General features: G+C 41.9%; 1 long non-coding RNA gene across 1 annotated transcript; it reads right to left on the reverse strand.

Annotated features, from left to right (window-relative positions):
* Window positions 1-23,248: 23,248 nt before the first annotated feature.
* On the reverse strand, window positions 23,249-40,425 carry LOC146766698 (uncharacterized). Its single transcript, XR_014957417.1, has 3 exons — window positions 39,161-40,425; window positions 34,614-34,771; window positions 23,249-29,630 (listed from the first exon to the last, which is right to left on the reverse strand). It is a non-coding gene; the product is annotated as an uncharacterized LOC146766698 (long non-coding RNA).
* Window positions 40,426-72,089: the final 31,664 nt, after the last annotated feature.

The raw sequence follows: 72,089 nt of genomic DNA on the forward strand, positions 1-72,089 counted from the left end.
CATCTTATCATTGCCCATTTCACCTCCTGCTGAAACACCCCAATCTCAAGTAAGACCACTTGAAATTTGGAATTCCCAGCTCTGAGCCAGCTCCAAGAAAACTCTCTTCAGCCAACACTGCAAAATGAACATGAAATTGCAAAATGAACAATATTTGCCCTCTTGTTTTTTTATTTATTCCTACTTCAAACCAGCTCTGTGCAGAACATCTGATTCTGCAATCATTACTCATGTCCCAGGATGTTTTATTCACATGCTGAGCTCCTGTCGGATCAAATAATACAATTCCAAGTTAAAAATGCCTTTTTGGGGGAACCAAGAGTAGGGAACTGGGTTCACAGGATGTCATGCAACGTTTCTCCTGGCTGGCTGACACAGCAATGCTGGGAAGCATCAAAAATGGGTTTGTTTTTTTGTGGTTTTTTTTGGAAAAAGTTTCATAGATTCATTGTTTCTCCAGGAAAGTGAGAAATCCTGCTGGGAAAAATAACAATCACCCAAAGGGAACAAGGAAAATGTGATGATTTTCTGAAAAAAAAAAAAAAAACTTACTTTCAGATCAAATTTTTTGCTGTTGCTGCTGTACTTTTAGTGGCGAGAAGGCTTTATTTAGTCACCAACCCAATTTCCAGGGTGTTTCAAAAAAGAGCTCTGGTTTGGCTGTCCCTCTTGCCTTTTCCCTCCTTTCACCATATGCTGATCTGACATTCCAATCCATCACAGAGCAAGGCTGTCAGATCCTCCCTCTGGAGTTCTTACTAAGCACTCCTCAAAACAACCACACAGCTCTATTCATCTTACAGCAAATTAATTAAAAAAAAATAGAAATAGGAATTGCAACCAAGCCAACAAGATTCAAGAGGAGACCTTGCAAGCTTTGCTCTTTAATTTTCCCGTAATCTGGGGTATTAACAGCACTGATATCAGTATCACAGCACTGATATACTGAGGTCAACTCAGATTTGGGCCTGACGGAGGAGAAGTCAAACATCTGCAGGGAAAACGCTGTGCCTGAGGTGGGAATGAATGGGTGCAATTCCACGGCCTGTGTTCTGCAGGAGATCACACAAAATGATCATAGTGGTGCCATCTGGCCTTCAGCATCTATGAGTCTGCACGGAAATTCTCACTTGAACTTAGGTGACCTCTCTCCAAGCCCATCTGTAGGTTGAATATTCCCATTAAAATGCAAGCCAAGCACACTTCACCAGCCTCAATCAGCTGCATTTGATGTAGCCACTGATGCTGGATTTTGGCAATGAAAAACCCAAGAAAACACAAGAAAAAAAAAAAAAGCAAGCATTTCTACCTATAAATGCAAACAGCAGAAAAATTATAAATTAACAGCCCCTACAGCCACCAGAACATTTCAGGGACTGCCACCCCGAGGAACTGCTGGCACTGAGTTCTGAAGAACCACCTGGATAACCCAGTGCTGATGTTTTAATGGGAAATATCCCAGGAGTTAACTTGGCTGAGGTGGTAGAGGAAGACTTGCACAGAAAGTGGTTAGGACACAGGAAGCTCAGGAAGGGCAATCACACAGGTTTTAAATGAGAAAAGTGTAAAGGAACACACAAGTGTAAAAACTCTTATGCTTCAAGTTGCAAAGATTACTTTTTTCTGTAAGAATTCTTCACCCAAGGCCTGTCTTAAAATCAGGAGTAATAAAGCCACCAGAACGGGGTTTTTAAAGAGTTGGAGTAGCAAAGTGAGATGGAAATCCTCCTCCAAGGCTGAGCAGCTTCCTGGTGTAGGCTCCCCTCTCCTGGGGCTAAGCAGATTTCCAAAACCTTCTCATGTGTTTAATAACCTACAACTACCATGCAAAAATTTTGGAACAAATATTTTTGATGGTTCTACAGGAACAGTGGGAGCCTGATCCTGAATTTATTGCTGTCTGCTTTGCATTTAGATATAACTAAGAGTGAAGGAAAAAAGGGAAAAACAGGGTATCAGCAGGAATTTTCATTCCTGAGGGTTGGGTTTGCTGGGGAGAGGTTGTTTTTTAGTTTATTTGGTTTTTTATAAATATATACTTTGGATCCAGTGTTCTTCACTCAGCTGGATTTCGGTCCCCATGAAAACATTTTGTATAGGATCAAATGTGGGCTATTTCCAGCAAGTTAGGTAAATATATTCAGAAAGAGACTGGATCCTGCTGATGGAAAACAAAAACAAACAAAGAGACAGGCCAGGAAGGAGATCTGAAGAGAAGGAAGTAATGAAAGGAGCATTTGGGGCCCTGCTATTATTACACAGTGTCCATCCCCTTCTCCCTCACTCCCAACACTGTGGGTTTTAATTGTCCCCTGAAGAAACAGTTCTGTGGAGAAACCCACAGGGAGCAAAGGCTCTGTCAGGGACAACCAAATTAATTTCTCTGTTGAAAGCATGAATGTGACTTCAAACCCCAGAACAATGTATTTTTAGCAGTTTGGACTATTTTTCTTTACAGCAACTCTTGTCCTTTATCCTTTGGAGGCTGAGCCCTGGTAGCAAACACCTATTTAGGGACACCCCAGTAACGAGGATGGGGAGGTCTGCCTGCAACATTGCCTCAGTTTTGTCAAATCAGGATAAATCCCTTTGGAATGATTTGGAGGTGGCCTAGCCAGCATGAAAAAGGAATGAATTTCTGCCCATTCAAATAATCCCATCCCATTGTGCAAGGGGATAACGAGGAGGACTTTGCAGCAGGAAGAAGGCCCACTGAGGGCTGGTGGAGGCTGTGAAAATCCTTAAAGAGCAGATTATTGGAGAGGATATCCAGAGGAATTCTCTCTCAGTGTGCCCAGTTGTTAAATTCTGGCCCTGGACATCTGCTCGTGGCCACTGCCAGGGGAAGGACAAGATGGGCAGATGGTCTCAGGGCTGCTCTTCCACTCTGCCCTGAGTGCTGCTCACTGCTGCTCTGGCTCATTTGGAGCAGAAAAGCTTGGAAAAACACAAAAATCCCCCTCCCCTCCCAGTGTTGTATATAAATATATGTTCAAAAAAAAAAAAAAATCCTCTGAGAACTCCCTCCTCCGACAGCTGGATACAGAAAAGCAGCAAAGAGGCAGAGGAGGCCTCACTTCATCAGCCTCACTGTCCCATATCAAGGGTATTCTTAGATCAGGCAAACTTACTCTTTTTCCAAAAGAATCAATCATAAACCCTCATTTTTTACAGAAATTCCCATGCAAAGGGCAAGGCCTGGCTCAGCCCTATGGACAAGGGTCCCCACCCCTAACTTTCCTGGGTTACACAGCAGCTGAGCTCCCCAGAGGTGTTAGAGATCCCTTTTCCATGACCTCAAAAGTCCTCAAACTGGTCAATGTCCAAATTTTCACTGGCAGGAAACAGCAGGAAGAGATGTGAAGTGCCCTTAGAGATACTTCCATCAGCAAATAGCTGAAACCACCTTTCTTGTCAGAAGAAATACCTGCACGTCTATAGGATTCTTTCCCATTAGAGATCCTTGCCCAAAAATATTAGTGAGAAAACACAGCAAGGCAAGTCCAGCTGCCTGGCATCTGAAACTATTTTCTTCTTAGTTCTATAGATTTCTTAATTACGAAAATGTTCTCCTTTGTACTGGATACATGGGACTAATTAACATTTTCAACAGCATTTTAGATGCATCACACTGATTCCCAAAAGACCCCACATTTGCACCACGCATTTTTCAAAAGCTGTTTTGTGCATATTCCGTTTATTCTACTTTAAATTGTGTTCTTAAAAAAAAAAATTATAAAATGAAACCATATATATATAATCCCTCACAAAAATGAGAGGAAAACTAATCCTTCACACCCCCAGCTTTTGCTGAATTGTCCAGTGCAATTTGAGAAGTCAGAGAACAAAGTTTGGCTTTGCCTGTCACTCCCATGTCTAAAAAAGCTCTTATGTTTAAAACAATATCAGCGACTTCAGGGCACTCAGAAAATCACAATTCCTGACAAAAGTTTCAGTTTGGTTGGCACAAACCTATTAACTGTGCTGAAAAGAGTGACAGTAATTGCAACTGGCTAAGGGTTGATAAGAAAACTCAGGCTGCTAATTTGAAAGAAAATTTACAGACTGGCAAAGCCGTGTCAGACAAGGGAACCAAAGATAGCTGCACTTGGTGGGTTTTAATTCAAGGCAAAAAAAGGAATGAATTAATAATATTTGTATTCTAACAAGAGACTTTTTCAAAGTGATAACTTTATCACCTTTTGTATCTCAGTCCATCGAAGCCTGCTCACAGAAAAATGACCTTTGCCAGAGACCAAACCTGACCCTTCTTGCTCAGTTATAAAATAAACATAAATAGAGGACAGCAGACCTGACCTAGTAACACTGGCAGAGATTTTGTGCTGCAGGCCCTGAAGATGTGGCTCATAAAAGAATTCAGGTTTGTGATTCAAGAGAGAGAAGAACTGAGCTCTGCCAACAGAAAATAAAACTCTCCTCCTTGGCCTCAGGGGGTTCAAGCAGGAGAAGGCACCAAGTGTCCCCTCCCACCAGGGCTGGCAGAGCTTCAGTGCCCAAATTAACCAAAAATAAATAAAATCTCAGGTCTGTAAAGCTGCAATTTCCTTTAGGTGAGGTTTAGGATCACCCTAGTATGGGGTGTCCTTTCTTTTTCCATGTCCACACAGTCATGATCACCATCCCATTCCTCTTCTCTTGTGCCCAAGCTCAAGGTGCCACCAGCACCTTCTCCTGCAGCTCCAAAACTTCCTGAGGGCAGGGAAGGCTCCAGTGTGGACTCCCCTGGTTTGTAGGATTGAATTAAAGCATCTGTGGCTCCTCTGTAATGGGATTATCCCTGTTCTTTTATCTGAGTTTCAAAGCAGCTCAGCAGAGTGACCTTTCCCCAAGTATTTCCCTCTGATTCTTTCTGATCTGCATTTTTTTTTTTTTTTCGTTAGAGGAAGAACTAAAAGATAGAGCAGAAAGCCCTGGATGTGGCAGGGGTTTCTGGATCCCTGGAAGTGTCCAAGGCCAGGTGGAACAGGGCTTGGAGCAGCCTGGGACAGTGGAAGGTGTCCCTGCCATGGCAGGGGTAGCACTGGATGGGATTTAAGTTCCGTTCCAACCCAAACAATTTTGGGATTCTAATCCCTGTAGGTGACCACAGCACAGGAGAGCTGCAGCTCCTATAAAACCTTCTGGAAATTTCTAGGAGTTATCTGTCCCATGAATATGAAACACAGCCTCTGCTTATCCTTGACCAGACACAACTCTGCATTTTAATGCTCCCGGAGCGTTCGGTGGCTTGCAGAGAAGAGCACTTTTGTAATAAGGTTTGATAAAACATCACCCTTGGGACAGCTCGTACATAAACACCTCCAAAGAGTTATGCAAGCCCAGCATGCAGCTCTCATGACAACACATCCATCCAGCATCAACCTGGGGCTTAGAAAGGTTCCACCTCTGCATAGCAATGAGCTTTTCCTCGCAGTAATCCTCCTTCCCAACCAGGAATGCAAAGGGAAGCACAGAAGGGCCCCTCCCTCTCCTAAATCTCGCCTGAAATTATTGTTTTCAGGATGAGGATTAAAGCCAAGAGTTTTGCCAGCAATAGAAAACACGTTGTTTGCACAAGAATCACCTCCCCCAAAAGCCAGCTCGGTGTCATCTCAGATTTTTATGATGCCAGCTGACAGCCAGGGTTTCTAAGGAAACACCGATATTGGGGGAGCTGCAAGGAGGGAAAGAAAAGGACAGAACCTAAAAATAAGTGTCACACGCCCCTTCCAGACATGAAAAGCACCTGATAAAGAAATTGTAAACATCTTGGGATGGTAACATTTCTAAGACACCCACAAGGCTCCACCCAAGCAGGATCATCTTGCACCAAACAATATTTTGCTCAGAGTTCTGCTTTTCAAATCACCTTCTTTTAAATATATTTAAATGTGCTGACTGCATTAATTCTTAAATTACCTAGAATAAATGGGATCATTTTCGTTTTGTGCCACTGCAACTGGAAGTTTTAAGTGGAGCATGAATAGGAATTTCCCTGATTTTGAGTATCGATGGTTTTCATGCTGGAAGTATAAACTGGTTTTCTTGAATTAAACTGGAATGGGTTTGGGGAGAGAAAAGAATACCCCTGTCCTGGAGCACTGACAGGCTATGCTGGAATCAGACATGCAGAGCACTCCAAACCTCACTAGAAATTCCCAAAGAAATGGCCTTGCAGCACAGCAAGTTCAGCACTTTTTAGGTCAAACTGTGGAAGCAAAATATCCTCAGAATATTTTTGGAATGGCCAAACCCTCTAATTTTTCAAAATGTCATTGTTTGTCCAATTAACCCAGGAAAACTCCTCTCAGAGAGGGATGATCAGAGAGATTTCTTCATCTCTGCTGAAATGAGGGCTGTGCTCTAAAAAGGGGCTCCAGCCGGGTCTATAACAGCACCAAAGACAAACTTCTGCTGAAATAACTTTGACACAAAGCTCACTAGAAGCACTTAAGTACTTCACCATCTCTCCCAATTATGTGGGCAACCACAACCAGTGCACAGTTATGAGATGATTTCACTGAATGTGACTTCTGGGCTTTAGGCTATGGATAAATATTCAAGGTTTTACTCCCAGACAGTCACTAATGAACTCCATGTACACATCAGGAGAGAAATATTTGTAGAACTGAAGTCAGAATGTTTCAGTGGGTTTTTAGAAATAGCAGCCAGAGAGTTTTTTGTGGGTATAACTCTGATGTTTTGTGCTGTTAGTGTTTAGACTGAGATGAAGAGGACATTGGTCTTTAACACTTCACTCTGAGCACCACGATTTATCCTGAAAACTCTCTCTGCATCAGGGTCCAAATAATTCTTGGGCTGCTATTTCAGGTTTCCCAGAGCAGCTTTGGCTGCCCCTGCATCCCTGCAAGTGTCCAAGTCCAGGCTGGACAGGGCTTGGAGTGGCCTGAGGTAGTGGAAGGTGTCCCTGCCATGGCAGGGGTGGGATGGGATGGTTTATGGTTCCTTCCAATGCAGACCATTCTGGGATTCTGTGAAATCAGAGAGGAACAGCCTGTGAAATCACCAAATGCTGTTCTCAGAGGAGTACAGGGATCTGTCTCAAGGAGAGAAGCAAATCTGAGCTGTTCTAGGGAGGAGAGTGGTGGTTCCCTTTTCCCAGAGCCAGCCTGCCTTCCTTCCTTCCTTCCTTCCTTCCTTCCTTCCTTCCTTCCTTCCTTCCTTCCTTCCTTCCTTCCAAGATTCCTTCCTTCCAAGATTCCCTCCTTCCTTCCAAGATTCCTTCCAAGATTCCTTCCTTCCAAGATTCCTTTCTTCAGATTCCTTTCTCCAGGCTCACCACCAGGCTGTAAGAGCATTCTAACATGTGGAAACTCATTTGTAAGTTCTCCCACGGATCGTGTGCAATGAACGGACTCGTCTGCTCTCCCGGCAGGTTAAAGCTTTACAAATCCAAGCAGACATTACCTTGCTTCCCCCTGCTCCAGTCTGGAGCTCAGGAGATGGGTTTCAATTAGCAGCACACACTCAGCTGAAATGGAAAGCAGGATAAAAAAGGCTCCTCTCTCTTTTTGTCTCTCTCGTTACAGCCAGAACCACACAAATCGATTTGTGCCCTTCCCGAGTTTGGTCTTTTCCAGGTTTGATTCATGATGATAAAGCAACAGAAAATAAATCTTCGTGCCTGATTTAACAAGTGGGCAGGACAGCCCCCAGCCTGACTAAGCACCCTGAACTTTGAAGTGCTGGATTTCCATCGCCATTCCCCCTCTTCCAGGCTGCTGAGGCTGCAGGAGGGGAGAACCTCCAGTCCACCCCACCACAGAGCCCTCCAAAGGCTGAGGAGATGGAGTGGTTGACATTTCAGATGTGATTAGGGTGGATTAAACTCTTCATTTATGCAACAAAATCTTGATAAGGGCAGGAAACTACTCCAGGGAAAGTTAGGAATATCTGCAATTGTTTAGGGATTCTTGGTGAATAAAAAGGGAAGGAGAAAACATGAGAGGATGAAAAAGAGGAGAATTTCCACTCATGTTGTGAAGCACTCACCAGATTTCCAAACCTTCTCCAGGACACTTCTTCCAGGGACAGCAAACAGGAGAAGTTCCACAGCAGCTCATGTCAGTTCCTCTTGGTTCCAGTAGCACCAAGGGATGTCCATCAGCTTCTCAAGGTGCTCCTCACTTCATGGAATCATTACCTCTAAGATCATCCATTCCAATCATTAATCATGGGACTCTTCATTAGGAACCCAGAATTCCTTTAAAATTAAAATACAGTAGACTAATAAATATGAAACCTTGTCCTAATTTCAAAATAACCTAATTTTTGTTATCGATGTACATATTTCACTTTAAATTCTAAATAATGCAATTATTATACCATCTTTGGAATGGTAACTGGGAAATTTTGGAACTAGAATTCACATTCTCGTCTCCTTTCTCATTTTCCTGGTAAATTTTTGCATATCTCCTGGTCTCTAAAAATCCCTTCCATGTTTCTCCACACAAAATAAGAAATATGACTCCTTTTATCTCTGAGCACATTTCCCAGTGGAGCAGTTTCAGCTCCAGCCTCAGCTCACTGGCCACAGTGCCTGCAAATTGATTTATTCCTCATAATGGTCAAACTTTGTCATCCAAATGCTGGGAAACACCATAAATCAATCTTTGCATGCCCTTTAACTTTCTTTTATCTCCCTGGCTGCTTTAACAACTGCTAAAATGTTCAAGGCAAGCTTTTATGTATTTATGAAGCAGCCAAAAGCAAGGCAAGAGATTAGAAGGATGTGTTACTTAAAGCAGAAAATATGCAAAACAATATTTTTCTGTGAGTTTTTCAGCCCAGCTTGAAGATTAACAATGACACAGCAACAGAATCCCTCAAAATATCACCAAAAAAACTCTTTGGTTAAAATCGTTGTCCAACTAAAGGCTTTAAAAACCCAAACATTCAGTGTTTATTTCTCTTTTTTCTGTCTCATAAGTTGAATTTGGGATTTTTTTTGTCCTTATACAAAAGTATTTGTGCATGGATGTAACAAATACATAAATTTCTTGCCGATCTGCGCTGCAGATTTCCAAGTGCACAGGGACAGACATCCCTGACCTGTACATGCTCAACAAAATCCCTCTTTTTAACTGCAAAATGTTGCTAAGCATTTGTTCATGTTTTATGGAACACACCAACTTGTCTTGCACTTTTTTCTATTCCCAGTTCTCCTCACTTATATTTATTTAATGTGCTGCTCTCCACTTGTGGCTTCTTTTCTTCCACTGAAAATCATATTCAGCAAAACCTGCTTTTCTTGAAGCTTTGTCATTATTGCCTGTGTTTTAAGATCATTAATCAACTTCTCCACTTTGATACTGACTTCTAGACCTCAAGTTTTAACCTGTCATTCCCCTACCTTATAGTGGTGATAATATCTGGTTTTATGTTTGGAGGTTTTTTGGGGTTTTTTGGTTGTTTCTTTGGGGTTTTTTTTTTGTTTTGGTTTTTTTTTTTTGTTTGTTTGTTTGGGGGTTTTTTGGGGTTTTTTTGGTTTTTTTTTTTGGTTTGGTTTGGTTTTTTGTTTTGTTTGTTTTTTGTTTTTTGGTTTTGTTTTTTGTTTTTTTGGTTTTGTTATGTTGTTATGGAAAAACTTTTTTTTTACTGAGATTTAAGGAGGGAATGGATTTGGTATTGCTGCCTTGAATAAAATATAAATTCTTATTTCTCTCTTAATTTAGTATAGTTTTACTGTGTGAACCAGCTATTAGAATATCTGTATTTTCCACACACAAGTAACTATATTATAATTATTATAATATAATACATAGACTTTACTAAGCAAGATCCACTCCCAGAGAGTCCAAGTGTAATTTGTCTTGTTTATTTCCTTCTGAAAAATATCAAATAACCAAAAAGTCCATCTGGATTGATTCTAGGGCTTTATTATTTAATAATGCTTTAGTTACAGGGATAGAGGTTTCAGAAGCACTTCAGGACAAATTATATTTCATAAATTATTTCCCTGAATAGGGACGTTTAGTCTGGGTTTGAGACAGGGCCTAACTTAAGGGTATAAAGCTCAGTTTTGATTCATTCAGTACACATCTGTGAGAGGAATATTAGAGCAGCCTTGAAGCATCCAAGTGTTCCAGGGCAGAGATGTTTATTAGGGATTTCACAGCCCATCCTTCAAAGCAGACCTTAACCAAATTCCCCAAGCTGACAGAAATAATAAAGTTCCAGGGATTCTCACTGAAACACTTTAATATCTAAAGATGAGCCTACCTCTCCTTTCTAAGATCATTTCAGTAAATTAGTATTGAGTTATACAACCTAATGAGGGAAATTAATTTCCTAAAATTGCCTTCCGTGAGTGAAAACAGGCATAAGGAATATAATCAGACTTTATTTTTTTTTTTTCCAGAGGAAAGAGAACCACAGTGAACGGAACAAACTGTGATGTCTGGGATGGAAAAGCACTTCATTTTCCTTCCAAAATAATTTTACATAATAATTCTATTTTTATCCTCCACTAACTTCTATCCAATCTCTCTTCACTTCAAAATGATCTGATGATTGCACAGATAAAGCTTTTCAGTTTCTTAGGTACCAATTAAATACAAATTACAATAAATCTAAATATTACCTATTTATGACTTCTTCCAGGATCTTTGAATTTCCTCAGAAATATTTCTTCAGACAGGAACTTTCAATATAAATAAAGTGGGACAGATTTTACTCCTTCTGTATTATTAAGAACTCTTCCAAAAGCGCAGTTTTCTGGTTTTATTTTAGGAGGCATCTCCAAATCCAGGCTTTGGCATTAATATTAACAGCCAGAATATGACCCCGTTGCATTCAATTCCTGAAGTATCCTTCTATGAATTAATGAGAAGAGATTTTATGGTTTTGAGAGAAAAGAGACAGTTTGAAATTAAAATTAAAAAATCAATACAATGACAACAACAACCCCCCAAAATCCAAAAAAGCAACCCAAAAATAAAGCAACCAGTCTATCCCACTGGACAAGTCTGTCCTGACAAGTTCTTTCTCGACAAAGAATGGGAAGTGCTGCAGGGTGGATGCCATGCTGGGCATCCCTCCATGGAGGTGGATCAACTCAGCTTCCTTGGACTCTCCTCCGCCCCAAAGGACATCCCAGATCTCTCAGCTCATCATGGAATCACCTTCCACAGACCAAGATGTTCCAAACCTCATCCAGCCTGGGATGGGGCAGCCACAGCTTCTCTGGGCACCCTGTGCCAGGCTCCCACCACCCTCACAGGGGAGAATTCCCTCCCAGTATCCCATCTGAACCTCCTCTCTGTCAGTGTGAGGCCATTCCGTGTTCTGGCATTCTGTAAATCACTTCCAGCAGGTCCCACAAAACTCCTGGGAGGGTGGAGAGGGCCACAGGCTCCCAGCATTGCTGGAAGGACACAGCACTCCTGTGTCACTGCAGGACACGTGAAAGCACGACGTGAGCTGCTGCTATTGCAAGGTGAAAAAGAGGAAGTTTATTTTCTGACTCCAGCATTTATACTTTTCCAAAGGTGACAGTGGATTGGAGAGTGGAGGTGCCACCTCTCCAAAGACACTGGACAAACCACCAGCACATCAAGTTTCTCCACCTCCATGGAGGAATGCAAAACAATAGATTGTTTACGGAAAGTTGTGTGAGAAAGTTCTTTACAAGAATGTAAATTCAGAAGGCTTTAGGAAATCTTAAGAATCAGGGCAACACTCCTGGTATCACCTTCCGTGGGTTTTAGCAGCTCCTGAAGGACGTCGGGCAGTGCAATTCCTGCTCCTTCCTGGGGAAGCCTGCCAGCTGTGCTTCCAGGCCAATTATTGCTTCCACAAAGCGCTCTAAATCTGTCAGCAAGCACGAGGGTGAAGTGCAGAATAAAAACACCGTGAGGGTTGTGAGCCACTTGTTACGAGAGGAAATTCTTCTTGCAGAGGGAGCGCTGAGAGTTGGCTTCCCAGCAGCAGCACCGCTGCCAAGCTCAGGTGTTAAATGCTATTAACACACACCAATATGTTTGCACTCTTTTTTTTTTTTTTTTTTTGATTGGAAAATGGATGTTTATTCCCTGACACATCTGTGGGATAAACGCTTTGCAAGCTACTGTGAGAAGTCCAGGAAGGTTCCAAGGATTTCTCCCTGGGAGTATGAGCAAAGGGAGATAATGCATTTTACCTACAGGAGTTGCAGCATCTCACTGGATGTAGATGCATTTTCATCAAATAAAATTAAATTAATGAAAGAGTTGCAGTGATTTTCCCAAATGTACAAATCCCCATATCTTCTCACATCTTTGACATTATTGCTGGTTACGGAATTATTTAGGCTGGAAATGCCCTCCAGGAAATGTCCAACTTGTGACGGGTCCCAGAATACTGAGTGCCACATCCAGGCATTCCTTGGACACCTCCAGGGATGGAGACTTCAACCTCCCTTCCAATGCCTGACCACCCTTTCCATGAATAAATTCTTTTTGATCTCCATCCTGAACCTCCTCTGGCACAGCTTGGGGCCATCTTCCCTTATCTTGCCAATACTGAGTTTTGCTGAAAGGTGGGAAAGCTTCTTCCTTTGGATGCTTCATGTGAGGAATCTCCCATGTCAAAGCTTCTCATCAAAGGTGATTTCTTCTCCTCAGAGCTGTGATTAGAGGCTGTGTGATGTCACCTCAGTCCCCCAGAGGTGCTCAACCACTGCAGGTGTTTTGGCTGGGCTGGGTTCCCTGGGAGAGATTGATTTCCACCCGAAGCTTCCAGGTTTAACTCTCCTAAAAAACCAGCCCTGACCCCAGCTGAAAGCCCTCACAGACTATGAATATGCTCAATATTCCCCACGTTTTGGCTCCAGGCTCAGGCTCAGGGCTGGGTGCTCACCCCCAGTGGCTGGAGAGCTGTAATTGCCAAAGGTTTGCTTGGAGATTCCTCAGGAGCCTCCTGTTTCATGGGGTGCAACTTGGGAAGATGTTGTGTGGGAAAAGGAGACAAGATTTTATAATCAGCTGAAAAAAATGACAGGATTGATGGTGGCTGTCAAGCTAATTATGGAATGAATCATGTCTGGCTCTGCAGTTATTAGTCAAAGTAATTCATTATTTGCTTAAAAATAACATTGAAATTTAACCAATAAAACCATTTATTGATGGCTGGTCTGACTTTTTTCTTCTTTTCTCTTGTCTAAATGTCATCCTGGTTAAGAAAACGTGAAAGAAAAAGTCATTAAATCATCTTAGTCATAAAACATCCATCTTTCATCATTTAAATAAATAGAAAAGTGAGACATTATCTGACAGAGATTTAGGCTTATCAGTTATGCAATGAAATATTAGAGGCTTTCTGCAAGGGACTCACAATTAAACAAAACATTATTTTTACTAAAATTTTGCCATTATTTAAGGTAAATAACATAAATAAAAGTAAATAAATATCTGGAAGTGTTAACTCTCCCCATGTATTTTCCATTTCCACACCTCAGCCTTCTCTGTATCCCAAAAACGATTTCTACGCAGACAAAGGTTCCTGGATTTTTTTTCCTGTTGAACTGCCATGGTTGTTTGGCAATTTCTGCCTTTCCTGAAGAACTGAGCAGGATTCCAGGGAATCTGGCATGGGATACAGGAGGGTGACCCCATCTGCACACCCAGGCCCCCAAAACTTGCACCTATTGCTTTGTCTCACCTTGGCTTCTCCTCAGCAAACCCGCCAGGAGTCCTGGACAAAACATCTGGATCTGGAGTAGGGTGGAGAAAATAACAGAAGGGGAAGCCAGAAAAACAGTGGGAAAGGCAATCAGAAAGTTTGGCATTCCTCCCGACCTGGATCCATCGGGATTTGTGGCGCAGTATTGATTATGTCAAGGTCCTGAAACACAAGGTTAGGAAGAGAAACAGATTTTTTTCTCCAAACTTAAACTGGAAAAATAAACCAGAAGAGAAGGGAAAGGAGGGGAAAAAACAGGAAGATGCATGGTAGCCCAAAAGATTCCAGTTGCAGGGCTGGAGCTCGGTGTGGTTGGATGGATTTTGGCTCGGTTTTCACTCGTCCGTCCGACGCCTTTACTCAGGAACGCACGGAGCTCTTCGATTGCTCCTCAGAAAATAAATAGAATAAATAAACTCTGCCTCCAAATGAGTTAAATGGCTCGAAAAGCGAGCTCCTCAGATTTTATTAGGGATTGAACAGCTCCAGGTGCTCCTAAGCCAAAATCAATGGGAAGATTAGCTGCAGGAGTCTGCCAAGAGATTAAGGACAAGGCGGGCATCGAACGGGGGCTGATGGATCCAGAGCCTGAGCACTGTCCCTTGGGATGGGAAGGAGCTGCACAAGAGCTGATTCCCACTTCCACCCAGCTGGAATTCCACACTGAGCACCACCAATCACCCACGGCACAGGGCTGGAAGGAGATGAGCTTTAGGGTCTCTTCAAACCCAAAGTTTTCCATGACTCTGTAGGAGAAATTCATTAATCGAAAGCTTTTGCATTAGATATCCCTTTGTCACCCTCCAGATCATTTAAACCTGATAAATTTCCCAATAACTTCATAAAATTTTATCATAAATCCCAGAATGGTTTGGGTTTGAAGGAAGTGAAAACCCACCCAGTTGCACCCCTGCCATGGGACCTTCCATAGGGTGCTCCAAGCCCCATCCAACCTGGCCTGGAACACTTTCAGCAATATTTCCAAAACTATAATTCCTCATTAATATCATTCCTGACTAATATAAAATCCACTGAGGAATACCTTTACCAAGGCTGGATTTTCACTCTTGCTGTAGCTTTGGGCATGAGCAAACCTGCAGCCTCTGCACCTCTGTCTCCCTAAGGGGATTTTTGTGCACCTCCATTGAAATACTTCTGCAATTCCCACATGAAATTCAATTACAATTCCCACGGATGGGAGAAGTTACAGCCTGCCATTCCATTTGATTTAATATTGATATTTTTCCTTTGCTAGCGTGTCAGTCAATGCCCCACATTAAGATGCAAAACTCCCTGAGCATTTTTTAGCTATGTAACAGCTTTTTGATGTATTTTTCAGCACTTTACAAGTCTCATATTTTCAGATGAAATTGAATTTTTGCCTGTTTTTAATGATCTCATTAATGGCTTGTCAGGTATCTGTGTTTCCAGCAGCGGTTTTACACCTCTGCAGTCCCATCATCCCAAACATTCCCTGTTGATATTGTTTTGTGAAGGCTAATGAGGCTTCACCTCGGAGCAGGAACGATGTGATTCCACACAGGCTGACAAGAGGTTCATCTGACAGGTTTGGATGCAGCAGGAAGATGCTGAAAATAATTATTTGTAAATGTGTCTGAACTTGTGAGTTAAAGCTTCTGTGCTGGCTTTTCCCTCTCTTTCAGGGTTACCTCAGCTGTATCACCACTGTCCTGGACCTCGGCCTCTCCAGCAGAGATTAAATTCAAATATTCATACAGCAACAATTAAACTCAAGGAATTACAAGCATAATTTTAAAGCCAGTTCCATATTTTGACTTAATATAAATTAAAATTGTCAGTAGGTTCTGTTATTTCTCCTCATAATTAGACACATTTAAAATAAAATATAAGAAACTCATTAATCATTTCTTCATCCTTATAAAGCATTTCTCTGCTTGTTAAATGTAACAGAACTGCACCTTTGTTTTATCTTTGCCAGGAGCTACTTCACACAAGGAATTTCTAAGATGATTTTAAAAAAATACTTTGCTTTAGATAAAAGGAAATATATAGAGAAGCCAAACTTCTTGCTGTCGGTGCAATTAGCTTGTGCTTATAGTAACCATTAACAGGACTGTAAAGAATTCTAGGAAAAGTTAGGATTTCAAATTGAATTCCAGAGATGGCACAGCCAGACCTATGTAAGGCATCTGGACAAGTATCCTTGCATGATCCATCGATTACTTCACCAACAACCTCCTGTTCAGTCTATGATCAGACTATGATTTAATCATTTAATCATTTCAATATTTGAAAAAACCCTCAAACTTCTTCTATACAATAGTGGACTCAAAAAAAAAAAAAAGGTATTTTGGAGCTGCTTCATCTGTGGGCACTCACAATGTCCCTGCTTTTATCAAATATCTGGGATGTGAAATTTTGTGACAAGAATCCTCCACTGTGGGGGGTGTAAGCATGAATCATCTCCACAGTAATATTCCAAGAAAGGATTTCTGTTCACCCATCAAACATCTGAGAACTCCCCAAATTAACTCCACAAAGCAATGTGCCCTATCAGGGCTCTGCTTTGTTGTCAGCAATTAAAACAATGTCCCAGGGTTTTGTTTGAAGGATTCACACTTCCAAAGGGAGCAGCTCTGCTCCAGGACCTCACCCACTCCCATTTTCCCCAGACTCCTGGAGACATCAAAGGCAAGGTGGCTTTGTTCAGAATTGAGGTGTTCTCACAGGGTTAAAGAGAGATAACAAACTCTTCCGTGTGCTGATCCTCTCCAAAGTTTTCATGCACTCTGAAGATAACAAACACTTAAAAAAGGAAGGAACAACAAGATGGAAAAGGAACATTCACCACCGTTCTTCAGTGGCTTCTCCAAAACTTTATGGTGGCCATATCTCCATAGATCCATATGGAAGTTCAAACATCCCAATCCTAAAAATTACAGCCTGACATGGCTCCTTCTCCAGCACAGCTCCATCCTTCATGCAGCTACATCCTTGTCACGTGTGCTTTGTTGTCACTGCTCCATCCCTGTCCCAACTTCATCCTTGTCACATCCCATCCCTGTCCCATCCCTGTCACTGCTTCATCCCTGTCCCTGCTCCATCCCTGTCCATGCTCCATCCTTATCACATCCCATCCCTGCCCCATCCCTGTCCCTGCCCCATCCCTGTCCCTGCCCCATCCCTGTCCATGCCCCATCCCAGCCCCATCCCTGTCCCTGCTCCATCCCAGCCCCATCCCTGTCCCTGCTCCATCCCAGCCCCATCCCTGTCCCTGTTCCCACCCCATCCCTGCTGGCTGAGGGTTGTTTTCCCCTCTCTGAGCTCTCACTCTGCTGCAGTGCTCCACTTTCCTCTTCTGCTTTGCTAAAGTTTAGGTAAAAAACCCACCCAGCAAAAACCTCCAAATGCCTCAGCAACAAACCCATGAACAAAGCAAGTGACTACTTTTTAACATGGGATTAAATGTTCTTAAGCAGTTCTGGAAAATAAATAAGACTCAAATCCTGTAATTCATTCTTCTATATCTGAGGCAATACAATGTGCATTTTTTGGAGGTTGGCTTTTTGCTTCCAATAGCTTTGTAATAGTCTTATCCAAAAGATGAACTGCAAATTATTTTTCTATTTTCCTTGGTTTTTTTTTTTTTTTTTTTTGGCATAAGGTTCTTTTCTCTCTTGGAAACAAAGATTTAAAGAACAGAGATTTGTTTTAAGATCTACAGCAAATAGGCCTTAGGTTTGATTATTTACATTTGAATATTAGAAGACTTTAAATAATCTGCCTGTGAAAGACAAATAAATTAAGTCTTCAGAGCTGAGAGAACAGAGTCTTAATCGTGTTTTCTGAGAGGAAAAGGATAAACTGTAAAATGTAGGTTATTACTGCTCTCTGAAATATCATTGCATTTGCAGAGGGAGAAGATAGAATGATCTGAAAACTGTTGGGGCATTTGAAAAAAAAAAAAACTAAAATATTTAAAGTACCAGAGAAACTGAAGGTTTGTAATAAACACAGAATGTTCTGGGGAGGAAGGATGATATAATTGTTGGGATGGGTCCCATAACTATAGGACATGGCCATAACAGGCAACAGAGGGAGTCAAACCAGTTTAACACAGATTATTTGGGTTATATTGGTTTAATATACACGTATATACTGGTCTTATACAACGTCCTAAACTAGAAAGAAACTGTAGACCAAAAAACAGTTCATCCTTTGAATTCAAAATTCAACCCTGACTATCCAAGCAGTTGGTTTAAGTCAGTGGTTATGGATATTGCTCTACCACGGGTCTAATTCCCACACCCCACATGGAGAACTTCACCAGTTTTAGTGGCTTTGCATCAGTGTAGGACTAAAATCCACCCACAAAACAAGGCAGTGGGAACAGCTCCAATGACAGGACATCTGGATCATCTCTGCATAACAGCATTTCCCACTGTCTTAGTGCTGACCAGCTCCACAGAGGTGCTTTTGGGGATGTCAGTGCTCCAGGATTCACTTCTGCTCTCCACTCTCACTCCTGTGCTTCGGCAGCCTGGCTAGGATTTAATGGCAGTTCTTATTGCAGCACCAGAAAACCCAATTATGCAAAATGAACTGTTGGTAACTGGGCCATTCCTCCATGGGAAGCCTCGATTTTATGGACTGGAAATGGAGTTGGAGGAATGGTAAAATCTTATTTACAGAGCAGATCCTTCCCTGGGCAGTTAGAGCAGCACAGTCTTCCTGGAATATTTGCAAACTGATTATACCAAGGATTTATTAATTATTTCAAACAGGGAGTGCAGTATTATGTCAAAATAATTTTTTTGCTGTTGCACTGGGAAGTCTTAAATCTTGACCATCATGGCTTTACTTTAAAAATAATTTTTTCACTTGAAATAACTGACAAAACAATTTGTGGGTAGAACAGCCTGAGATATCCAAGATTTATGCATACTCAAGAATTCAAAATTAGTTTTCTTCTGTCCCAAAATTAGTAATCTTCTGTCCCTACTTAACAAAACCTCCTTGAGTTTGCTAATAAGGAAAGATTTCAGGACAAAGTATCCAAAAATCCAAACACTTGTAATACTCTCAGTCCTGACCACAAAAGGAGATGTAAAAACTTGACAAATCCTACCTCAGAGGAATCCATCATGTTCCAGAAGAAACAATACCCAGTGATCAGAAAAGTTGTTTGACTTTTTTCCTTGAAGAAAAGGACATTTGTAAAGGGATTTGTGGGAATTAGAAACAAAATCTGAAAAACAAATAGGATTTGATCATGAAGCTCCCATACAGAAGTTACAAAATGCTCCCCCAGCTTAAATCTGTTAGAATGCATTATATAAGGAGGTATAAAATCAGCTATAATCTGTATAAATACAGTGCCTGCAGCTTTGTTCATGGAGCAGGGACATGAGGAATTACATCTCTGCCTAGGGAAGTTCCCCAGCCAGGAATTTGCCGCCAAAATTGAAGACAAAATACATGATAGGAGCACAGACAGCAAGAAAACAAAGGCCAGAAGGATGACGAAGTGCTCAGAGCGCATCAGCACCCTGGCCCCTCTTTCACATGTAAATACTGTAGCAAAAAAACAGATTTTAATAGTTTTGGGACAAGTTAAAAAAGTAGATTTGCACATGAGCAAAGGTAGCTTATTTAATGACTGAGTATTTTTTAGCTAATTTTATTGTCCCAGTGTGATCCTGGCAGGAGTCAGACCTGGAAGAATAAATGACAAAAATAAGATTTCAGACACGTACCAGCTGTTAACAGCACTAGAAACAAATCAACCTATAGCTAAACCAATTTAAAATAGAAAACATAGCAGAGAAATTCATAGGACTATATTCCATGCTCCATGAAATGGACTGGGAGGGGCATTATCAGCTGGTTTTTCAGTGGGTAAGATAGCCCTTATTACAAAAGATGTGATATGGACAAGACTTACCTGTGGAAGCAGATATCAGAAACCTACCATGGAAACAGCAAGGGAAGCCTGAATATCAGAAAAGTTTTGATTAATGTCTCTTTTTACTGTTCCTCCATCTTTGCATTCAATTTCTGAATAAAAACGTTTTGATTTCCGCCAGCGCAGACACCGTGCTGAACTTCACCTTGCAGGAAATCTCTGTGACTCGAACATGTCCCAACATCCTTTTAGTACATTTCCACTTTCCCTGAAAACACCGGGAATTATTCCATTGATTCCGAGAGCGCTCGGATCAGCCCCATGGGACTGCGAGATAAATGTGTTACACCTTCCAGAGCGAATCCTTAAAAACAGGCTCTGGGGCAAGCACATTTCTCTCCCTCTCAGGATTCTTCATAGAGATGCACAGAGAGAAATGGAAGAGAAAACAATTTCTATTCCTGCTCCTTGTTTTTCCCATGTGGAATGTGTTTGGAGAATTGTTTCCCTGGGGTGATGCTTGGTTGGATTCTGGTGAGGATTGTTGGAGCCTGGTGGCAAATCCAACCCACCTGGGGCTGGACTGAGAGGGTCATAGTTGCGTAGAAGGTAGAAATAGAGTTAGAGAAAGCAGTATGTAGTTTTAGTATCCTCCTTTTATATAGTATATTGATGTATTTTAGCATAGTTATAATAAAGAAATCACTCAGCCTTCTGAATTGAGTCAGACATGGTCATTTCTTCCCGTTGGGTTCGTCTGCATTTACAATAAGGCTGCAGGAAGATGAATGCCTTCGCAGCCATTGTTTCCACAGTGCCAATAAAAAATGGGAAGGAGAAGGGATTTCAACTCCAGATGATCCATCCCTAAAAAAATTCTCTGGGGAATTGCTTCACTCTTCTTAATGGCATGTGTGGAAGAGGGGAAGATGTTTTACAGTGACTTCTGTGAGCCACAGAGAAGTTTGATAAGGGGATCCATGTTTACCCCTGAAAGAATTTTCTACCAAGGTCGTTGACATAGAAACCAAGAGAGAAAGATAAATAAGAGAAACTTGCAACTGTCTATCCCAATGAGCATTTTGTTTGTCTCTCATGACCAGTGAGTAAAGTGCAAACTTATGACCATTGTAAGAACGAATAAAATACATGTATGTTATAATAAAAATAGTTTGAAGCATTCTGAAAATGGAGTGTGTTGCTTTGTATTGTCTCCATCTCAACTAGGACAGCTGTGGATATTTCTTCCACTCAAGAAGTGTGTATGGATCAGGGATTTTGTGGTTGTCCTGACAGTAAAAGGGGTTTAAAATCATGGGGATTTAGGGATAAAAGGAAAATTTAGCTTAGTAGGCCGTGAAAAAAATAAATACCCTAGGTACATGAAGGCCTTGTACCTTGCTAGAACTGCACCTGTGTAGCTAGTGCATGATAAATGATATAATTGTTAGATGTGATGATTGTTTAGTAATTAAATATAATTACTGTTTAATCGTAAGAATAACCATGAGAAACTGTGGTCAGGGGCCTAAGAAAGATCACAAGAAACTCGTGCTTGAATAAAGTCAATGTATACAATAGAAGAATATAAGTTTAATAATGAATATGTAAGCTATATAACGATAGAATATAAAATACGTTCAGCTCAAAAGCCGTGTCAGAGTCAGATTTGGGTCTGCACCCCTGATTCCCAGAGCTCTCAATAAAAGCACCTGCAGATATCATATTCCATGATTATGTGTGTTCCTGAACGCTGACAGTCCCATCCCTGGAAGTTTCCAAGGCCAGCTTGGAGCACCCTGGTCTGGGAAGGTGTCCCTGCCCATGGCAGGGGTGGAACTGGATGGGTTTTAATGTCCCTTCCAGCCCAAACCAGTCTGGAATTCTGCGTTTTTTTAAGGCTTTTTCATCCAGGGTTTGCTGCTGATCCAATCAGGCAGCACAAGGTGACTCAGAGCTGGCAGGTCACAAAGAAGTAGCAGAGCACAAATAGCAAGTGCTTATTTCAAATTAGTTCTGGTCAATATAAGGACTTAAAGATTTACCCAAGACAATTGTCAGATAATTTCAAATAATGGGGGTATCTGAGAAAACTGGTCTCTGCTGGTGGATGTTCTCTGAAATCACATTGATCCAATGACTTATGAATTATTTATTCAGCTGTGCCCTTAACCCGAAAAGTGGAAATTATTGATTTCACTTCATATATCGTATCATAGAATCCAAATAAAGGGAAAAATACCATGAAAAAATGGCAGGGGAAAAGCCCTTCAGCCTGTTGTTTTTCTGTCCTGCAACAGAGAAAGATGGAGAGTTTGCAACAGCAAATTCAGGGAGTGATTCTGACTTCGGTGGCATCTGCAAAACACCGTGAAGAAGATTTTTCTTTAAATTTTGAATAGCAGAAAAATACTTTTTGATTCAAATTAAAAATAAAAATATTTGACTTTGATTTTGAACAGAATCACTGTTTTTAAACTAAAGCTTCAACATCCAAGGAGAACAGTGAAGTGTTTGTGTCATGATCTGGAAAAAAACAATGAAACTTTAAACAGAATTTCTGAGGAAGAGCTGCAGATATCTGTTGGTTTTTAGCACTGGCTTCCACAGAGAACAGTAGAAAAGGAGAGGAAGAAACAACAATACCGTAAGTTACAGCCCAAAAAAGTAATAAATATGAATTCCTTCTCATTGATACATGATTAGAAAGAAAACACTGTGGAGTGGTGGACACCACCTTAGTGAGGAGGAGAATGAGCCTTGAGGTAGAACAGCCAGAGATTTCCCATGGGCTTCCTGCTCCATGAATCCATCCCTGCTCGTCCCTATCCAGATTTTTCATTTCTTCCTTGGACTCGGTGGCAACGGGAAGCTCACGAGGCTCTAAAGTTGTGTTGTTAAAAAAACAGATTGCAAGGGCAAAGTTGGGCATCACTGTGCCCTGAACACCTTCAGATCACAATAGTTTCCAAAAAAAATTTTTCCAAAAAGATTCCAAAAAACTGTATTCCCACATCCCACAAAGGAAAATACTCACTTTTAGTTAGGTGACTTCTTTTGACTCCAGTGAGAATCACAAAACCTGTGAGAAACACTTGGACTTTTATTTTTCACGGCTTCAGGCAGCAAAATTTGGGAATCACCACTACAAAAGCATCTCCAGCTGTTGGAAAATACACGGAAAAATATCAAGGAAAAATATAATTGAATAATTTGGGTTTTTTTTTTTGTCAAATATTTTCACCATGTTGTAAATTAATACTTTTAATAATTCAAATAAAGGTTCAAAGTACTGAAGGGAGGAGACAGCTTTGAGGACACCTTGCTAAAATTTGCTAAATTCCTCTTAAATTTACTGTTTATTAAAAGATAGTATATAATACTATATTTTAATATAATAATACAATATTTATATATTAATTATAATTATTATTATAATTATATAATTATAATTATATATAAACCATATATAATTATAATAAGTATATAATTATAATTATTATAATATAATAACAATATAATACAGGACTTAAAACTGAACCATTTGGGACTGCATGGGGATGTCACATCTAGGGAATGGAGCATCTCTTCCTACAGGGAATTTCAATCAACTATGGGAGAAGAATTTAGAGTATTTTATTTTTTTGTCCCCACCCTGCAAGGACCAAAAAAAAAAAAAAAAAAAAACCCAGAAAAAAATCAATATATATATTTCTTTTTTCAAATCACAGTTGGCAAATTAGATCCACATTTCTTTGGGAGAAATAGCTTCAGCACAAATCATCTCTATCAAATGAGATTTCAAATATCTTGTGTTTCCAAGGTTTTCATGGCTGCTTATATAATACAGTTACTCTATAGGAAGAGTTATCCCCTGTCCTGGATTTGTTGACATAATCTTAGCATCATATTTCACTTTTTGGGAGATATTTTGGCTGCATGTGCTTAGCTGGTGCACTTTGGGGATTTCTGAGGTTGGATTTGCCATGGAAACACCATTGACTGATGGCCAAATTTTCCAAAGAGAGGCACAAAGATAATTCCATTTTCCACAGCTGATGGACAGCGGGGCAGGAGGAATTTTAACTCATCTCCCTGTGGAGGTGGACACGTCAAGAAACCACTGGAAAAATGCTGATTATTTCACCTGTGGAGTGGAATTGCCTCACAGAGAACATTTGGTGTTGCCCTACTTGCCAGGGACGCCTGGGAAGTGTCACGGTGACAGCAAAAAGAGCAGCCAGAGCCCCACTGAGGTCACAGATCCAGTGGGATCCTGCAGGAGGGCATGAATCATTTCATATCAGGAATTGTTTGGAATGTTTTGTCCTGTGGTGTGACATCACCCCCAGCAGGACTGGGAGCGCACAGCGTTTTACAGGTTTACATCTCAAACACGCTTCTTGTTCTTCTGACAAGAGGGCAGGACAATCAAACTTCAACATGGATTTGATAATTGATAAAATCTGATCGTTGATTTTTGGGACCCTCACCTGCAGAGCACAGGAGCTGCTGGAGAGAGCCCAGAGGAGGCTCCAGGATGATCCCAGGGATGGAGCAGCTCTGCTGGGAGGAAAGGCTGGAGAATTGGGATTGCTCACCTGGACAGGAGAAGCTTTGGGGGGACCCCACTGTGGCCTGGAGGAGCTGCAGGAAAGATGGAGAAGACAACTGACAAGGGATGGAGGGACAGGACCCAGGGCATGGCTCCCACTGCCAGAGGGCAGGGATGGGTGGGATTTTGGGAACTGGGAATCATTCCCTGGGAGGATGGGCAGGAGCTGGGATGGATTCCCAGAGCAGCTGTGGCTGCCCCTGGATCCCTGCAGTGCCCAAGGCCAGGCTGGACATTGGGGTTGGAGCTCCTGGGACAGTGGGAGGTGTCCCTGCCACGACAGGGGGTGAAAGGAGATGACATTTAATGTCCCTTCCCACCCAAACCACTCTGGGATTCTAGGAAGAAACACACAAACTTTGCAGTTTCAGTCCCACTCCAGAGTTTGTGGATCCCTCTGGGCTCTGCCAGAGTTCCTCACTTCCAGTTTTTCCCTCAAAGACCTGGAATATCCAAGTGCCAGCTGAAGGCTCTACAACCATGTGCTGTTGGGACAAAGCAGCAGGAGAGGCACTGAAATTTCAAATTTTAATATTGTACCGTTTATTTTCATTTTGCCAAGAAATGAAATTTCACAGAATTGCAAATTAATGGAATTTTGTCTGCAAAAAGACAGCAGGATTTGATTTTTTTCCCCCCGGATTGTCAGAAACAGAAAAGAAAGCCTTTTTCTCCTAAAACAGAAATTATCACTGAATAGCAATAAACACATTTTACACTTTATGATGCACGAGTGTTCAGGCTTCTGAATCAAAACATTGCTGTTTGGAGCTGTGCCTTCCTTCACCTCCTTTTAAATCTCTTTTGTAGCACAAATTCCTTTCTTTTCTCTCTTACAGGTGGAACAGTGGCTGATAGCAAAAAATTAATCTATTCAACAGCAGCAGAATTTGTCAAAGCTTGATCTATGGTTCACTCTGCCTCTAAAAAACAGCTTTTCGTAGAAAGTTGATGTGTTTTTTTTCATTACTGAGGCAGCTCTCTATTGAATAACAGCGTTCCAACACGTGCTATTGATCCGTATATTGGAACAATTCTTACAGTTCAGGCTGGCCTGTGCATTTATTAAACATTTACTGGCATTTTCTCCAAGGTCAAGGCCATGCACATGCCTGGATAAAGCCAGTGAGACATCAGGGGCATGTTCTTTATGCTTCTATATTATTTAAAACTGATAAAAACTCGAACCACAAAAAATACAGGTGTAGAGAGCAAATGGATTCATTTAAACCACATTTCGTTTGGGTTTATACAATGAACCTGGACTTAAATTCAGATGTAGAATTTGAAGAGCAAATAAATCTGAAGTATCTGATTGACTTCAGCCTGGCTACTCTGGATCCACCCACGCTGCTGGAGGAGAATCTCCCCAGCTGAAGACAATTCCACGCCCAGTGAAAGATTTAAGGGTCTCAGTTTTGAACAAATTGGCACTAAATATGATGGGAGCTCCAGGAAGCAAAACTCCTCCCTGAAGGACAGAGAATCACAAAATCACAGAAGGGTTGGGCTGGAAAGGACCTTAAAATCATCCAATTCCACCTCCTGCCATGGGCAGGGACAATTGCCACTGTCCCAGGCTGCTCCAAGCCCTGTCCAGCCTGGCCTTGGGATCCAGGGGCAGCCACAGCTGCTCTGGGCACCTCCCTACCCTCACAGGGTGGGATTTTTTCCCAATATCGGATCAAAACCTCCACTCCTTTATGTTATGGCTATTTCCCCTTGTCCTATCACCCTTTGGAGCACCTTCTGTGTCCTCTCCTGTGAGCTCTGGATGTTCCTGGGCTCGTTTCTGGTGATCTCATTCCCTGCTGAGCTTTTCCTGGGCTGTGCACTCAGTCTATAAATCTGGTCTGGTTTTATTGACAGGACCTGCAAAGCAGGAACGCAGAGACTGTTCAAAGCCACCTTCCACCCACCCCATCCTGAATACGGAATGATTTCCATAGGAAGGAAAAACTCCTCAGGATTTCACAGAGCAGCCTGGCAGTGTTTCCTTGTTCTTGTAAACAATTTTTGAGGAGTGTGAAGAGCTGCAAATGGCTCTGCTGTGAATCGATGCCTCTCAGGTATAAAAGGATGCATTGTCACAGGATAATATCTCTGCTTTTCCCCTGCTTTTTTTTTTTTTTCAATACTGGCAAAACAAACGCTCAGCTTGAAAATAATTCTCATAATATTTTGGATTGCCACTTGCTCGACAAATATGAGCAAGTCAAAACGAGAGGGATTTGCTGTGGTAGAACCAACTCCAGAACTAAACAGGAGCCAGGTCCTTCCCAGTGCTTTGTGTGCTGGACAATCAGCTCCTAAGCAGGGGAAAATTGCCCTGGGGATGTTCCAGTGCCACACTGGATATAAACATTCAGGTTGGAGACAATGAGGAATCCCTCCTAAGTGAGAAGACCCCGCAGTTTGGGAAGGACGTTGAGATGCTTGAGCACATCCAGAAGGGGCAACGAGGCTGGAGAGGGGCTGGGAACACAAACCCTGTGAGGAACCCCTGAGGGAGCTGGGGGTGCTCAGCCTGGAGAAAAGGAGACTCAGGGGTGACCTCAGCACTCTCTGCACCTCCTGAAGGGTGGCTGTGCTCAGCTGGGGCTGGGCTCTGTCTCCAGGAACCAACAGAACCAGAGGACACAGCCTCAAGCTGCACCAAGGGAAATTTAGGTTGGATATTAGGAAAAAGTTTTTTACAGAAAGGATGATGAAGTTCTGCCCAGGGAGGTGGTGGAGTCGCCATCCCTGGGTGTTTAACAAAGCCTGGATGTGGCTCTGGGTGCCAGGGTTGAGTTGAGCTGTTGGGGCTGGGTTGGACTCGATGATCCTGAAGGTCTCTTCCAACTTGGTCATTCCGTGATTTCTGTGAAAACATCTCGTGATGTTTATGGAACTTAAGAGGGATCAATATCCCAAACCTTCATTACATGACTCTGTTTCCTGTAATGGTTCAAAGTCCCTCCCACCAGTTTCCCAGGCAGTCTGGAGCCTGGTGTCCCTTTGGCATGGCTCTTCCAGAGGGAATTTAGAGGCTCTGCTTCTTCCACTGCCTTTATTTTTTTCCCCAAAATTCATGTTTAATTTGGGTCTATCAGTTTTCCTTGTCCTGTAACTCCTTCCAAAAGGGAACAGATTATTTCAAAAACAAAGTGAGCTCAGTCTGGTGCACTAAATGACATTTCCCGTAAGGAAAGTTGATGGCCTTCATGATTAATAAATTAATTGAGAAAACAAATAAAAAAAAGACAAGGGAAATGGATGCAAGTCTCAGAGTTTGGAAGATTTAACCATGAGGGGTAACAAGGAATCAAAGCAGGAACCATAAAAATGTAGAAAAATAGGAATTATATTGCTATAAGAAGTTCTCAGATATTAAAATATTTTTTAATTGTCCTTTAGTGCAAAAGCAACTTGAAGAAAATGCTTAAACAAATTCATCAGCACAGGGTCATTTTTTTAAAATGGTTTAAAATGTTACTAAAACAGACAAACCCAGGCACAAAAGAATGTCTGCAATTTTAGCAGATGATTACTAACTGCACTAATTAAGTCGCTTTAATTGACTCAATCCAAGTCAAGAGACAATTCATGTGAATATTGCTGCAAGACTCAGCAATCATCATTTCCACAAAGTAACTTTTAAATGAGTTATCCTGCAGCTTTTATTGCTCCCAGTCCATGATTTAGAGATCCCCAGGGCCATGGATCACTGCTGAGGCACTGACGGTAATCAGGAAAAGTTTGGTCACTGCTCCTACACCTTCCCTGGAAACTTTGGAGGGTCCCAAGATTGTGGAAGATAAAGAAAATAAATGGGAACAGAGGGAATATATATTCTGCTTTATTACTTTATTAAGCTTTCTAAATTTTTGAGCACTTTTAAAATATCAAACCATATCTTCAGGCTTTCCCCTGAAGAATTCCCTTTTTTCCGCTCTTCTTAATTAAGAGATGGAATATTAAAAATTCATTTAAAGGCACAAAACCAAAATATTTTCATTTCTGCAACCATTGCTTCTAAAAAAATAATTTCTCTACCTTGAAATTTGACCTAATCTTATTACTGAAAGCGGGCAGCTTCAAATCATGGGATGGTTTGGGCTGGAAGGGACATTAAGGATCATCCAGTGCCACCCCTGCCATGGCAGGGTCACCCTGGACCATCCCAGGTGGCTCCAAGCCAGGTCCAGCCTGGCCTTGGGCACTGCCAGGGATCTCGGGGCACCCTGTGCCAGGGCCTGCCCACCTCACAAAGAGGAATTCCTTCCCAAAATCCCATCCATCCCTGCCCTCCTGCAGTGGGAGCCATTCCCACTTATCCACGAACAATAAAACTCCATCAAAAAATCAATTAACCAATGGCATCCCCACACACCAAACTCTGGGTAAGTGAAGACACATTTTTTGGAGCAGGAAGCATCAAGGTCTCTCGTTTTCTGCTGCCTCATGGTCTAGTGGAATTCCCTGGGATATTGGGAAGGAATTCCTGGCTGGGAGGGTGGGAAGGGGCTGGGCTGGAATTCCCAGAGCAGCTGTGGCTCCCCTGGATCCCTGGCAGTGCCCAAAGCTTGGACAGGGCTTGGATCACCCTGGGATGGTGGAAGTGTCCCTGCCATGGCAGGGGTGGAATTTGATGAGCTTTAATGTCCCTCCCAACCCAAACCATTCTGGGATTCATCCCCACAACACCTTCGCTTCCATTTGACAAGAACAATTAGTCCCTCCACTTCCCATGAAATCCCTGCATGGATTTGCAGCAGGTTTTTTATTGTCGTTCCTTCCCTCCAACCTGATGCTTTCAGCATTCCTGGCAGCCAGCAGCATAAACCTCTCACTCTTTTATTTGCAATCCCCAGCTCTCTTATTTATCTTTCTTTTTAGAAATTTCAGGCTCAGAAGTTTAACAGAGCATTATAAAGTTCCCTTCCCAGGTCACCATTGAAAGGACCATATTTTCTCATTTATAGCCAGTGTTTTACAAGGGATCAAAACCTCCAAATTGAGAAGATAAAGATCTTACCTAAAGACATATAAAAAGCTTTGTACTAAAGGAACAACTTTGAGGCTATTTTAACTCAGACAAATGAAATATCTGGACTAAAAGTGCAAATATGTAAAAGTAGCTCAGTTATTTCTGAATCTTTGAACTTTTACTGTCACTGCCTTAGAAATTGTTTAAACATATTTATTTCTGATGCAGTCTCCTCTAAAAGATAGAAAAACTAAACTTTAGCTATAATTTGTTCTCACTTAATTTTTAAATTATTTTTTTTCTTCCTGAAGATATCCCAGAAAAATATTTGTGGCCAATATTCTGTGGTAGGTTTAGCTCATCCTCTTCTAAAAAAATAAATTGAGGGAATAAATTCGTCTGAAATCTACAAGTCCATCCATGAAAAATGTTCTTCTGTTCAGTCCCACAGCGTTCATTCTCCTCAACAACTTTTTCTGTGGGGGAAAACAAAAACACGAAATTAAACTCACTATTTTTAACATAATGGTCTGCATCCCTCTTGGTTTTTCTTTTAAATATGGGGTTCTAATTTATAAGGGACAGTGCTGACACCATGTTCTCCTTTTTATTTTTGACTAGTTTTGGGAAGGGAAAGTCACAGTTGTAGTGAGCTGGGAGCTTGGCAGGGCAGTTTCTGGTTTGAAACTCAACACATAAATAAATAAATCAAAGCACTGTCCAGATTTGAAATCCAGCTGTCAGGGGTGATGCTTTAGTGCCGCACCTGTGAAGTTTTACCACCTTTCCCCTTTTTTTAACCTTATTTCTCCCCGTTCAGCCCAGGTGAGTGAGCACAGAGCAGCAAGTGATGCTTTTCTCAGCACGAGGACCTGCACAGAAAAGAGAAGAAAAAACCCCAAAACCACAGGGAACAACTGCAACACAAAACTGAACTGAGACAGCCAGGAAAACACTGAAACCACGAGAACGTGCAACAACTGCAAGGAGGAATAAAGAGGGATAAATAAATATAGGTAGCACAATGCCAGAGTTTTAAAGTTCTAATGAGGGCAGTCATTGAAAATTGATTTTCCCCTCTGTGCCTTTTTTGATGTGAATTCCAACCTTTTGTTCCCTCGGTGGTTTATGGGAGGAAATTGTTATATTTGAGGAGAAGGTCAGTGCCTTTGCTTGGAGGGGTGGGCTCTGCAGTGGGATGGGTTTGGCACCTTGGGGATGGTGACAAACCCAAAAGTCTCGGGCTGCTGCAGAGTTTGAAAGGTGCCAAGAGGAGCTGGAGGCTGGAAAAAGCTCCGGGAGCTGCTGGATTCTGGCAGAGGTAAAAAATGTGGAATAACATTCGTGAAAAGGGAAACCCAACAAAGAGACAAAACCTGTGGGAGAAAGTGTCTCCTTTTGCCAGAAAAGATGTTTTATGGCCCCATCATGCACTTTCCAGCTCTTCCTACCAGATATTCTTGGGGAATTATTAAAACTGCCTCATGCCTGAAAAAATATGATTTTAAATCAGAAAGAACTGACAGAGGCTCCCTGCCTTCATCCCCAGAGACTCAGGCTGGGGTTTCAGCAACACATCCAACATTGTCCCACACACCACTCCCCCAGAATTTGTTCCCAGCCAGGAATAAAGATTTGCAGAGTTCCAGAGAAATCACATTTTCCCTTTTCTGAGCACACCCCAGACCACCAGAGCTGAGGGTTGGACGCGCCTCCTTCAGCAGCCAGCTGCACAGGAGTCCCTCTGGCCTGAGAGCATGAATAATATCAATAAATTGGGCTGCTCAGCATGAATTATATCAATAAATCGGGCTGCTCAGCACAGCCCTGTGGCAGCTCACACGCTGTGGGGTCAATAACAAAGATTTCCTCTAACAGGGCTGGGAGAGGGCAGGAGCACAGAGCCAGAGCTGAGCATTCACACCAACAGAGCCCTTTGAGCAGTAACAAAATGCAGAACGGGTCTGTTCTCCCAAGTGAAGCAAAAGGAATGCAGAAGAATTAAGTCAAAGAAGTGAAAAACGCTGATTATTGTTATTTTCTGGTTTGGCTTGGTTCCTGTTTTGCTTATTCTCTCAAAACAGCACCAGCTCTCTTTACCATCCACATGTCCCCACACATGTATGCAGAAATCCATATTTACAAACTTTCTGGGTTCTGCCCCACAGACCAAAATTATTCCTCTGCCTGTCCAATAACCAGAGTTATAACAAAGAAGGAAATAAGATTTTGCCAAGGCACAGCAGTTCTGGCCCACTGCTCCTTGCTGCTTTTCAGCTGGGATGTCACTTCAGATTACCAACTTCTGCCCAAAGTGCAACACAAGCCCAACAGACCCGTTTCTGTATTTTTTTCATAATTCTGCATGCACTGACACTGGATAAATAAGACAGGTAATGTTCTAATATAATTACAGTGACATAAATCAGAAAAAAATTAATCTTCTTCAGTATCAATCAAATCACATTCTGAGCTGCAGTAAACCTTTAGGTTTATACTTGAAGGCTGAAAGATGAGTTAAGGGTATAAAATTTGGCTAAGTAATGAGTAAATAGGTGCATAAACTGCATTTAAGTGATGAATGAGCTGAAGGGGGGGGAAATGGTGTAGGGTTACGTAAGGGAGCACAGCTAAAAGGGAAATAGCTCCTTGAGAGTGACATATTAGATTGTGAAATTAGATTACAATATCAGGTTGTCTCTCAAAGGAAGAAGGAAAAACATTATCACTTAGATAAGTTAAGGTATGGTTGGAGAAAATACCCCAAAAGCTCAAGCATGCAGCAAATATCCCAGGATCTGAGGGGACAGTTTGGAAAATAAATGTTGGCAAAGTCACGTCTCTAGTTTCCCAGTTTTCCTGCCATGGACACCAAGGGGATGATACAAATAGATGATACATCTCAATTAAAAAGATATAATTTATACAATAATCTATATATTTATATTAGGAAAGGAGGAAAGGCTCCTCAAGCCAAGCTTATTGAGATTCCAAGTACACCAGACCCTGTTCTCCTCACAGGAACAAAAATATTTCAAGGCCAATTTGCATTTCATAGCCAAGGGCATCATTTGCAGGTGACTGAACAATCAATTAAAACAGCTTGAGTAGGTTTTTCTGTACAGTTTTGGGGTTTTTTTGTTTTTTTTTTTTCACAGAACCAGGTCATTGCTGCTCATTCACATGGTTTGGGGCATTTCAGACATTAATAACACCAAGTTCTCCTCAAGATTTCTGGTGCTGACGTATGGATTTACGTTTTATTATCCCCTAGCTGGTGGAGAACTGAACCCACCCCTTCCACCACCCCCAGACATTGATCAGCCTCAGCAGGGTTACGGATCTGTGCTGCTGAAACTGCTCTTAACTTCACTAATTAAAATTTATCATTTCAGTGCAGACCAAGAAGCCATCACAAAAAGCACCAATGGTGACTCCGTAGCCTTGACTTTGGATAAAATAAAAAAATAAGTCTTTGTGAGTGGGAAAAACAGTGGGGGAAAACCTTTCTGGTTTGCTCAGAAAGGGCAGGGATGCCCCAGTCCTGGAAATATTTATTCAAGATCAGGTTGGGTGGGGCTTGGAGCAACCTGGGCTAGTGGAAGGTGTCCCTGCCCATGGAGGGAGTGGAATGGGATGGGATTTAATATTCCCTTCCAACCCAAACCATTCCAGGACCCTGAGGCAGTGGACAGAATGGATTTGGATGTCTGAACAGATTTTGGAATAATCCTGCTTACCTTGCACTGGTTCAAAAGCAACAAGCTCGTAGTCCACATCTTTTTTTATAAATTTTTTTACAGTTTCTCTCAGTTTTTGTGTTTTGATCAAGTCCAGCCTCATTCCAGGAACATTGGTCAGCCTTCAGAATTTTGTAATATAGATACTGTGTTTTATTGATTTGAATTTAATAATTAAAGCTTCATCCTTGCATTTACAAAATATAAACATTTAAAGCCTCGTTATTTAATTATGTCATCTATTGCTCTGGTAAAGCAATCAAAGCAATGGTTGGCCACTCAGATATGTAAGGATGTGTCCAAAACTACTCCTTTTACAGTTCATGAGGGAAAAAAAAAATACTGGAATTGAGAACATTTTTGCAAATCAAACATCCCAGTTAAAAATGTCACTCTGTATCAACTGATACATTTTATTCTGGATCTGACAAGTTTAAGTAAGATTTGTATGTCTGTTGAGTCATGTTTGAAACCCAAATCAATTTGGAAGCAGCAAGAAATCCAATTGCTGTCCTTTGCAGAATGTCAGAGTATCACCCTTCTGCAACTGTGCTGCCAAAAAAAATAAGGGAGAAAAGGTAAAAAATGGAAATTGCGAACGGTCCATAGATAGTTTGGTTTTTTTTTTTACATGACAGGATAAGTGAAAATGGCTTCAAACCAAAAGAGAGCAGGGTTAGACGGGATATTAGGAAGAAATTGTTCCCGGTGAGGGTGGGGAGGGACTGGCACAAGGTGCCCATCCCTGGAAGTGTCCAAGGCCAACTTGGACGGGGCTTGGAGCAGCCTGGAGGGTGGGAAGTGCTCCTGCCCACATCAGGGGGTGGTTATTTATTCAGATTATGGAGTTTTTTCTGCTTAAAAAGTGTAATTAATGATTTTAAAAATTTCTACAGCTTCTACATTTGTGTCCTGACAACAGCCTCATGAACTGAGCACACAAGCTTAGGAAGAAAACAGGGCAGGAAAAAGGGAAAAAAGACTCCATGAAACGACTTAAAATTTGAGTAAGTCTAAATGAGGACTAAAAACCTGAAAGCATTTCACAACCTCTGTTCACCAGAATAGGAAGGAGTTCATCAGAAACACAAAACCAGGTGAAACAAATCCTGGCAGGGGGTTGGAATGAGACCTTCAATATCCCTTCCAACCCAAACCATTCCATGATTTGAATTTGTAAATCAAAAGAGGGCGTGTTTCTCCAGATCCATTGTGCTACTTATAAAAATTCCAAGTGCTGCTGCTTCCCTGTCCATCGTGGAGTCCCCTCAGGTGCCCAGCTCAAAGAAAAGCTCACCTCTCCACATTTTCCATGCTCAGAGCACCGTGTGGAGCTCCACAAATGAGAACCAACCAAGGTGAGGGTTCTGAGGTGTCCCAGGCAGCTCCACCTCAGCCTTCCCTGGGCTGGAGGAGGAAGGAAGGAGGAAATCTTCAAGGTGAAGTTTGAATTTTTCTTTTCTATAATTAATTTTCTGCGTGTGCACTTTATATTTGTCATTGAAGGAGATAATTTATTCTCCTCTCCACAGATTTCTGAGCAGCCAAATAAAAGTTTGGGGCTATGGCAGAGCGTGCAATCCTGATGAGAAAGCAGAAAAATCAGCACTGCTGCAAACCCTCCCCTCACTCCGAGCCCTTTCTTCCAACTGGGCTGGAACAAGAACTTTCCATCAAAGCCAGGAGAAAACCACAGACGATTTGAAACCTTCATCTGACCTCTTGTTTCCAAAGGGTTGTGGCTTGAAGCTCGGGGTCCTTCCAGCATCCTTTGTTCCCGTCAGAAGTTCCCTTCCAGGCGGCCTCCGGCGCTCCGGCCGCGCTCTCGCGGCAGCTCCCTCTGCTCTGCTGGGACACCAGCGGCTCCCTGACCTTCCCTTCAAACAAAAACACACAAAAGGGGAAGGATGAAACCAACCCGAGCACCAGGAACACGCGGAGCAGGCAGCAAATGTTTCGGAGTTCAGCAAAACTCTCCCGGCTCGAAGCGTTTTGAGCCTGGCCCTGCAGAGGAGCTTCAGTCCTTGCTGCGCCTTAGAATGGATTTTGTACCCTCAGGTGGGTAAACCCAGGCAAAACCATGCTGGGACAGAGAGAAAAGCAGCCAAAACCCCACATAAAATAGAATTTAGGGAGCTATTTACGGACAATTTGAATTAAACAGTTTATTAGTGAGCATTTGAATGAATCTATGTATTTTTATATCGCCCCAGCTCTTGGGTGGGTATAAACAGCAGGCTAAAATAGGAAAGTTAAACTCCTGGAAATCAGGGTCTGTTAACAAGGTTTGGGTGTCTAAATAAGGAGGGAAATGACCTTGAAAAGGCAGATTTGCTACAAGTGCTGTGGGAAGAAAAGATCAGGAGGAGCATTTTCATATCTGTTCAGCGTTATTGCAGCAGCCTGATGACAAATTTTTGAGCTGCTCTTTAAAAGACAAAGTTCGGGGAAAAAGACAGAATTTGAGTATCAACTACAATATTAAAAGTGAGGTAATTTCTGACATGGAAGCATCTCAGAAAATACAGGAAAAATAAAAGTGTTTTGAATAAAACTCCTAATAAAAGTATTTAAGCATAATAAGAGGGTTAGTGAGCCGTTGTGGGGATACAAATATTGCAGTGTCTCCTAAAATAAATCCATTTTAAGTGCACAGGCTACTGGAGATGTCGAGGAATCACATTTTGCATCTTACTCCTTGCTCACGCTCAAATCTGAGCATAACAACCCAGCTCCCAGTGCTGTGTTCTCCCTGCTGCTGCCTTTTCATTTTACAGCCCCACTCAAGCACCATTTCTTGGAGCTGAATGGAGCTCGGTGCCTCCTCTGCAGAGATTATTTTCACAGCAATAATCCACTTTTTTTATTTGCCACATCAGCCTGTTGCTGATGAGGGAATATAACAAAAAAAAATTAGCATTTGTGAAGGGGCATTTTAGCTTTCCATCTATTTCTTTGCTTTTAATTTTCTCAGACATTTGTCAGGAGTGAAGATTGCTGAGGGGGAGCAGGATTTTCCTGTCATGTAGGGGTTTTGAACGGGGTTACTTTGTTTTCTGCATTTTTTACCTCATCTTTTGAATCATCACAGCCATAATTTGATGTCCAGAGTCACTCTGCCTTATTTTTTACCTCGTATGACTTGAATTGGAGCCACGAGCAAGTTTGGGTTGGATGGTGCCAGAAGAACAATCATTGGCATCATGAGGAGCCCTGAGAAGGGTGAAAGGTCTTTTTGAACAAACAGGAGTGTTGTTTTGAGTGAATATTAGGACTTAAAACGAAATCTTCTCCTTTTAGGGCTTTTATTGAAAAGTAAGAGACCATTCAGGGAGAAAAAGAGCCCAAGATCAACCAAATAAATTTCTCAGAGAGAGAATTTATTGAGGTTGTGGAGCATGTAGATGTTGAGTGGAAGTTTTCCAACCTCCTTGAACACTGACCTTGGAAATTCCACGGAACCATCTGCTCCTGGAATCTGTGTAATCTTGGGATCAGGGAATATGAATTTCCTAAGGGCTGGATTTTTGGGGGAAGCAGAGCCAGGGAAGCATGACCGACAATTTCCCAGCCTGGAAATCTCTGGAGTTATCAGCACAGATAGTGAGGGGAGGCTTTATGATGTGCAGGGCAGAGCTGATTGCAAAACTCACTTGAAATGGATGATAAAACAGGGAGAGACGGAGCTTGGCTGGCACTCAAAATTTAAATAGAGCATAAAAAGCTGTTACTTTATTATTTCACGAGAAACTAAAGGAAAGTAATCAAGAATACTTGTATACAACTTATTGTAGTAAAAAAAAAAGAGAGGGGCTGTAATTCAGATTTTGGAATCCAGCAGCTTTATGAACTAAAGCAGCAATAAATCGAAAAATAACAAAATGAAATAGAATTTAGGAAGCTATTTAAGGGCAATTTGAATTAAACAGTGTATTAGTGAGCATTTGAGTGAATCTATGTATTTTTATATCGCTCCAGCTCTTGGTTGGGTATAAACAGCAGGATAAAATAGGCAAGTTAAACTCCTGGAAATCACAATTACTGCATTTTATAATGGCAATTTATATTTACAGTGTTCACTGCTCAAAGCTGAAATTGTGGCAGCTCTGTCTCTTTGCAACCTGTTTAGTACAAGACACATTTCCTGAAGGTTTCAGAAAAATTCATTCTCCCATACACATATCCCACATGGACAGCCCCAAGGCTTCCTCAGGACACAGTTTTCCCTAGATACAGGGGTGTCTAAGATCAGCATGGATTCTATTTGCCATCTGTTTGAGGTGGGGCAGGTTTCTTATCTCTCCCAAGAACAATGTCTCCCTCAGGGAGAGATCGTCTGTTAATGGCCATTAATGACTCACTGCATGGCTGGGAAAGTTCCATCATCCCATGGTGAGATGCTCCACCCAGAGGGAGGAGCCAAGCATTCCTACCTGCATAAAATCAGCATTTTTGGGACACCAGGGCACCCCTTCGCTGGATTCCCAGAGGAGCAGCTTCTTCCCTGCTGATCCCCAGAGGAAGACCAGGCCCAACTCCTCCATCCCCAGACTCCAGGGCAAACTCCACCCTGCTCCAGATCCCCGCTCCAGCAGCATTTCATCTGCCACTGCAGGAGGAGCAGTCACCATTTCACTGGACTATTCCCAACATCCTGACTCCTCAGGTTTCTGATTCTATCACTAGTTTTGTTTGTACTAATTACAGTTTCTTCTTATTATTATTATTTTTATTTAGTTTTTCTCCTAGTAAAGAACTGTTATTCCCATTCCCATATCTTTGCCTGAGAGCCCTTTAATTTTGAAATTGTGGTAATTCGGAGGGAGGGGGTTTACCTTTTTCATTTCACAGGAGGCTTTTGCCTTCCTTCACAGACTCCTGTCTTTTCAAACCAAGACAAGGGGGATATTTTACATCCCTGCTTCTGGGTCAGTTCCCAGAAGGAATGTTTTGTGGACGAGTTATTATTTGTGATTTCACAGGAGTGCAGAGGGGTGTAGAGTGGTTCAGTGAAAGGCCCCTCCTGGAGGAATGTGTGGTGGAATCTCAAGGCTCCTGGACCTTTAATCCCCACAAACAGGGGGTGGGAAAATCTCCCTATGGAATTGGGGTGTTGATCTCACATCAGAGAGAGAGCAGAGGGAAGCAATGCAGGGAAGGATGAAGCAGAGGGAGAGGGAATTTCGGTGAACACTGTCTCAGCAACACCAGGATTGTGAATTCTCAAAAGAAACAGATCATAGAATCATAACACTAAATGAAATTAAAGTTGGAAAAGACCTCCAAGATCAAGTCCAACCTTTGACATATCACCACCCTGCCCTAAACCAGACTGAAAAGATGCAACCTCTTGAACTTTTCCAGGGCTGGGGACTTCCAAAGCTTAACCACTCTTCCAGTACAAAAAAAATCTTCCTAATGTCCAGCCTGAACTTCCCCTGACAAAATGTGAGGCCATTTCCCATTGTCCACTCACTGGTTTACTGGGAGAAGAGGCTGAGCCCCTCCTCACCATGACCTCCTTTCAGGGAGATCATTGCAGAAGTTTTATAGAACATTTCTTTTTGTTAGTGAAAAATTATGAAGTTTACCTTAAGCATCAAGGTTTTCTCTTCCACAAGAATAAAAAGATTTATCAGAGTTGTTATTGAACTTAAATAGCAAAATGTCTTTAAGAAAAAGCTGTTTGTGCATCGGACCTCAGGTCAGAGGTGACTTGGAACAGGACAAAATGTACAAACTTTATAAAAGCAGCACCTCAAAGCGAGGAGAGAATTGATGCCTTGTGCAGGCTGAGCTGGAGCAGAGCTGGGCAGAGTCCCAGAATAAAGCAGGGATTTATTCAAGGATCTCCTCCATGGATCCACCTTGGGCAGCACCAGAGCCCAGCCAGGGCTGCACCCAAATGACCCAAAATGGTCCCAAAATGCACGAGCGCTCCCGGGGCTCTCCCTGGGATCAGTTCTGCTCCATTGGCACCTTGGAGTTCATTGTCCCATTCCAGCTCCAGCCCATCAGTCCCACCCTGCTGGTTTTTCTCTCTCCAGCCCACGCTGTTTGTGCTCCTGGGCTGAGGTTTGGATCATTTGTCCTTGGTGCCCAGCTGGAGCAGGAATTGTTTTGTCTCTGCTCTGTGAGGAGAGCTCAGCATCCCATAATGTGAAACCCAGACCCACACACTGAAGCAGCACAGAATCTGAAAAATAGAAAAGCTCAAACCTGAGGCATCAGTGCCACCAGTGCACTGTTTCACTCCCGTATTTTACCTGGAAAGCTTCCCAGAGATAAGCAGGCAGGAAGAGAGGGAGGGATTAGGATGTCTTGCACCTCTGGCAGCGACTTCAGTCAGCGCAGGGAAGGTGTGAGACATCAAAGCAAACTCTCCTCTGATGGCGGTGGTGGCAGCCCACACCTCGTTTGACATCTGTAATTAGTGTCTGGAGGTGCCAGGGAGTGAGGACTCTCAGCTGCAGCCTTTGTAAGAGACAACAAAGCAGAGATGCTTCTCTTTAGCCTTGATGTACTTTGGGTTTTTAAAGCAAACACAAGTGTTAAATACAGAGCTATGAATAGACTGGGGAAAGGGGAGGCCAAGTAGAGCTAAGGCTGGAGCCAAAGGACTGCAGGACAGACTGAGAAATTTCTTTTTGTGCTTTGATTTCTTCCCCCTCCCTCTCTCAATGCTTATTAACCTGTGCCTGCCTCAGAGCAGCCACATCTTCACAGTTCTGGTGGCTTCCCATGCCCAACCTGTGCCTGAGGCAGCTCTGCTCCTTCCCAAAGGCTCTCAGTGAAGGCTGAGGCTGGGGGCCTTTCCCACAACTCCCTTTTCCAGGAGGATCCATGCTGATCTGTCGCCCTGATTCTTAAGATTTTCTAAAGCCTTTGAGTTTACATTCTGTTAGAGAATTTTCTCACACAACTTTCTGTAAACAACACATTGTTCACATTCCTTCATAGGGCTGGAGAAACTTGATGTACTGGTGGTTTGTCCAGTGTCATTGGAGAAGTGGCACATTCACCCTCCAATCCACTGTCACCTTTGAAAAAGTATAAAGCTGGAGTCAGAAAATAAACTTTTCTCTTTTCTCCTTGCAAATAGCAGTGGCTTGCGTTGTGCTTTCACGTGTCCTATAGCGACACTGATCTCTCCCAGCATGGCCAGGACCTGTCTCTGTGGCTTTGACAGCTGCCAGCCCCATGAGTGACACTGAAAGGCACAAGCAGAGCTCCCCAAAACGCTCCTGCACTTCTGGCTTCTGCATCATATCATGGAACTGCTGAAACTACAGCGACAGCAAATCTTTGTTACACACAACCAAAAAAAAAGAACTCTGCAAAACCCACAGAGAAGCCAACTGTTGTCAGATGAATTTCTCTGCCATTCCTCAGCCAGAGACTCTCTTAGAGAAATTCAAGGGCCACCAGGAGCATCAGCCTGCTCTTTCCTCCAGCAGGCTTATGTGTCACACCCAAGATTTATCTTGTCTAAAGATTTAGAAGTAAAAATTTACATGAAGCTTCTCAATTTGTTGTTTTCACAGAAAGGTTCTTCCCTGTGAGTGTTAAAGGTGTGCCATCCTCTACTCTTGAGCTGAAAGAAAATAGAAATAGGAGGAGGGAGGAAAAAAAAAGAAATAAGGAGAACAAAAATTTAGGATGGATAACAGGAGAAACTTCTATTTCCTAACAGACAGATACAATGAACTTTGAAATAACAAATTGGTCAAAATATCAGAAATAAACTACAGTGAATAGCTCCTGCCCTGGCAGGAGATGAACTTGTTGCAGAGTAGCTTTTATCCATCTCCAACTTTAGATTGCACCAGTAGAAGGAGAAGAGGGTATCAAAGGAAATTGCTTTAGGAATTCAGACTCACTATTGGTTCTCTGTCCTCAGGGATGTGGTTATAAAATGAAAAACATCTCCTTGAGCTGCCATAATGGCAGAAGGAAAGAGAAATTCCTGTTTGGGAGATAATGTTTGTGAGAGAGGGGGAGACAACAGAGGAAAGTCAGATTTTCCCAGCTAGAAATGGCTCTGCTGTGACTGGGCCAGCAGGAACCTGGGACAAGCAAGAAATCTTTATTTAAGGATTAATTGGCACCTTTCAGCAGCACAGGGCTCCCATCAGTGGGAAGAGAGATTTTTTGAAGGGTAGCTTAACCCTCATGTTATCCCCATGAAGATTATTGAAGTCCCAGTGGCCTCAGAAAGGGAATTGAGGCTTTTTAAAAGAGAAGGATCCTCCCTAAGTGCCCCTGTATCCATTTCTCCATTTCTGTTGAAGGGTTGTCATTAGAATATTGGGATATTTATTTTATAGAGAAAATCAAAACAAGGAGACTTCTAAGAGCTTACCTGGGGAAAAAAAAAAAAAAAAAAAAAAAAAAAGAAGCTTGGTTTTTCTGGAGGGAAAAAGCAGTGTTAAAGTGCATCCTAAAATATGCTGGTGTTTGGGGAAATGCAGGAAATTGCTGAGATGTTCTGAACATCTTTGGGGTGTTCTGTTTTCCCTCTCTTTCTCAGAATTCGTTTGTACTCCCTGGGGACAGATCTTAGTCAGGGACGACATGAATTTTCCCAATTTCCAATAAAGTCTCACAACATCAACACCTTTGCAACAACAGCCAGGTCTCCTCGCTGTGTCAGCACAATTTTCCATGTCTGTGTTCCTGGGGAAACAGATCCTGAAGTGGCAGAACAGCAGGAACAACCTTTCCTGCAGAATGGAAAACCAAGAAAAATATTGCTTTCCCCCCTAATCCCCCAGTTTTAAGGAACAGAGCTCCCACAGAAGTGGTGCAGACAACAGGAGCTTCAAATGCAATTTCCCAAAGCCAGAAGCCTCAAAGTTAAAGAACTCACCAGAGAGAAAATATATTTTTAGCACTTTACAGATGGATCATTTAATTTAGAATATCCCCTTCTGAAACATCGCCGAGATTTCTCCTAAGAAGTGAAGCCACTTGGGCATCCAGGGAATTTCACATCAATAAAACAAGTCATGCCTCTCCTGCAACTTTTATGACTACAACCATCTCCTTTCCCCTTCTTCTTTATTCCTTTCTGCTCCTCCAGTGACCTCAGCTCTGTAATTGCTTAAGGAAGAAGGAAAAAATGAAGATTATTGAGGTCTGAGCTGCACAAACTGCTCTTCCTTCTCCCTCTCCCCCAATATTCCTGCTACTGGGATCTCCATTCCTCAGAATATTCTTTAGATGAAATCTAAGGATCAATTGTGTCAAATTTCCAGACTTCTAACCAAAAGAAGGCAGGGATGGATGGGATATTGGGAAGGAATTTCTGACTGGGAGGGTGGTGAGGGGCTGGGCTGGAATTCCCAGAGCAGCTGTGGCTGCCCCTGGATCCCTGGAAGTGCCAAGGCCAGGCTGGATATTGGGCTTGGGACGGTGGGAGGTGTCCCTGCCATGGCAGGGGTGGCACTGGGCGGTTTTAGTGCCCCTCCAACCCAAACCATTCCATGATCTTGCTGAGACCCCGTGTGCTGGGATCAATCCCTCACCAGATCCCATCTCACCCCTTCCCGCTGACATCCCTCAATTCCCTTTGCTCAACGCTGCTGGAATGGGGGCAGGATAAAAGGCACGGAGCTGATGTGTGGTTTGGGAACTCCTGCCCAGAGCTGGGAACAGCTCCAGGACCAAAACCCATCCCACACCCCCACCTGAGCAGGGTCACCTCACAGAGCTGCCGAGAGCCGCAGCCTTCGGGTGATTTATTTGGTTTTAGACCCCCTTATGCAGATCCAGAATTGATTTTCAAGTTCAGAGTTCAATACCTCCCGACACTCAATTTCCTGTTTTCCAGCCCCACAAGGATCGGATCTGCAGCTCATATTCCAGGTGCTCATTCTGTGACCCAGTTTGATGAGTTTTACACATCCCCAAACTGAACCAAAGGCTGAAACCCAACAGCTTTTACCATCCTGTTGCCTGTGAAGCTGAACTTTTCCATTAACATAATCCCAAATGGAAATCCCATATTTTAAGGTGATATACATTTATATAAATAGGGAAATATTAAAAGCCAATTTGTTCAGCACGTTTAAATCCTGCTTTTAGCAGTCAGAGGTAATCAGTTTGTCATTCCACAAAAAGCCTGGAATGAAGCAGATATTCCATTCCTGACTTTTCCCATATAAAAAACCCATTCTGGGATCATGCATGAAGGCTCCTGGTGCAAGTGATGGGATTCTTCCAAGCATTACACAGCATTTCAAGAAGCATTAAACTCTTACCCTCCCATTTTTAGTTCTTACATGTTTCATCAAAATCCTGATTTCGAGTGAAGCAGCAGACAACAGGGTTCTCACAAAAGAAAGTTTTCAAAAATAGGTGGTGAAAAACCCAAAGCATGAGATATAAACCACAAAAAACTGTGAAATATTGATTGTGGTTTAAAACTATGGAGAAATGAGGCAGTAATTTACAATTAAATACCACATTTAGCATGCTGGGTGTTCAGGATACAATTCAATAATATAATTCATTAATAACTCAATAATATAATAACCAATATTCCAGGGAAATTAATGTTAATATTTAGTCTGTTTATTAATGGCTAAAAATGAAGCTGCTATAAATTTGCACCAGGGTAGTCAGTAATGATGAATTACTCTTATTATTTCCCATTTAAAAATTCATTTTTCTGTGCATTGTACGTGAAGTTCCCAGAGGTACAGTTTTGTCCTCAAATGTATGGATAGAAATTTCTGGCAAAATAAAACAAACTAAACAAATTACCAAGGAAAGCCACCGATCTTTGCTGTGTTCTGAATTCACACTCTGCAATGATTTGTTTTAGGAAGAAATTATTTCCAGACTTGTGCATCATATCCATCTGAGTCAATTATTCAAAATAATTCTTTTTCTGCTCCCACCTCCCAAAGCCTCACTGGGCCCAAACTGGAGATGAAATTCCCAAAAAGTCCTTTGGAAAGCATTTTATTAAAGGGTTTAAATTTCTGTTGCTGTTTTATATCCTCGCAACTGTCAAAAATGCATTTTGCTCAGGGCTGGAATCTGTTTTACCTCACAGAATGGGAATCATTAAGGTCGGGAAAGCCCTCTAAGATCATCAAGTGAACCAGAACTGCCAAGGCCACCCCTAACCCACATTTCCACAACTTTGAAATCCCTCCAGGGATGGGGACTCCATCCCTGCCCTGGGCAGCTGCGCCAGGGCTTGAGAATTTTTCCTGAACAAATTCCTGCAGGAATTTTTCCTGAAACCTCAATCTAAACCTCTCCACGTGGGAATCTTTGCTCCCACAGCTTGTGGTAGCTGTGATATTTGTGGAGTTTGGTGTGGAATTTGTGTTTTGGTCGGAGAGGAGCAACTGTTGGGTTTTGCAGTCGTTTTCCAGCCCTGTTTCTCCGTGTGGATGTTTCACATCCCATTTCCTGCAGCTCTCCCGGCCCACTCCCATCCAACCACAAACACATTGACTCATCCATCCCAGCTCAGTGCTGAGAGAAATCCCAGAAAAATCCCACTGATGGAAAGGTGCAACTGGGAGAAAATTCACACCCAAAAGGCTTTTCCAACCACGGAATAAAAATTATTTGAAAGGTACAGTTACACTCTCATTAATACTGAAATTATTCCTGAGGCAAACAGAGTTTTCCTAATCTATTTTTTGTCTGTTGGAGAGTAAGGGATATTTTCAGGGGGCATGGAGAGATAGTGTGGATTTAGTTTTTCTACACCTGATGTTTTCATCTTTGCTATTCTAATTTTTATTCTAATTTTTTCCCTAAATTTTGGAGGTGAATTGTCATCTTAAACTCCTGAAGGGCGCAGTGGGAATTAAAAGCACAGGTGCAGAAATATTCTATGGCACCAGCAAGGGATCCACTGCAAATTTCAAGATATCCTTTGTGTCCATTTAATAAATGGGAATTTCAGGAAAGCAACCTCTTTGAACCAAGCAGGGTGGTGACCTCTCCTCCCATTCCTTGTCTGCATCAGTTTAGGAACTGCCACAAACAATTTTGATTAAAACATAGTATGAATTTCACAGCCTGGGAGTTTTGGAACAGAAAGGATCCAAGTGCTCATTCCCTGAGTTATCCCTGCCTTGAGTTTGCTCCCCTCGTGCCCTTCAGCTGAGACATGTGAAAATCAGGCACAAGGGAGGCTGCCCTGCCACATTTCCTCCAGTTCCTGGGAATTAAAACATTTCCTCTGGTGTTGTTGGTTTATATTTTGTGCAGGTGTAAATTTATTCCTCAGGCAGGAACTGAAATGGGACCTGAAAGCAGAATTTTTGGCCTCTAGACTGATTAATTCCATCAAAACATAAAAACCACAGGCTGCAGCTAACAAGGGAAATACCTTTGTCACCAAAATGAGAAGTTTTCCATAATATGAGATTCTGGGTGCAGAGTACTTGAAGTGAAGTAAATCCTAAATTGAATTTAGTAAAGAGACATTAAGTTCAACAGAAGCTGCCAACAAGAGTACTTTTCCCATTATGTTGTGTCCTGAAATTACATGAAATGAATAAACACAAGGGTATCAAGAACTACAATTGAAAAGATAATATCAAATGAAAGCCTGGCTTATTTCATCTTGATCCAAGATGAAACTTGAAGAGCTGATTGTAAAGATAAATATAACTAATTACTGCAGCCACTAGGAATGAAACCCTTACCTTTGCTTTCAATCCAAGATTCTTCCTGCCTCAATCCTCTCTCGTCCAGTCAAGATGAAAGAGGTTTTCATGGATATCCAGTTATTCCCAGAGCCAGGTCCTGTGGGACAGAGGCCTCGTGGTGCCAGGACTGCTCAGAACAAAGGAACACAAATTTGGGGAAGGTTTGGATCACAGCTGGGACAACACATGCAGGGAAGATAAAGCTGCCAAAAAAAAATTTTTAGGTGTATGTGGAGGTCACAGCAACCTCAAAACATAAGCCAGTAAACAGAAAAGGAAACCAAAGGACTTTGTTTGATATATGGCAGCTCTTGTTTTGTCACAGCACAACAATTTCTTGCCTTTCTGAAAAATGCCTCCAAAGAGAGAAAAAATACATGCAATAACTGACCTGAAAAGAGAAATTTATTTGTTTTAACACAAGTTTCTCAGAGTTCTGAACCATTGGCCTCAGTCACACCACAATCACTGACCTACAAGTGACTCCCTTGCCGTGGCCATGGCACCTTGTGTTGCAGTAAGGTAGAAAAATGATAAAGAAAAGCCTTATAAAACCAGGCCTGCTCTGGCTGGGCTGTCATTTCTTCTGAGTCAAGGCAGCCTCTGCAAATTCCCATGCAGAAGCAATCCTGGTGTCAGCAGTTTGTTAACATAACAATCTATTCCTGGGGGAAAGAAAAAAACCTAAAAAAACAACCTGGACCTGTATAAACTGCTTTTACACCGTTAGATAAAAGTGGATAAAAAGGAGTTATATGAATAAAGAATGGGCATTTTCCACCATGAAGAAAATGGAGCCCCGTGTGATTTATTCCCATAACCCTGAGCTCACCCTGTGGGTGCAGCGGATTCACCTCCCTGCCAGTGTCACCCTCTCCTTTACCAACAAAGTGCTGCCTTTGATATTTCTGCAAGCAGCTGGGCTGAACCCCACATTTCCCACAAGTTTCTGCAGCAGAAATCCCGATTTATTTCCGCGAGCCCGTTCAAATTCCGCTTTCACGGCCTCTGTGCGAATAAACCCCGCGGGTTATTCCACTGCACAGCCTCACCCTTCCCACTCCATCCCTCGCCTCCCCTCTGCACACAGGGATGCAGTTAGAGCCCAAATTTTACATTTTAATTGCCACAAACACTTTTTCCTTCGTGTCATTCCAGCACTGCCAGCTCCCTCCAATTGGCAATACTCACCTTTTCCAATCAGGGCATACAATAATTCGTACGGGGCACGAATCCTGTACAAATAACCAAGCACAGCTTCAAAGATAATGATGTTTTCCTCCTGTCATTTCTCACCTGGGATGAAGGTGAGCATGTAAACCAGATGTTTCGGGCAAAAAAAAAGCAAATTTCTAAACTCATGACCCAGCAAAAGCCTCTTCTGGATGTCTCAGGAGCTGGAGGAACATCTTGCATGATTTATAGCAGCAGGCACAAAACAAAAACCAGAACATTAGACAAGAAAAGAGGATGCTACTCATTTAATATTATTATTTATTAATATCGATGCAAGATTCACAAGCATTTCTCCATCTTTTTAAAATAACAACTCTAACCGCTCCATTTTTGTTTTTTTGTTTTTAAATTCAGGCATGCATTGAAATTCAGTTTGGTTTTGAGGAGGGGAGAAGGCAAACAGATAAACAGATCTTTTTAATGTGTTATTTATTCAGATACATCAGGCTGAGCAATAGATCTGCTGTTCCCATTCTTGCTGCAAGAATGGAGGGAAAATGCTGGGAAATGCTTGTTTATCCCTCTCTTATCTGCAAGTCAGATCAAGCATCAGCTGTTTAAAGAAGTTGACTTCCCTCCACTAAAGGAACGAGTTTTGGTGTTCCTGAGGCCTGCTAAAATATATGGGATTTTTACATGGAAGTAGCATTGCAGTGCAAAAATAAAAAAGTAAAATTTCATGTCTGTTAAGGGATTGGAGTAATCTCTTCCAGCATGCCCTGGGATCAGAAGGGAAAGGATTAAAATCCCTATTTTCCCACAGAGGAAAGTAGGGAAGCATCACTGTCAGGGACAGTGAGTCCAACACAAGCCCTGGAGGCTCTGATTTCTGCTTGGCCAAAATATTATTTTTATTTTCCTTTCATTTTTTTTTCCCAGCACATTTCTGTCTCTTGTTCAGGCCAGTTAGAAAATTTGGTTCTCTTTTTTCAGGACATTTTAAAGAACGGAAGTAAATTTTCAGCAATACTATTAAATTGCATTTGGAATTTGGGGTTTATCATTCCAGGTCTTAATCATACAAGACTAAACTCATGTAAATAACTTGCATTCTAAATCACCAGGTGAGAAATCAGTTTGGAAGTTAATTTTAAAGAATTGGACATTCAATGTGTCCAGGAGAGTTCATGGATTTACAGGAGTTAAAGCAGAAGCTGGTCCTGAAGAATAAATTTTTATGGTTGCCATCATTTACCTGCAGAATAGTTCTTTGAAAATTACAGAAATGCATTAAATTGAAAAGGGAGGTGGCCATGAAGGAGATCTGTGGAAATAACAATAGATGCAATTTTAAATCACTAATAAATATTATTTGTACTTCCTGGGAAAAACAACTCCACCCCAGCAGCAGATAGAACCCAATTAACAGAAAAACTGAATTTCAAGAAGTTTCTAAAGCAAAATAAAAGGCTCCAAGTGATAAGCAGCTCTCACTTAATAAAAATCTGAGTGTTGCATGGTGGAGGGAAGGCAAAGACTTTGTTGGTGGTGCCAGAGGACAACCAGAGGTTGTCATTGATTTCCTCCTCCACACCCATTACAGAAATTGCAGCCCCATCCTGATCTCCACTGGCAATGAAGGGCACTCTGAAAGGCTCAATAAAAAAATAAATAAAAAAATAAAAAGCCTTGATCTAATTCTCATTATGGGCTCTAATACTCACAAAAGTCCAATTCTTGCCTGGAACATCAAACCCACCAAGGAAATGTGACCTCAAAGTTGTGCAGACCAGGACATGGATATTTTTTTTAATTTCAGAAAATAATCAGAGAGCCAAGTGTCAAAAGGAAGCCCTGATGGAAATGAGGGGAAGAATAATTTTTACCCATCATTTTAGTACATTTCTTCTTTTACTTCATGAAACCTAACTGTATTGAAAGCATTTCTATTATTTTAGGGCTTCATGACGGTTCTGCCCACAGAAGATAAGAAATGCACCTTAATTTTCAAGAAACACAAGGCTACAGAGAAGATTATATCCCTTATTTTTTAGAATGATGTCTCAATTCCAGAAGAGATCCAGCCCCACACAGTTCAGCAAATATTCCAAAAATTCTGTCCCCTATTCCCTGATTTCTGATTTTATCCAAATGGGGCAAGGAGCAGCTTCCCATTAATTAAACCACACCAAACTTGGAGGCTTTAAATTCTGTTTTTCACCCTTCAGAGAAGATGAAGTGTTGCCTCACTCCTGTGGCTCCAGAAAAGGGATGATGAAGTGAATCCAAACATCTTTTATCAGCTGAGTCCTGGCAGCTGCAACAACAAAGGTTATTTAGGAGCATCTGACAGTAACAACGTGGGACAATTAAATTCAGCTTTTTGTCAGGTGTGTTCCTTTGCCATGGACAGGATGAATTACTGACACATGAAAGGGTCAAAATGCTTCTTTTTACACTGCTAAATATTTGCCTTCACCCTTTAGGCTCCTCTCCCTCAGTCTGGTGTCCCAAATGTGGGTGACAAGCCCCCAGAGTCCCTGGTTTCCTGTCATGTTTGGAGGGTTCCAGGAATACCATGAGTAATCCACATTTTAAAGGAGCATTCCAAAGACAATGTGCACGGAACTGGAAAATCCAGAGGAGAGGTTTATGCTTTCCTCTGGATCTTGCTGCGTTGTGCCTGACTGTATTTATGGCAATTTTCAAGAGTTTATGAAGCCAGAGAGCACAAAACCAAACAAATTGCATTCAGGGCATCAGTTTTCATCATTCCCAAGCCCCCCAGACAGATTTGTTCCCAAGTTCAGGAGCATCACACTCTGCTAAATATAACTCAGTGAGTTGATTTAACTGGAAGGAGACACCACAATGAAATTTCTTCCACACTTTTACATCCCATCCCAAAACACGGGATGTCTTTGAATGGAAACTCAGAGATTCAGTGGAATAAATCAGATTAAACCCTTTGGAAAGGCAGGTCAAGAGCAAAGACTCAGTTTTTTATGTCGTGGATATTTTAGAGATTGGATGGACAGGGGGAAGGGGAAACTCGACTTATTATTTCATTGTTTATTTTAAGCTTTCAAATCCTCCAAAGAAATAAACTATTTAGATTTGCTCCATTACACAATACAAACCCTCTGAATCCATCCCCACACCCAGAGCCCTCCAGGTGGAGTCATATTCCCAAGGGATTTTCTGGGATACAGGACAATACCACCCAAATTTTTAATGCATTGACTGAAAGTCCTTGGAATTTGATTGGCAAAAAATAGAGGAGAACATAATCAGTGGCAGAAGTTTTAGTGTACATCCATTTCCTTTCCCTTATTCTAAAATCAAAGAAACAAAGCCACCAAGAGAAAACTTCACATAACAAGAAAGTTTTTTGTAACAGCTGCTCCCTTAGGAAAAGTAGCAGGGATGTGTAAAACGACCCAAAATTTCACGAAAAGTAAAGAATATTCACTCAACCCAGTCAAAATTACAACAAAATGATCTGAACAAGAGCTGTCACTGAGAAACAAATCATACTCAGTGTATGAAATGTAGCTTTTCCTGATGCTGACAGATAAACTTTGGGGTTTGAAACACTTCTAGTCTACATTTATAAAGAGCACAGTGGCATTTTCCACATTTGCTTTACCAAGTCTCTAGGGAGGGTTCAGGATGAAGCATAAAAACTTGGAGAAGGGACTGAAAATAGCAGCTGAAGGCACTGTCAGATCTCAGCCTGCTGTGTTTCAGAAAAAGCATTTTTCACTTCGCGTTTAAACCTGATTTCTTGCAAGGGTTGATCTTAAATAGCGACGTTCAACCCCAGCCACTCCAAGAAATGGCTTTGGAAAAAGCCCATTTTTAAATGCAGCGTGAGAAATGACAGCTCTGGAGGAGCAGAAAATACCCAGACACAAGGCAGGGCTTATTGATTGGTAAGTCTGGGAGCCAGCTAAGCAAAACCACAGAGCATTGTCCACAGGAGCTTAGGGAGCCTTCAGGAATCCTGGAATCTCCTTTGCTGTTATTGGCAACTCACCACAAAACAGGAAAAAAGAGCAGGAATAGATGGAACGGCTCAAGAAACGTGATCTCTTTGCTTTCTCATCAAAATAAACATCTTTTTAAAAAAAAAAATGATAAATTGGGTAAAAAATACCCACACCTGCATCAGATATAACCATGTGGCTTCATGGAGAAGCTTGATCCAATGGGAATATTTCCCAAATGCTCCTCAAGACTGAGCTGGGGAGTTTAGATGGAATATCAGGAAAAATTTCTCCACTAGAAGGTTGCTCAGGGGTTGGAGCAGGTGGAATGCCCACCCCTGGAACTGTTCAGGATGTGGCTCTTGGGGACAGGGTGTGAACTGAGCCAATGGTTGGGCTCGGTTTTAGAGCCCTTCTCCAACAATTCCTGAGCTTCACTCCAGAAAAAAACCTGGAAATAGTGGTAAGGATGTTGAGGCAGCTCCTGGAAGAGATGGACGAGACCAGAAAATGAGGAGAAAGGAGCTCTTTCCTGACTCTTTGTGATCCCAGGAATATTTGCTGCTTCAAGATTCAATTCCAGTTTGAGCCACTGGAATTCCAAATCTGTTTCCAACCTAAATCTGGGGAATCTCCCACAAGGATATCCTTGAATCAATTCTACTTCTGCTGATTCCTAAAATATGGAACACAACAAATACAAGAAACTTCCCTTTGTACCACAGAAACAACTAAAATCAACTTTTTAGTTATTTCAGATCTCAACAGCTCCTCTTGTGTACTCCCAAATTCCTAAATAATAATTGAGGTATTATTTCCATCCTCTAATTTAAAGCCACTTAATCCTTTGTTTGTTTTTTTCCAAGCAGCACTAAAATAGGCAAAAATCCTTGTTTGGTTTTGTACCCAGCACTGTCAAATAATTTTTTCCTTTCCAAATCCATTAACTCTTTGCTAACCTCAATAATTCTGCCTGTTTTAACTTGGATTTTCCTACCATTTCATGTAATTCCTGTAGATCAAGCCAACAACTTTTCCTGTTCAGCCAAGAAAACCAGAATTAATTTATAAAATCTGCCTCTTATTATTCTTACCCCTGAATAATTTTATAAAATCTACCTCTTTTTACTCTGATATTTTACAAAATCTCCCTCTTTTTGCTCTTAAATCTTAGAAAATCTGCTCTTTTTTTTCGTTGATATTGTTTAGCACTTCCCTCAACTCATTAAAAACTCATTTCAACCCAGTCACCCTGGAACAAAACTGGAGGCTGAGAAACCTTCACCATGCAGAAAAATGATCCCTTCATCCCAAACTTGTTCTGTCTTTCAGCAGTTTTGGAATCAATAATGTTCTTTAACCACCTCTGACACTTGGCAGAGCTCAACTGAAACCTTGGCTGAAAACAACAAATAAATGAGGCAGAACAAAAAGAAAAACAGATTTTCAAGTGTTCCAAACACTCTTTTGCTGCAGAGAAACCACTGAAAAAACATGGATTTTGTTTTTTATAATCAACCCAAGTGGATATTTAAGGAGAGTTGAATCACATATTAATATTTTCTGTGAATAATTTGAAAGAAATGGCTTTTAATATGAAAAATATGAAATATTGTTTGCATTTACTTGGTTGTGGTGGTGATTTTCATCTTCAATTCCTTTTTTTTTGTTTTGTTTTTGGGTTTTGGTTTTTTTTAGGTATTCCAACATTTATATTTCTTAACCTTTCCTTCATTATTGTCAATGAAAAAGGCATTAATTACCTGTCCAGATCAAGGTTTAATTGACTTAAATGTGGCTCTACCTCAGTTCGCTGTGGCTGACATCATATTCCTCACAAATATTCCACGTTTTACCTGTAGTTGGCTTGAAAACTTGGAGCTAAAAATGAAAAAATGCAGGGAAAAATATTGTACATAGAATGTAATCCTGATCTGGTGAATAGAGCAGATTCTCTGCTCAGAATTAATAATAATGAGAATAATTAGAATGATGATAGTAGAAAAATAATAAAATACTAATGAAAAAAAATGAAATTATTCATAGAATTAAATAGAGTAATGACAACAATAAAAATAAAAATTTAAAAGACAACAGCATTGGGTTCAAATAAAACCCACCAGCATTTTTTTTACAGTGCTTGATTTGTGCCACTCACCAAATTAATCCCATTTTCCCTGGTCTCTTGTGGTACTTCCCAAGGTTGGAGCCTCAAAACCTGTAGGAAAAACTGAAAAACTTTAAAACCAGCCAAACCCTGTCATTTAGGATGTAAGAGTCCCTATAATTTATTCAGTCATGGAAAGTACCCATAAAATAAACATGAAATGGAGGAGAAGACAATTTTCCTGCTATTCCTCCATGGATTCTTGTGGCTTTTTCAACTTTCACTGTTTTAAAAGAGGCATTTTTCCATCTCAGAGTAGCCAGAAGTTTGGATAAATCTCTTTATTCCCCAGTTGCTTTAAGGCTGAGATTGAGCTTAATTATCTCTCAAAACACAGGTCAGAGTTTGGGGTGAAAATCTGAAATATCCTATAAAAACTTACATGCTGCCATTAGAAAGTACTTCTGGAATTAGGATTTTCACTGAGAACCTTTTCCTCTGAGCCAGCAGATGCTGAAAGTCCTCAAGAGCAGAATTTGATGAAGAAAAGCTGCTTAATTGGAAAGCTTGCAAAACAAGCATCACTTCCCAGGCCACGGATATTGCCAAAAGCTTCCAGAGGTAAAATAAAAAGCCAGACTGGAGGCAAACAAAACTCTCTATATTTTTTTACTTAATAGTTGTAAGTTTTTTACCACATTCCTCACACAGAGGGAAGTGAAATTACTTTCCAGAAGAGAGAAAGGAGTTTACAGCACAATAAAATCAGATTTAAAAAGCTAAACTAGCAATAGCAGCTGCAAAAAGAAGTTTAACACGGGCACACATGCTCACAAATCCAAGCAGGACAGACAAGGCAAAACCTTCCAGGAATTTTATGGGGTAAGTTCAGCATTTTCGTGCCATAGATCCAGCCCTGTAAATTTTGTTTTAATAGAATGAGTATTTATTTGAGTAGGCCCATGTTGAAGCTGTGGTTACTGAGAATTTCAGATTTTCTGTGCTGCCAGGCTCTGACCCTGAGGAGAACTCTGCATTGACCTGGGGCTGTGGAGAAGCTTCCAAAATGGAATGAGGGAACTGGGATTGTGGGGGTGGAGTTTGGATAGAAGTGTGTGATAGCACAGGGTGAAAACTCAGAGTTTAAGGGTTTAGAATACAGGAATAGAGATAAAGCAAGATGGAGGTTTTGGGGTGGAGGATGGTTCTTCTTCTCCTCCTTCCCCATGGGTTTGGGTGGTTTTGTGTAATTGGATAAAAAAGTCCCCATTGCGGGCCATGGGTGGTTGGTTATTGGGCTAAAAGTAAACATAATTTAGGTGTCATTTCTTAATGGGACAGTTTATCCTTAAAAGGCCTTGTAGAGAGAGAGATGGGGCTCCATTTTTAGCCTGTTAAAGTACTGCAGAACTCACAACTTATGAGACTGTAACATAGATAAAAACTAAGAAACATCAGAGTCCAAACATTTAATTGTGCATTTAATCCCGACCCTGGCAAAAAAAGGAGCAAAGACTCCACAGGCCCAAACTTTTATCCATCCCCTGAACATCAGCACACTCAGCACTTGCACAGATGTTAAGGCTAAATTCCCATCTCACCTGCATTGATGTATAAACATTTTTTATGGGAGAGCAGCAGCCAGGCTTTCCTGCTCTTGGAAAAGGAGGAGAGGCAGAGCTTTTGAGATAAAGCAAATTCCACGAGATAAAAGTCCATCAATTGAGGCAGGCAGCGCTGAGCTGGTGCCTGACAAACACAAGGTGTGCAGGTTACCACAATCTCAGCACCAGAACACGATAAAATATCGAGCAGGAAGTCGCTATCTGCTGGAATATGACAAAGGTGGTGAAACTTGGAAATTGGGGGATAATCAGAAAGGAACAGCGAGGCCACGAGCTGGAGGAAGTGCTGGTATCTGAGCTGGGGTGATAAAGTAGGAATTATCTGGATATCAAATTCAGCATCAGAGGCCTCGTAGAGAACTCAGTGTTTTATCAGGAGTGTGGAAGGCACCATGTGGAATCAGAGCAGCAGCGGGAAAGATCCAACACGGATACAGGCCCTGAGCAACCAGAAGGATACTGGGAATTACTGGGAAGTCATGCAGCAGAAATTCATGCGACAATTATACTTGAAGAAAACTTTCTCATCCTGCTACACCATCTTCATTGCCCTCTGGACAGGATTTTCCTGCACTCAGGAAAATCCCTAAGAGAGCTCAGTTGCTCTGTTGAGGGCCTCACCCCTCCCTGTCTAAAGATCACATCAATCACAACATTTTTTAATGCAATCCCCACAGTTCTTTAGTGCGATTTCCAACATCTTGAGCCCCAAAATATGAATTTCTGCAGGTGAAGGAGATCACTGGTGCAGAGGAGCTGATTCCCAGCTCATTTACAGCTCCCTGCTCTGCTGCTCTAATTAGCAGACACGTCCATGCCTCATTTCAGCCTTCATGCTACACTCATTCTTTAAGAGATCCTAAAGCATATGCTCAGCTGCTGGATTGAAACGAGAGCTGGAGGCATTCCAAAACCCAGGCCTGACCAAGCTGTCTGGGGGGAAAAAGGCACTGCATGTGAAGCTACAAAGATAATTAAGTCGAGTGTCAACTGGAGCAGCTCCTTCCCCCAGAGCTGAAGCTCAGCCAGGATCTGCTGTGAGAGGACACTGGCACCTCCCCGAAACCAAGGAGAGAAATAGGATCAACTCCAACGGGGGAAAATTGTCTCAGGAATTGCTGGGATTTGCATTGGTGGTGTCAAAGGAAAGCACATCCCATAGATGTGGGGTTGAATCATTATGATCTACTCAGAAATGGGAAGTGTTTTTCTTGGATTCCAAATTATATCACTGTGAAAAACTTGCAGGATTATTTCTATTTCATAACTCTCAGGAACAGGGTGTGATTTTGGGGTGTCCTGTGCAGGGCCAGAAGTTGGACTGGATGATCCTTGTGGGGCCCTTCCCACTCAGGATATTCTGTGATTCTTACTGAGGCAGTAGCTACTCGTATGTGCAGGATTACTCAGTGGATACTCATAGCCACTATCAACTCATTATTCAGAAATATTTTACAGAATGAAAGCCAGCTATTGTTGTCTATTGTCTTTCAGGCCTTCAGTTATTAATTCCCTCACTGCAGCCAACCACCAAAAAATTGTTTGGGCTTTCTTTTTCTTTTTTGGATTATGATCCTCAAGCTTGCCCTAAGACGCCAATTAGCTGTTAGTAATTAATGACTTGTAGCTGCTTATCAGAGCGGTGCCCCTTGTCCTGAGAGGAGCACCTGGGTTCTCCCAGTGCTCGGCAGACACTTCCCTGCTCGTTTTGGTGCCTTTCAAAACCTGGCACAGACACTGACACCGTTTTCTGTCCTGGTAAAATTAGAATTCACAGTCCAGTGGTCAAAGGACAAAATGGGAATCTGTGCAAAGACCTGTCACTGTGGGAATTTCCTGTGACTGGCACCTATGACAAGTGTTAATTAATGTTTTTTTTTTCTGAAGGGACTGCCATGAATGGGCCCTTCCCGTGTCAGCTGTGAGAGAAAACCCTTTTCACTCCTGACAGAGAACTCACAGACTTCAGCTCCTTCTTGGGCTCCTGGAGTCCTCCTCTTCAAAGAGAAATTATATATGAAATTTTTAAAACAGCAATTCAGTGTCTCACTGTGAGAGATATTAGCAGGCAAACAGAATTCCCATGACCAGTCCAATGGGATGTGTAAGAGTTCCAAGGATTAAGGACATTGCAATTACAAAGATGTGCTAATTCCACTGAAAAGGGTCTGATCCCAACTGTCCAACTGATTCCAAAGTCCAGCTGACCTGCAGGAGCAGAGAACCTGTACAGGACCCTCTTAGTAATAGCCCCCCACAAATGCAAAAGGGCTGCTTTAACCATTGGTATTAAATAAAAAGAGGAAAACTGACTCTGCACCCTGCTCATGGAACAGCTGAATTAACACACCTTCAATCCCTGCAGGGCCAGAATTCCAGCAGCAGGGAATTCAGAGCCAAAAAAAGAAATTCATCTGAAGAAAAATTAGGGGAAAATGCTATGGGAAAGGGTCTGCACACTCATTAATGCTGGAAGTGGACAATACAAAATTCATGAGCAAAATTGGCAGAGAAGCCTTAAACCCACTGAAGACAAGAAGCAACAAAAACAAGATGCTGTCTTAACAAGATGCCCTTAAATAAAAGGATTTGTCATGGTAATAAAAAGTATCAGCAAAAATAGATACAGCTTCAAACTGCAGCCAAAAGGAGCAATTCTTCCCCAGCAAAATGAGATCAATGCAGGCTTGGATGTAAAGACACACACAATGAGTCTAAATGGCAAAGAGAACAACAAAATGAAGGAAAACAAGGAGATTAGCTCAGGAAAACAATAGGCAAGAAAATAAAACCAGATATAACAACTCTCTTGGGGAAAAGAATATAAAATAATATAAAATCCAAACAAAGGGAAGAGCCTGACCAAGTAGAAACAAATGACAACGGATGGAAGAAAAATATAATTACAAAAAGGCACTCAAAATGTTGAAGTACTACAGATTTAAATAACCACCCAGTCAATATAATTCCAAGAGAATAAGTGATTCTGCAGGAATAAATAAAAGAGCAGAGCATGTCCCTCTCTAACAATATAAAAGTTCTCCAGTTCCTGTGTCCTTTCCCAAACTTTCTAAGGAGATTTGAATGCACATCTTTATTTCCCAGACATCATCACTTGCTCTGGGTTCCCATCAATACCATTACTCACAAGGCTTTTGTGTTTTTCCCAGCATTTTGTGAGTCAGCCAAGACAGGCCAGGGATAATTGACAGGAGTCACTCAGAAGGAACATTCCAGACCCAAAGCAGAGCAGGGAGATGAGTGCAGGCGTTCTGTTCCACCCCCAAAATGACATCAGAACAAGACTGACTTTGGATTTAAGAACAGGTCATTGCTTTTTGTCTGAAACAACTGAGAGAGTTGGTTTCTGATGGGAAAGGCTGACTTAAATCCACTTTTATGGAAATTAACAGGGGAAAAAAATGCCAAGTGGCATTTTTTGTGTTGATTTCAGACCTTTTCAACACAGAAAGCCCAACAGAAAAGAGGTTTCTGTCTGGTATTAATTGTTGTACAGAGCCAAACAAGAAGTTGAGTTTTACCATAAACTTCAAACAAAGTTTCTCCCTTGCCCTAACCAAAATTATGGCTCATTAATTAGTGGAGGTGACCAAAACCAAATCATGCTTTGTGCCAATCCTTATTTCTTGAGCAAAACCTGATTTTTTTCAATGCTAGATCTGAAATATTTTCAGAGGATTGTAAAATCAGAGAATTGGTAATTTTGGACAAGACCTTTAAGGTCTTTAAGTCCAACCACCAGCCCACCACCACAGTGGTCACCACTAAACCATGCCCTCAAGCACCACATCCCCATGTTCTTGGAATATATCCAGGGATGGTGACAGCCTGGACAGCCTGATCCAGTGTTTTACAGCCCTTTCCACATTTTCATTTTTCCTAGATTTCCACGATTTTGCCCACATGGAGCCATCCATGGAAGTGAGCAGAGGATGAGCCCTTTGTTCCTCCCTGCAGCCACTTTGGCTCCATCCACTTTTTGTGGAAATATTGGGGTTTTCTGGATATTTCTGCTGCTGGCTACAAAGGCAAAAAGTGGAAATATCCAAAACTTAAAACATTTGCAGGAGCTGAATCAATAATAATACAAAAAAAAAAAAAAAAAAAAAATTCTGAGAGCAGGTGAAAATCTCTCTTGACTCTCTAGGTAGTTTTGAATTTTGACTGTTATTTGGGAGAAAAAAGGGACAAATGGAAGAGAGATAGTGAATTTTTTATCCCCTCACTGACCTTTGGATGGGGAAGGAGATGGTGGAAAAGTCCTCCCAGGAATGGGGCTCTGAGGGACACCCCAAGTGCCTCATGCTTTGTTTTAACTGTTAATCCTTGTTTACAGCACACAATCACAGCTACTAGGACAGGTTTTTTGGTGTGCTTGGTGTGTTTTGATCAGATTTTTTCTCCAAAGTGGGTATTATCTAAAGAAACTCACAGGGCACAGGTTTTGCTGACGTCCAACAAGTCCATCTCTTTAAAATTCAGGAGTTATTTGCTCTTCACTCATGGTTCTCTCTTCCCCCTTTGCAAAAGGCATAAAAACATACAGAAAACTCCCCATTCTTTCTGGTTATTGATTGAGTGGGTTCTGTGTGGAGCAGATGCAGATCCCACGTGTGCAGTCCACTGGGATTGTCTCTCTTCTGTTACATGGTTAAAAATATATCAATTTTTCAAAGACCAATGCTTCTGAAAGTGGTTTGGGCCATAAAAAGAAACGTGCACTTATCAGAACTAACATCAGGAAAGAGATAGGGAGGAGCTGGGTTATCTTTGGAGTGATAACAGCAATGGGAAAGCAGTATCTGCTGAATTTCCAAACTGCATCAGGCATTCTCCACGCGCTGGAAAAGCCTCAGGCACTTCTGAATATGCTGGGTTTATTCTGTCCCATGTTAGTCTCAGAGGCTGAGCTAAAATTAGCCTTTTCTTGCTCTCTAAATTTATTTTTCAGTTTAGTTGTTCAAGATCTTTCTCAGGTGTGGTGAGGACAGGTTTGCCATGGCTGGGTGGATGTTTCAGGGTTTAAGCCTCCAGCAGATCCGTGGGATCATCTCGCAGTGTAGACAATTCTCTCCCTGCTCTCTTACAGGGGGAGGTCTTGGCAGACAGCCCTGCTTTAATGGTTATCACTGCCATAACCTCAATTCTCTCCTCACCTACTTTGCAGTTCCCCACAATCCATCCCAAGAGCCAAACCCCTCTTTACCAGTAACAATTCTGTTGATGGCACCCAGCTCCTTGCATTGCCCCAAATTGCAGCTCCCAACGACAGCAATTCCAAGTGTCTTCATTCCCAACCTCTTTTAAAGGTTGCCCAAAAGAAGGAAATTAAAAACCTGCTGATTGACCTAATTGGGTACTGCCAGGTTGTGCCTCTGCTCCACCTCCCATCACCCATTAAGCTACAGGGCATCATTTCCTGTTAATTAATAGGCTCAATTAGAGTATTTTGAGTTGGGCTTCCTTTAACTGTGCTACAACCAAGCAAAACCCACGGACAGCCCCAAACAGACTTGGTGAAACCATAATCATCAGTTTAACTTCCTCTATAATGTCTTCTTGTTTATGGGGATCTGCTTCTCACCTTGGGATTTCCTTCCACAAAAAACGAGCGCAGAACTGCTTGGTCAACACATTTCTTACTCCCCACAGCACCAATTCCTCTTTAAATTAACGAAGCAAGGAAACAGCCAGCCAGAAACTGGAAATACAAACAGCAAAATAAATCCTAAAAGACTGTTAAGCAAACTATATCAACGATTTGCTTCGATGTGCCTTCATTTTGATGACCATGAGGGCGAAGTTGAGGCCTACCTTAATTTAGCTGTTATTGACAGCACTGAGACAACCTTGGAAAAAAAAAAAACAACAACACCCAACCAAAAACCAGCTCTTTCAGCAGAGTTTTTACTTTCAGACTGGTTTGGGGTACTCTTCTCTCTGCATGCACAGCCTTGATTTGTCTCCTTTGCCTGGTGCTCCTTTCCTTGAATCTAAAGCTGGAGAGCTGTTGAGCCAAGCCTAAGAACAAGCTGCAATTAAACCCTGAGGGTGCTCGATCCAAACACAATCCTTCAGGACAAAGAGGAGGCTGCCACGTTCCAGGGACAACACTCTCAGGGGAAATTACACACCCTGAATCAGTGCCACAGCAGGTGCTCACTCTTTGCCATGGAAACAGGTGAGGGGACACGTTACAGAAGGAATTGTTGCAGTGGAGAGGTTTCAAGAACTGAAGGTGAGAAAAGTGGCATGTTCTGAATTAGTCCCTTGCAGCAGGCAGAAGATGCCACCCACCCTGAGTAGCTCTTGTCTGAAGCACCCACAGATGCTCAGGCTGAACCATTGTTTGCAGAAATCAAAGTGTGAGGCCATTTACTGAAACAAAACGGTGTGGTGATGAATGGAGCTGTGAACAGCCTGATCCCAACAGGTTTCTAACCCTTGGCTTCCCCCTGCCAGCCCCACATGAGCTTCACGGGCAGAAAAACCATCCCTGAGATGAGAAGCGTGTTCAACAAACCTTCAGATGTTCACAGTCCATCCCACCGTGGTGTTATTCAGAGCTGTGATGAGTTTGATCTCTGCATCCACAGCCATCCCCAGCTGGAGCTGCTGGGCAATGCCAACAGTCCCACTGAATGATGTCCATGCACACAACACCTAGAGCAGGGAATTGGAAGGAAAGAGCACCCCAGGAATAATTCAATCTGCATAAAACACCTTTCCTGCAACTGCACTAGTCCCACTTGTCATTAATAATTACATTTCCAGCAATTTCTTAATTGATTTGAAGGAGGGTGTCGTGCATTTGGGGTTCTCAATCAATTCTTCTCCTCTCGGTACATTTAACTGCTGCAGAGTTTTCCACAGCTATTTTGCTCTTCACAGCTCCTTGAAAAACACCTCAGCCTCCAATTTATTTCCAGTCATTAAAGCAAAATCTTTCAAATAGACAATATGATTTATAAAGTGGGAGAGATACTTTTATGCACTGCTTTATGAATTCTAAGCCTTCAATATTTGTTACAGCTCTTTATTCATTTGGTCTGAAAAGCCAGGAAAAAAAAAAGCTCACCGCTGAATAAAGAGGAAAACGATTCTCAGCTTTCAAACAATGAGCACATCAAATTAAAAAATCATTTATTTCAGTGCTTCTCCTGCTGCTTTGTCCCAACAGCACATGGCTGTGGAGCCTTCAGCTGGCACATGGATATTCCATGGCTTTGAGGGAAAAACTGGAAGTGAGCGACTCTGGCAGAGCCCAGAGGGATCCACAAACTCTGGCATGGGACTGAAACTGCAGAGTTTATGTTTTTCTTCCTAGAATCATAAATGGTTTGGGGTGGAAGGATCTTTAAAGGTCCTTTTTTTCCAGCACCCTGCCATGGGCAGGGACACTTTCCACTGTCCCAGGGTGATCCAAGCCCTGTCCAGCCTGGCTTTGGGCACTGCCAGGGATCCAGGGGCAGCCACAGCTGCTCTGGACACCTGTGCCAGGGCCTGCCCACCCTGCCAGGAACAATTCCTTCCTCCTATTTTATCCAAACCTACTCTCTGCCAATTTGAAGCCATTCCCTCTTTCCCTGTCGTTACCTGCCCTTGTCCAAAATCTCTCTCCATCTTTCTTGTAGCTCCCTGCAGGCCACAATTAGTTCACCCTGAACGTTCTCCTCTCCAGGCTGGACAATGGCAGCTCTCCAGCCTTTCCCACCAGCAGAGCTGCTCCATCCCTCTGATCATCCTGCTGCCTCCCCTGGACTCTCTCCAATGTCCATGACTCTGGAGTCAAGGTACTCCAACATCTCCAAAATGCTCAGCCACATCCACCTTCTCTGGGAAAGGGAGCACAGCTGCTCTGGCACACAGATTCTTCTCTTCACAGACCCAAATACTCCAAGAACATCCATAATTCTCCAGAGAGCTGGAACAACTCGTTCAGCTGTCCCAGGCCAAAGCTCTTCATCCTCCCCTCCTCCTGCACAGGTGACACTGCCGCTGCGTGAGCCTCACGCCCAGTCCAGGAGGACTTTTTGCCATTCATCCTGAATCCTACTCCTTTCATTTCCCACAGAAATCCTGCACTTTCATTTCCCACAGAATTCTCTCTCATCCCTTTTCATCCATCCCTGCCTTTTCCAGTGTTTTCTATCTCAGCTGTTTCAATCTAATCTTTCCTGAATGGCTCAGGATGGCTCTGCTTTCAGCCCTCATTTATCACATAACCATGTGGCAGCTTTACCTAATTTCTGGGAAGTATTTAAATTTTCTCTTTATTGTTTTAAAAATCTATTATGAACCTCTCGACTCCGCTGCATTGTGCGAAGAAAAATAATTATAAAAATACCCACTCTCTTTAATAACAATAATTTGTCATCTACTGAGAATCTTTTTCTGGGTATAATAGTAGTTTAACTCATTAACATTATGCTAAGTACAGCAATTTTGCTGTCTCCTACCCAAATATTTCTAATATTAATGATACAGCTTAGATAAAGTGATTTAAGCAGTTGTACATACAGTGTGCTTATGCAACGATAATTAATTACCTCCAAGATTGAACTACAATCTTTCACTTCCAATTATGCCTTCATATTTCTGATGATCACCCTGCAAGAGTTCTTCTTCAATTCCATAATCCAGTTTGACATTAAACCACAACTGACTGGGAGGCAGGAGGAAGGAGTCGTGTGCCTGTGATGCCTTCTGGGGCTACCTAAAAACAGAGGCCAGAGAGAGAGAAGGGAATAAAAAGCAGATTTATTTATTGAAGGGCCTTTAGGTACATTCAGGGCAGACCAAGCCCAAAACTGGACCATGAGTGATGAGTTTGCACACTTTTATGAGTTTGGTCCATTTGCATATTGGGGGTTAATCCTCCAATTCCAGCTTCAGGTGATGAAGTCATTGACCCCCAGTTTGCTCCCCCAGCTCACTTTTGTTTCCATCTCTGCCCTGAGGCACTGAGGGGTCCTTGATTGCCAGGCCTGGAGAGGAATTGCTGTGTCTGCCCAAACTGGGACAGCAGCAGCTGGCACTGGGTGTGGAGTTCAGAGTTCCACACCAAAGAACTGCAGGATTAGAGAGATGGAAAATAGAAAAGCTCAGATCCTGAGGAGCAGGAGGCCGGAGCAGCAGGGATGTGATGTGGGAATAGGTGATGAGGCTCTGCCTCCACAGGGGTGCCAGGAGCAAAAAATATCCAAAAATATCCTCATGTTTGTACAGCACAAACTGCTGCTGGCACAGAGGGAATCAAGGAGCCAGCTGCACACAGGGAAGGGATTCCTGCTGCTGGGATGCAGCAGCTCCAGGCTGGGAATTGCTCTTTGCTCCATCCCCACCCTGCTCGTGTCCTGCTCTGCCCACCTGGGAGCTCCTTCCTTCCTCTGCCAGAGACCTCAGAGACCTCTTGGTCCCCTACAAGGGCAGCCTGGCATTGTCTGAGCTCTGCCTCTGGTGCCTTCAGTTCAGCTTTCATATTTTCCAGACTCTGCACTGCCTCAGTGTGTGACTCTGAGCTCCACACAAAGTGCCAGCAGCTCTGCTCACAGCTCAGGCACGCAGAGCAATCCTGAACCAGCCCCAGAACCAGCTCAGGCACACAGAGCAATCCTGAACCAGCCCAGAACCAGCTCAGCACACAGAGCAATCCTGAACCAGCCCCAGAACCAGCTCAGGCACACAGAGCAATCCTGAACCAGCCCAGAACCAGCTCAGGCACACAGAGCAATCCTGAACCAGCCCAGAACCAGCTCAGGCACACTGAACAATCCTGAACCAGCCCAGAACCAGCTCAGGCACACAGAACAATCCTGAACCAGCCCAGAACCAGCTCAGGCACACTGAACAATCCTGAACCAGCCCAGAACCAGCTCAGGCACACAGAGCAATCCTGAACCAGCCCAGAACCAGCTCAGGCACACTGAACAATCCTTTTCCAGCTCAGGCACACACAGAACAATCCTTTTCCAGCCCCAGAACCAGCTCAGGCACACAGAGCAATCCTGAACCAGCCCAGAACCAGCTCAGGCACACAGAGCAATCCTGAACCAGCCCCAGAACCAGCTCAGGCACACAGAACAATCCTGAACCAGCCCAGAGCCAGCTCAGGCACACAGAGCAATCCTGAACCAGCTCAGGACCAGCTCAGCACCCAGAACAATCCTGAACCAGCCCAGAACCAGCTCAGCACACAGAGCAATCCTTTTCCAGCCCCAGAACCATGGACACTGTCACAGCTTCAGCCCCAAAAAGTGAAAACAGCAGGGGATGTAGGAGAACAAACTGGGAGGGTGGGACTGCACAACCTGAAGCTGGAATTGGACAATTAACCCAATATGGAAATGGACTAAAACTTATAAAAGTGTGAAAACTCCCGACTCAGGGTCCATCTTGGGTGTAGCCTTGGTTGGCTCTTGTGCTGCCCGAGGTGTGTCCTTTGAGGTATTTTAATAAATCCCTGCTTTATTCCTTTAACTCTGCCCAGCCTCTGTTCCAGGCAGCCTCTCCAGGCATCCCTCCCTTCCCAGCCCCTTGGATGTGCACCTGGAAAAGCCCCAGGAGAGCTCTGTTCCTCTTGGGGACGCTGAGTACAACACAAATCTTCTCCACAGTCGGAAACTTCAAGGCTTTAAGGTTTTGGCTCCACGAGGTGATACCTATAAAATCCTACATTATAACCCAATCCTAGAAGTGTCCAAGGCCAGGCTGGATGGGACTTGGAGCAACCCGGGATAGTGAAATGGGATGGGATTTAAAATCCCTTCCAAGCCAAACCATTCTGGTTATAAAAAATAAGAAACAAGGGCTGCTCGTGGTGTGATTCAAACACAGCTGAAACCAGGACACCCCCTCTGCCTCCACTGAAACTGGTCAGGAAATTCTGCAGCTTTTCCTTCTTTACTGAAATTGTGGGAGCAAAGATGAGCCTGGAGCTGTTTGCTCACACGAGGAAGGTGTTTGGGACACCAAGAGAAGCACCTGGAATGATCATCTTTACCTCAGTCAGGAAAAGCTGCTTTGACTTCCTTGCAAAATCTTTATGGCCATCATCACAGCAACAAGAAAACCAGTCTCCAAAATCCTTGACAACTTGTTCTCCTGAAAAACAAACAAACAAACAAAAAAAAAAAACAGGTAAAAGAAATTTTAAAAACTGTATTAAAACATTGTGCTTCAATTCCCTGAAATTGTCTTAAGCACACATACAAAATGAAAACTTTCAGGAGAAAATGACCACAGACTACAATTCCAAGCAGGGCTGTCTCCAATAACTCTCCCACACGTATTCCCAGAGATGAAACAAACCAGGACAACTGCACAATATTCAGAAGTTATTCCAGACTTGACTCAGTGGATTCTTTGTAAAACAATCCATTTTCCATGTGAATTTAAATTTTAAAAGCAGATTTGAAAAGCAATTTTAATAACTGCAGATGATGAGCACTAATCTTGGTCCTCAGCATCCCTGGAAGTCTTTCCCTCCTGCCTGAGCACCACATGTTCAGAATATATCCAATTTTTCCATCTTTTATTTGCACAGGTAGGGATTATTCAGTTTATTCAAGCCAATTATCTCAGCGTGATTCATCATCACGATGCTCCAAAATAAAAGCAATCATGCTAGATTAGTGCAATTAAAAAGGTATTTTTATTTTTGGAGAAAAAAATTTGCCTGTTGAACTGGGAACTTTTCTCCGAACAACATCAGGGTACTTGTTGAACTTGTGTGAAACATTTCTTCCTCTCCCTGAAGCTCAAATGCAGAGCTCTGAGCTTTCCCTGGGTTAAATACCTGTAAAAGTAAAGCTCTGCTTTGTAGACCGAGGTAAAATTAAATTTTATTGGCCCATTTTAATCACTAGAAATCTCCTGTTTCGCAGGAGCACCAAGCAGAGTTCACACAGCACTGCAGGGAAGGCATGGAAGGGATCAGGGATCCTGGGAAGGACAAGGGAAAAGCTTTCATTCCGTGAGGTTTTTCCCTTTGTCATGCACTTCCATCTGCTAATTAAATATCATTTAATTACATTCCCAGCTTCTCTGGGCAACCTGTTCCACTGTTTGAGTACCCTCTGTAAAGAACTCCTTCCTAACATTTAATCTGCCTCTCTTCATTTTCAAATCCTTGTCTGTATCAAAAGTCCTCTTTACAAGCATCCTTAAGGTGCTGGAAGGTTCAAATCTTGCACAAATAATATAAAGATTTAACTGATTATTGCCAATCCCTGATCAGAGTATACAGAAATAATGATAACCACAGAAATTTGGGATAGCAAGTTTTAGAGCTCACAGTCATTGCAATTCACCTCACCTTTGTTCTTAGGGATGGGAAAAGGGATTCTATGGATATAAAGTCATTTATTATCTAACCCAGCTGCCTGCCCAAAAGTTAAAGCCTGTTGAGGGCATTCTCCAAACCCTTGATAAACACCAGCAGGCCGGGAGCATCCATCACCTTTCTGGGAAGCCCAGTTGGGTTAAGATTTCTCAGTAAAGGTCTCAATTTAAGGTTGCTCAGTAAAGAAATGCTTCCTGCTGCCCGTTGTAAACCTCCCAGAAGAGTTCTGAACCATTCCCACCAGTCTATCACCAGATCCCAGCAGGAAAAGTTCAGTTCAGGTGGTTTTGTGCACATATAAATACGTGCACGTGTCAGTAACTCTGCATTCCTCACCGAGAAACCTTTGCAAGTGCAAAAGTCACAGAGAGGGCCAGAAACCTCAAGGATGTAAACACAATAAGAAAATTCATTGCTTTGATTTCCAGGGAAAGCAATTTGTGGAGGCAGTGGGCAGAAGGAAATGCAGAGAGGAGCTTCCCCAAACTGCAACAGGAGCCTCTGACCACAAAGCAGCACAAAAATCCAGCAAATCTGGAAAATTCCCTGCGTGGCAAAGACATTTCTGGTGTGGACAGCTGTGGCAAGCACATTTCTCTCTCTCAGGATTTTTCATAGAGGTGCACAGAGAGAAATGAAAGAGAAAACAATTTCTGTTTCTGCTCCTTGTTTTTGGAATGTGTTTGGAGAATTGTTTCCCTGGGGTGATGCTTGGTTGGATTCTGGTGAGGATTGTTGGAGCCTGGTGGCCAATCCAACCCACCGGGGCTGGACTCTCAGAGAGGGTCACGAGTTGTGTTAGAGTCAGAGATAGAGCCAGAGAAAGTAGTATGTAGTTTTAGTATCCTCCTTTTATATAATATATTAATATATTTTAAACATAGTTATAATAAAAAAATAATTCAGCCTTCTGAATTAAGTCAAACATCATCATTTCTTCCCATTGGGTTCACCTGCATTTACAATAGACAACGGGCTTCCCACAGGAACTGCTGTTCTGCTCACAACCAAACGTGGCTGTGGCCAAGCAAAGCTGTTATTTCCCACCAAAAAAGATAAAATCAATTTAAAACATTTTAATTTTGGGGGTTTATTTTGCCACCTGTCCTGATTCTCCTCATTGTATTGAGTCAGAAATGAGTTCTTTACTCTTTTTGTAAAGAACTCAGAGATGACACCGATGCCTGGTTCTTGCTGCTTTGGAGGCTCCAGATAATCACAGGGAACTTATCTGGGGACTGATGGGGAAGTTGTTAAGTGGCTGTGCTTGACTTCCACCGAAAATCAGCCTTCATTAAAAGATAATTATTTGAAATCATCCCCAATCCTTCGGCAACAATATTAGAAACACGGAAGGGGAAAGTGAAGGGATTGATTTCAAATGAGATCCAGGCAATTAAAAAAAAAATAAAATTAAAAATTAAAAAATTCTGTTTGAAACTGAATTCTCCTGGAACAGGGGGTGGAAAGGCAGGGTCAGGAAAATTTCCTGAGAACATTTCTGGGATCCAGACTAATTCCTGTGTTTTGGAATGATTGGAGCAGGGAAATTGGTTCAGTGGCAGCTTCTCACCAAGCTCTGCCATAATCAATCAATAAATAATCAATTAATGCAGTCAATAATTATTACAATCCATCTTTGCAGCCACTGAAAAATTGGGGATTTATCCCTGTCCTTCCTGTGCTGAAGTCACAAAGAAGTGATTTCTAGAACCTTGTTAAAACTTTTAAAGGCAATTTATTATTGTCAACTCTGTCCCTAATAAATATAAATATATATAATATAAATATATATAAAAATATTTAATTATATATTTGAATATATATATAATATATAATATATATAATATATATGTATATTTAATTGTATATTTAAACATATAAATATATTCATTTAATGCTTAAATAAAAGTTACGAAACTTGTGCTGATATCAATGGCAGCTAAAAATAAAACATAAATTTTATTTACATTTATAAAATTAAATTATTGGCCTGTGTGTGTGGTTGTCCTCTGCCTCGTGCCATTAAAAACTGATAGAAAAGTTCTCATTCATCATATTAATTATTATTAATTTGAATTATTCTCCTTCAAATGTACAATCCTAATCCAAGAGAAGTTTAGAAAAGGATCCCTTCCAACCTAAACCATTCCAGGATTGAAAATCCTCCCCAGTCATGGCTTGGATCCCATCAAAGTCAAGGTTTTCCCTGAGTTCCCAGTCAGCCCTGCTGGAATTTCCTGGGTGTGCAAGCACTGCAGGCCCCGCTCCACAGCTGGAAGAGTTTCCCATGCCCTGGACACTTCCCAAATTCCAGGCATGGAATTATCTGTTAATGAAGGCTGATTTTCAGTGGAAGTCAAGCACAGCTGCTTAACAACTTCCCCATCAGTCCCCTTCCTAATCTTGAGCTCCCTGATTTGATTTGCTCTCAGTTCTGACACAGAGGTCCTGACTGGCCCTGTAGAATATTCCCAGTGATCCAACTGGGGCAGGGAAATCTCTGGATTATCCTGGAAAAACAGGAAGGGATGATTTGCTCTGAGCACAGCCCAGCTCTTCGCTTCCAACAACATCCCCACCCTGCAGCTTCACTGCTTCCCCCACTAAAACAGACAAAAAATTCCATTATCCCGTCATGTTCAACCTCTGGATTTCCTTCAGCTCTTTATTCCACCTTCACTTTGTTAAAATCCACCAGGCAGAGCCAACAACCCAAATTAAACTTCCTGTGGAACGGAAATTTTGGGATCTCTGAACCTTCGGCTCCTCTCGTTTATCCGATCTGGCTCCTCTTCCAGGATGAAACCCAAAAAAATCTCAGCTCAGGAGCCTGAGCAGGGAGATCATTTTGCTTCACCTCCAGAAACACTTGAAATTATTCTGAAACTCTTCCTGCAGTCCTTGCCAATGAAGGAAGTGATCCAAAATCAACGTTTTTTGGCTTCTAACACAAAATTCAGACATCTCTATTGAGCGGAATTCTTTCCTCCCTTGTCCTGCCCTCCAGACCTATGAACACCCAACCCATTTGTGGAAATTCAAATTAGGATTTTCATTTTAGCTCACCCTTGATGTAACAAGCAACGTTTCACCTTCCAATTTGCAGAGAATTTAGGGTTAATTATTTTAAATTAGAGATAAATTCATATTACAATGTTCCTTTCAACTCATCTTTGATTTAACAAGATAAGTTCCGTTTCCAATTTGTGGAGAAGTTGCCTTTAATTATCTGAAATTAGAGACACATTCTTTTACCTTCCCATGTTTCATCCTGTGGTTTTTGTGGTTGGAATGAGGGATTTATTTCCATACTTCAGCTTAAAAGAGAGATGTTATGAACCACAGGCTTGGAATCAGTGTCAAAATGTTTCAGCTATTTTTATGCTAAACATCATCGCTATGGAAACGCCACAGTTAAATTTAATGTGAATTTTCAGGGATTTTTCTTGCAGTACAGAGCAGCAGTAGAGTCCAGGCTGGGTTTAATGGGGGAAAAAAATAGGATTTTAGGTGTCTGCAGTGACTTAGAAAATATTTAACCAAAATCATTTTTATCTCTGTGATTTTAACCACACCCAGACAAGTCGCTCCCATCGCACCAGTAAAAATTATGGCAAAATGGACAAAACACACTGAAATTCTCTAAAAAATAAAACACTAGGGGCAGCTTTTTCCAGAAAAAAAAAAAATGGATTTTTTTGGTCCTTATTTTTACAGAATAATTTGAATTTCAAGGCTTTGTTCTTATGGAGCACGGGGGAAACAGGTGAGCTCAGCATCTCTGGCCCATCCTGGGGGAATTTCTGTTTTTTTCCAGGATAATCAGAGTTTTCCCTGCCCTGATTGGATCACTGGGAATATTCAGGCAGCAGCTCTGTGTCAGAACTGAGAGCAAATCAAATCAGGGAGCTCAAGATTAGGGAGATCTGCCCAGTTTTTTGCTGCCAGGGTGAAAATTCCAGCAGTGACAGCAAAAGTGTTGTAGGTTGCCAAAGTAGCAACCATGTGGGTCCTGGGGAATAAGATAAAATGAAAAAAAAACAAAAAAAACCCCTAAAAATTAAAATTAAAATTAAATTTTAAATGAAAACAAATGAAATATACAATAAATTACAAAATAAAATAAATTACAAAATAGAATAAAATTAAATTAAATTAAATTAAATTTAAAAAATAAAATAAAGTAGAATAAATTTTAAAATAAAATAAATTAAAGATAAATTTTAGAATAAAATAAATTTTAATATAAAATAAATTTTAAAGTAAAATCTCATTTGAAAACCTGCATCTCTGCAGATCAAGCCTGGAGGAAAGCAGAGGGGAAAAGGCAGGATTTGGTTAAAACTGAATGGAATTTTTCCCAATTTTCACATGGGCTATCCCAGCAAGACTGGAGGGAGCATCCATCAAATTAATTACTGAAATTAATTACTGAAATTATCACCTCACTCCCCAGGAGTGCTGCAAGGAGCCCCAGGTGAGGGTGACAAAGCATCACTGGAGTGCCAAAAAATCAGAATTTCCTTGAAAACCTGGAGTTGTTAATATTAAAATAAATAAAAATAATTTACAATAATTTAAATACTAAACTAATTAATATTTTAATTTTAAGAGCATGTCAATGTATTTTCTACATTTTGTCACCATTTTTATGTGATGGGCGTGGCTTGTCTGGGTGTGGACAATTAAAAGCACGGAGATAAAAATGGTTATGGTTAACATATTTTCCAAGCTGGTGCAGACACTTAAAATCCTATTTTTTTTCCCCATTAATCCCCCAGGATGAGAGAGCATTCGGAACATCTGGAAACCCATCAGGATCCAGGCAGAAATTGCAGGAAAATCTTCATTAATTGAGGCAAGGAAATCTCAGAGACCTCTCCAGTGCCTCAAAGTTCTCCAGGAGAGCTGGAGAGGGATTTGGGATACAGGGATGGAGGGACATGACACAGGGAATGTGCCAAGTGGAGAGCACTGAGCATTTCCTCCCTTAAATTCAGAAAAAATCCTGAAATAATTCCTGGGTGCGCACGGTTCAGTTCTGAAATGGATGCCACAGAGGTGCAAATTGTGAAAATCAAAGCAGAATTCTTGGTGTTTTTCTCAGGTGCCCCTAAAAACATCCCCAAGTCTGGAATGTGAGTCCCCTTTCTCTGTTCTCAGCCCTTCATGTGTATGTGAAATGCTGGGAAATATTAACTGACCTTTTTTATATATGAAAAAAAGCAGATTTTTCGACCAGGCACTG

Source organism: Lonchura striata, chromosome 9, assembly GCF_050655825.1.
Source record: "Lonchura striata isolate lonStrDom1 chromosome 9, ASM5065582v1, whole genome shotgun sequence".
Classification (NCBI taxonomy): Eukaryota; Metazoa; Chordata; class Aves; order Passeriformes; family Estrildidae; genus Lonchura; species Lonchura striata.